We start from the raw sequence: 72089 nt of genomic DNA, 5'->3' as shown, positions 1-72089 counted from the left end.
CTACAAGTTGGTCCTTTGCTTCTTAAAATCTCTCCTTTTTATTATGACTATCATCCCATTACAAATGGCTCTTTTAAAAAGGTCAGCTGAAAGACAATTAACTTAGCTGAACTCCCAAACCACTCATGAACATTAACATTTAAACAACCTAGTTCTGTCAAAAGTCTAAGAAAACTGGTTTTAGTAACAGTCGTTTTTAGTTCTCAAATAGGAAGAGCAGCACAAGGTAACACAATAAACAATCTGTCTGAGTGGGAGGAGTAGACAAAAAAACAGAGCCCTCTCAAATTTTGCAATGATTACACTTTGTGTATCTGCCCAAGATCTTGACATCTAGATTGAACCAGCTGTGTGGGCAGCTCCTGCAGAGGGCACTGAAAGAATGGTACCTTCAGATAGTAATTCATTCCAACTTTGTACATACCTATGGTGGTCTTGAAAAGTTATATTCAAGCAAGATGCATCCTCCTCCTTGTTTTCTTCGTGTAGCTGAGAGTCAACAACATCACGTCTGATCCTGTAGAGTTATTCTTTGAAATCCAGTCTACAGTGGTAAAAGAAATTCAGGGTATATCCCAGTCCAATAACCCAGCCTTGCCTGCAAAATATGTCCTTTCTCTACAAACATGCCATAATCAGCATAATGGCTGCATGTTTTCTCCATTTCTAAGTAAATGTTTTCTTCCAGTAATGTTCAGCCCATGGAAACATAAGTGTTTCAGAATACAACTCAATGGTTTATGGACAAAAAAATCTTCCTCTGTCTTTTTTTTTGCCCACGTTCTCATCAGTGTGGTTTTGATCAGACCTAACTCACAGCACTTTTATGATTTTTCCCTGAACTGGTTTATTTCCGCTGTAATTAGGCTTTTTTTCCTCTTTGAGGTTCTAAGACTCCCAGCATTTTGATGGTCTCCATGCTTCTTGACATTGATATTGATCTCATTTATTTTCCAGATCTTTTTAGCAAATTGCTACCTATTTGAGCTACCTTTTAAATCCAACCAAATATTTTCTGTAAAGGGACCCACTTCAACAAGAAGCCTTGGCAGGTACTTCAGAATTTCTATTTTCGTTTGTAATCTGTGTTGCATTAGTCAAAAAAATTAAATAATTACTTCCTTATAGTAGCAGACTTGAGATGTATACCAGGCAAAAATATAGAAACATTTTCTTTATCATTTTCATTTCTTGTCAACCAGTGTGTTTTACACTCTGGGTCTGACTTATATAAGATTTTAAGACTCTCAGAAAGTTGCAGAAGGAGGTTATCATTGTCCAAACATGTCCAAACAACATCCTCAAGATTTGTACATAAAACACATGATAAAATATAATAATCTTGGCCCCTCCTCAAGGCCTATGCATCCACGCAGGGGCTAGAGTCATGGACAAGCACAGAGAAGGAATATTTTAGGATATGGTGATTTCCCTAAGTCTCATTCTATAAACTTGTACTGCAAAAGAATATGATAGCCTCTAAAGAGACTGATAACTTTTAAAGGATAAATGAGCTGGGCCTGTGGTATAGATGTAGTACAAAGGCAACCTCACAGAAGCAAAAGGTGTGTGTCTTTCCCTCCTGATGTGTTCTGCTATTCCCCTCACACCCCAAGAGCAATATTTACACCAAACACAGTTGTCTTCAGACAACATCGTCAATAAACAGTTTACCCTAAGTGACATGAATACATATCTTCCACCACTCTAGGTTTTTGAAAGACCTGGTACAGAACTCAATCTCAAATTCTGTGGAAGACAAACCTGGTAGACAAATAACATGTCGTACAGAATTACTATGTGATTTGCATGACTTCAGATGTCAGAGGATATTTTGTAATATGTTCAGCAGCTAAAGTTCTCAACTGGTGGCATTACAGCTAGAAAAACAATACTGCACAGAACTATCACTCCAGATAACTGATCAAAATTTCATTTGCTGCTGTACCTTTGGGTTCTGATGTTTCAAAAGTGCTGTGATCACCAGTTATCAGTTTCTGAAATCAGGCAGTAATCAGTTATCAGCAGCTCAGCATTGCTCATTCTGCACCTGTATCCCTTCCTATACATACTGAAGTAAAAGGAACTGTTTTTCAGTTTGGTCTAACTGGAAAATTTATCTAAGATTCAGACTTCAGAAAATTATGTAACACTGAACCAACATCAAATTCTCTTAACATAGGGAGCTGAAGAATAAGCAAAGACTTCAAATTCAACAAGTTCTCCTGGGTCTTATGGGCAAATGATCATCGCTGCTGACCTTAAGACCTAAGCCTACTCTACACATTAACCTTTCATCTTACTGCTCTCCATGGGACTAAAATCTACTTGTAGGCCTAATGAAGCAATTGGCCCATAAGAGTTGTTTAAACTTAGCTTTGACTACAGAAAAGCGAAGGATTACAACTCATCATCTGCAATGGAGACATTTTCCAGTGCAGCATAAAGCCCTGAGACCAAGTTCTGCTTCAGAGCCAATCTCTTCTCAAATTCCTGCCATAGCTGCCCATCCCAATCCTGAATTTTTCACTGTCTCAGAGACTACACATGACTGCTATCCTGCCAAAATCCTACTATGTTCCCATATCCCTTTGCTTTTCATGCTTACAGTCATTTTTAGTTCCTTCAACACCTTTTACCACACTGTTTTGGCCTTTAGGGAACCCTTCAGTCAGAACAGAATTTACTGGCTTTGTGACTCTTAATCAAGGAAATATTTCTCCTGGAATATTTGCACACAAAAGAACCCGTTCTATAGTATTACAGTTCTATAGTATTACAGTTCTATGGTATTACAGTTTAAGAGCTTTCTTCTGACTCCCATTAACAGTTCAAACCAAGATGCACAATCTTATTTGCTATCAAGCATCTTTCTGGAATCCAGTATCTCAACAATGAACAAACAGGGGAAAAGCCTAAACTCCAGTGTTATCCCAATTACTTGCAATTATTAATCACAGATCAGCTTTTGAGCTTCAGCCTAGCCAAGAGCTACAGACAAGCCTTCATCTGACCCTGACTGAGCAGCAGAGAGTACAGGCAGCTGGAAGGGCTGCTGCCTTGCTCATCCCTCAGCCTGAGAAAGTGGCACAGTCCTCTGATGCTTTCTGGCAAGTGTCACGCCAGACAGCCCAAAAACTCTAATTAAAATTTTAGTTGTACTTTTACTACCTTAAAACTGGCACCACCTTTTATTAACCTGGTGCTATGTTTACAAGACTGTTCTGCAGATTAGTTAACAGTGTGGAGGCATGTTACAGCGGTATTTTCCCAAGTATATCTTATTTTATAACTTAGGCTATAATTCTAGTTTTATTATTAAGTGCTATTCCCCTTCAAAATAAAAATTATCAAAATATGTATATTGATGTTTAAGCTGTTTTAACACTTAAACCACAGAGTTGAAACGAAAGACAAATGTGACAATAATAAAGCTCAGCCCTGCACACAACAAAACACAACTATGGGATAACATGAGTTAAAAGCAATTTAATGCATGGGAAGAGGAGAGGAAGTTTAAATGAAGACTGCCTATAATTTTCTGCATCTTTTAAGTAGTGTGAACAAGAAGCTGTTCCCTTATCTGAACCATCTTCAGAAACTAAACAGTCTTCTAGTCAACCAACCAAGCTCTTTCAGTGGTTACACAAAAGCAGGACTCTTTACTCAAACCAGAGCCCACAGGCTGAGGACAGGCAGAGGACTCAGACCCACCACACTCAATCCCTCAGTCTCTCAGATTATGAGAGAGTTCCCTAAATATGGACTCTATGGACTTTTACAGCAGTTTCTTCTCCAGCTGCACTTCCACTTGTACCCACCTCAGTAAACAACCAGGACGTAAATTTGCATCTTCCAAATCCTGAAACTGGATTGCACTGTCAGATTCTGAATTTGACTAGGAACTGTACCTGAAGCCAAAAAACTTTTCCAGCTGCAAATTTTGTTGAAACTGGTACACTTCCATCTAAACTTTAGGTTTTGACAAATTGGCAGGTTTTGATATTAAAGTGACTTTCTCAAAAAAATTCCCAATAAAACTAAAGCTGTAATAGCTAAGCTTTCCAAAAGATCATGAGGATTCTTCTGCTTATCAACTGTTAATTGCCACTTAAAAGGAACAATACACCTGGAATCAAGAACTTGATGAAAATATTGGACAATGTAGATGGTGCTGCGATGCCTCAAAATTATGAGATCTTGACAATGTTCTCAGCACAGGGATAAGAAAGACTACATTAAATCCCTAGAGACTACCCTGGGACAGGAAAAGATCCAAAATATAAACATTTTCAATGGCATGGACATCTGAATATTTTGTTGGTATGTTAATTCTGTGTCCACAAAAAAAAAAGTCACAAATGCATAATTATTGGTTTTAACTGTTTTCGGATTTCAAGAGGAGAGGAAATGGTAATGTAACAAAGCTGCAAAGTAAAATAAGTTTTCACAGCCTAGAGAGCCATGAAAGAAGGACATATACTAGATAATCTGGTTAACTGAATTTTGTTATCTTTTTATTTTGTTGGTCATAAATCCCTGATCTCTACTAAATTATAAAGGGTAACATATAAAATGTCTGTTCTATACCATCTATACATCTAATGGTAGATTCTTAAGGCACCCCAATGGGTAGCCCTAAGGACTAACTTTTTATGGGTACTGCACACCTTGCATAAGTTGCCCTGTGAGGTGTAGGCTCCCCATTATGGTAAACCCCTGTTCACCATTTTACCTGCTGCATTTCCCAGGATCCAAACCTCATCTTTGTAGACCTCCATAGTTCCTCCACACCATGTCATCAAGAATGTGTTGTATTTTCCTCTAAAACACCTCAGGTGCCAAACACAACCTAAATGGCAGTTTGAGGAAACTGTCTTGGAGAGGATGTTGAATGTGCACAAACATATGCTCTGTTTTTGTAAGGGCACCAACCAGGCCCCTGCTGATGCATCAAGTGCAGGAAAGTATTTGGCACCAGCCCCTAAGACCCAGAATTTATCCCCTTGTAGGTAGTGGAAAAACATTCCATTTTTAGTTATTCAGTTATATTGGGTCTGTACATAAATGAAGCTTTCTGTCTGTCTTCTTGTGCAAAGACAGTAACTCTGTCCACTTGGCTCATGCTTCTAGGAATGACAAGGCCCAGAGGACTAAACCTTTCCCAATTAAATTTTAGCCCCTATTTCCACTGAGAGGTATTTGGTGATGAGAAGGACTCAGGACAGGTGGGGGTTTCTGCATTCCAAGGGCAGGCGCTGACGGCCACTGAGCAGATCTGGGACTATGACTGGATCCAGCCACACCTAGACTCCACCAGGAGTTTAGAAAGCACAGGGGTCCTCTCAAAACCTCATGACTCAAAGGAGGAGTATATCCCTGGTCTTCCATGCGCATCATTCTAAATTAACTCCAATCCAATTTTCATCTTTATGTTTCATTTATGTAGTAAGTAATAGAGTGACCCTTACCAAACTCTGTTAACAAAGTCTTGCTTTCAAAAATTTGTATTAACACCTGGTTTTGCTAATACCTTTGACAGCGATTCTTTAAGTGGCCAAACCACTCAGTTGCAACAGGCTCCCACAATGGAAACCAAAATGAAGTGGGGGAAGGGACGGTGAATGCCTGAATTTGTCTTGATATAGAAGCAGCATAAAATCATGGGAGTTCGGAAGCACAGCAAGTTCACTAACATAAAAGACAAGTAGGAAGTAGTTTGTTCTAATTGACTGGTGGGGAGGGGCTGTCCCCCTAGAAATGTGTGAAACTGAAAGATACAGGAACTAGAAAAAAAAATAAAACCAGGAACAAAGACAGCAAAGAGCACCGTGAGGGAAGTAATGAAGACCTCAAGGCAGAAGAAGAAAGAAAAAGTACAGCCTGGATGCCTGAGCTTCCTACAAAAGAGAGAGGCAAGAGCACAGTTCACTCAAAGCTAACAGGAAAGACTAACAGTGCTGAGACAGGATTAAGAGCCAGGGAGGTTAAAGGAAGAAATGTGCTATGGCCAGACCTCCCCACTCGGTTCCAGCTTTAACACTTTCACTGGTATCTTTGGCAGCATTGTCAATTATATTTTAGTCATGCCTCGAGGCCCCAACCTTCTGTACTCATCTAATACATTTTAGAAAAATGTTTATACCTATATTTGTACTTTAAAACGAATCTAATTAGACTAAACATTAACTCATTTCCAGTAAAAAATGAAATATATGTGCATTAATATATCGGGGTTTTTCCTAAGTATTGAGAATCTTCTAGTGTTCAGACATCTCTACAATGAACTTTAATGAAACATTAAAAGGCTACTTTGTAAATGCTCAGAACAAATATAAGCAGAAGGGAGACAATTTCCTTTTTCTTTTAAACAATGCAGCAAAGTATGAGCCCTTCCAAATAATAAAAAGAATGTTTATGGCCTCCCTTCTTCTTCCCATAACAATCTCAATGTTAAGTAAGAAAAACTTTAGCTTGTCACAGGCACATTTCTCTTCAGTATCTCATGCAGAACAGCCAAAAAACTGTAGAAGTTCTGACTTGATAGGGGCCTTCTAACAGAAAGGTTGGAACAGCTGTTGTATTGGATAATACAGAGAATCAAGATTTAAGATATTTGGAAATATACTGTGATGTATCTAACAAAGTACATAAGAATTAGGAAAACAAAAATTTGACCTTGCTCAGCTCCCCCCATGTCACACTGAAGTTTTCATTTGCACAGCATGAGCTTCAGCAGAAAACTCCAAGTAGATTTCCATTGAAAACCGTGGTTTAACAGAAGACGGGAAAAAATGGAGTGTGGAAGCATCTCCCCTCTTTCCAGTCATCATCTAGATTTATAGTGCACAGAGTGGCCATCACAGGTTCTTAGCATCGGTATAGCAGAAAACTTCTGATTTAAGAGGAAAACTCTAAGAGGTACCTTTCCTTCACCTACCCACTACAGAACAAAGATGACTACGCACTCAAAGTCCAACTTTTCCCCCTCTCCACTACATAATGCAGGTCAGCTGTAGCATTCAAACTAAAACCAATTAATTATAAAAAAATAGGCAAGATGAAAAACAGGAACTACATATTTATCTCCAATCATCAATCTTAAATCTTCCTAAAACTTGAGACACATTAATGAGCAGACCATTATTTTGGCAAAATTATTCTCAATTACCATCCCATGCTTACAAAAGATAATTCTGGACACACCTGAACTAAAGATAATGATTTAAGCATTCATCTAGTGCCTTTCCCCCTTAAATTAAATTGCATCCAATGAAGTTTTAAAAAAATCAGTTGCCAAGCTACGCCTTTTCTCACTTTCATCTCTGTGTGCAAGGTCTTATATCCATGTTTAAATTGTATTATTTGGTACCAGCCTGAGGAATAAATCGTGTTAGTGTTTTCCCCTCTTTTCAGCTAGTGTAGCTACCAGCTTTATTAAGCAGTTTCTAAAGTATTTTATAGATTAAAAAAGATGAAAGATACAACTGACATCAAGGAATGAAAGTATAATTTGAATAAGGTTTGGCCTTTGATATATTTCAGATTTAAAATCACTTGCATATATCATTTCAATGTAACTAGTACTCTTGAGGTTGGAAACAAGTTTCCCCAGGAATGGCCAATGGAAGAGGGGAAAAATGAACCCTAGTCAACAAAAAAATTGGCTTTCTTAAGAACTATTAATAAGAAATGTGTAGACAAGGGCATTTGTCTGCCCAACAGGGTAAATATGAAGTATTTCCACCATTAATTTTTTTTCATATAGTAAATCACTAAAACATAGAGCAGTATCACAAAAAAATACTCTGGAACCAACAAATCTCTGGTCCAAAGTTATTTGGTAAAAATAACTTAATAATTATACCTCTTAGAAATAGGGTTATGTTCTAATTCAGAACTTTTTAGGTGCTCCAGAAAGGCAAGACGCCACACAAACATCTTGTTGCATGATGTGACAACTGAAACAAGCACACAATAATGTTGTGAAATTACATTATCTGACACATTTCAAAAGCTTATTCAGGTGCTTATTTAAGCCATAAAACCTGTAGGGAAATAAAGACAACATGACATTTCAGTCAGTTCACCATAACATTTTTCTAGTGAAATTGTGTAGCAATTTATTAATGCTGAAAAAAATGTTAGCAGAAAAAACAAATGCCAACAAGCTATACACAAATGTGGAAAAAAAAAGGCAGCTACTAATAAGATACCATCAGCACATTACAAAGGCATGACAGTCTTAAAAGCAGTTTAGAGCATCAAATATATGCAGCCAAAATACCATAAAGCCTCTCAACTGCATTCTAAAATGAGAAAACAAGGTAGTTTATACCACATGCTGTGTGAAATCTGCATCTCCAGTTGTTCTGCCAACACACACAATTTGGAGGAAACCACCGTACTTTTCATTATTCTACGAACAAGCAGACAACAAGAATCTTCATCAGTGTCAGAGCTTTTCATAGATGATATAAATACTTCTCAACACAACTTACTCATCAGTTCACACACTGCAATGAGACACACCATTCTGTCCAGCATGATTTCTGGTCTGAAAAGCAGGCCTGAAAAAGACAATCAGTTGCTAAATAAAGGTCCTGCTTGTACCTAACAAATTCTTTCAGTGACTGAAATGTGATGACAAAGTATTCCTTTCCCCATGACCCAATTCATCTGCAAGTCAATTCAGATCAAACTACACTTGGAAAGTGCTTAAGGTGAGATCAGATAGGTGATCAGAGAGAGAAGCCTGTATGAGTATATGTGAATTTAAATGAAATGAGATGTTACAGATCTTAATACCACAAGTGTAATAGAAAAGACAACACCACTCAAGATGCGTGAAGTACCAAATCATAAACTTTTAGTCATCTGTTTTCCATAGCTTAGTAACAGTCATCGTAATATTCTTTTCACTCCCAAAAATGCCACTGAAGTTGCACCAAAAGGATTTTCAGATCAAGATCTAGATGCTAAGTGATTCACATTTGGAAAAATGTAAGTAGAATAAGCACTTAACCATCTGAAATTTTATTCTTCCAAGCTCTCTCAAACATGCAACACACTTTTCCAAATCTACTTTCCAACCCATTCTTTACCCATTATACTATTTCCCAGGAGAAGCATCTGTTGCCTTGACTAAGAAAAAAAAAACAACCGCAAAGAAATCAGTGAGAGATGAAAGTTAACCGTCTTTGATAGTTACATCTCTGGACACATACAAATAGCAACATGATCTCCTTGATGCAGTTGTGCTCTCCAGGGTTTTTATAGTCACCTCAAGTTCATTTTTAGATCTCACTTGTATTGTTTTTCGCAATGTCTGCTCCTTAAACTCAACACAAATGGATTAGCACCACTTAGGGTGAACTCACAGCAGTACTGATACCTTAGGTTGCAAGCTCTCTAGATCTGAAGGAAACTCTTTGCCTGACAAACTTAGCCCATTTCTGAATATACAATCATTATGTTTTCATCTAAACCATTCCTTCAAGAGAGGTAAGTGATACAACCATGCTAGTGAAAAGTATTTTCACATATTTTAATAAACACCTATTTGTTCTTAAGAGTTGTAAATACTTTCCATTTAGAGGAAAAGAGGACTTGTTAACAACTAAGGAAACCCAGCATGAACAGAACACCATTCATCAACAAACTAAAACATCTAAGGCTTGGAGGCCCACAGGTCAGTTTGAATCCTACCTAGATATAAACCTGGCCCCATGGAAGGCAGTGGGCAACAGACTGAACTAAGACAGTCTTCAGATCAAAAGATCAGTCTGTGAGTCCTCAACCAATACCATTATCTTGTCTTGGCCATGATACAGCAGAGATTACTTGAGATAGGAATGAGAACAAAGAGGATATCTAAACTAAGAATAACAGGGGGAAAAATAACTTCCTGCTCTAGAGGATATAGAGAAGGATTTGCCTTTGAATATTAATGGTGATGATCAAACAGGTAATTGTGGTAGTTCTACTCTTAAACAAACCACAGATGCCCCATACGGATAGCAGAGCTAAGCCTCAAATATTCTGCCTATAATATTTCTAAGGACCTAAGGATCTTAATTACAGTACACCTGAAATGATATGCAATCTCTAGAGAAAAAGTCACACATCTTCATGGAAAAAAAAGTTCACTTTCTGCCAGCATTCATGACATCAATGATAAAGTGAATAAGTACCAGCCTGTGCCCCCTCTCCTTGGCTGCCATTTGTGTTCTCACACTTCCTCAGATAGAAGTGATGACATGAAGACTAAATATGAGTTATATGGCAATTCAGCAAGAATACCAGGTTCTTTTAAAAAAACATGTAATGTGGCAAGTAGATCTGGATTTTTTTCAAGCCCCTATCTCAAGCTCACTGGCTTTGGTTAATTTGGTTTAATTCCAATAAATAAAAACCCTGAAAATGGAGAAATTTAATAAAAGCTCCAAAGGATTCCCATTTAATATTCTTTTCCTAAAGCAGACATTCAACATGTCTTCAAAAGGAAAACAGAGAATTTAAATGCTATACAAAAATTATACTTTGTGAAAATACTTAATGCTCCGTAGAGATCCCTTAGTCTAGTACCTTTCAACAGATATCAATAATGAATAAATGTCATGATTTCTCATCTCAAAATATGGTCTGATTACTAATAAATCTCTAAACAGCCACGGCCATTCCCTATTCAAGGGAATTTTAGCAAACAGACTGTGAGTTCTATTAAAAATTAAATAAAATATTAATTGTAAATTTAGGAAGATCTTTAGTTAAAGAAGAACAGATGTACAGCTAAATGGAATTACAGATCTAATACTGCCAAAAATGCCTTAACTCTCACTCACTTCTCTACCCGCATGAAAACGTATCATATTTGCAGAGGCAAAACAATCACAAATATTATCAGATCTCTTTTTTTTTTTTAATTTGGAAGAAAGCATTCAAGCCTGCATCTGTACTATTGTTTAGGCTTGCAACAGTATGGTTTGCAAGTGAATCCTCTCATCATCCACGCTCGCATACATTGGTTCATTTTTTAGAGAACTTTAATGTAGATATGGCTGGACTCACCCATATCTGTGCAAAGCCATCTAGGGTATGAAGCTTCCTAACTTCTGGTGGTAGGTCCCACAAACAGCAAAAGAGTTGTCAGATCTGCTGTCAATTTATCCAGGCTTTTAATGGAGGATGAGAAGGAGCTAGCAAAGGAACAAAATGGAAAAAGCACAACCAAAAGAACATACAATCATAAAATGATTGTACCATTTGAACTGAATGCATGATTAGATATTGCAAAATAATGTTCTACCTCTATTTTGGGAAAGTGTCCAGTTAGGACACAAGAAGCATAAGAAAAAGATTTCTATAAACGTACTGTTTCACACAGCTTCTTCGGGAAATGATTTAGCATAGTTTAGAGATTGGCTAAATCCCCACCGGAGTAGTAAGGCTGTTTCAAGGTGCAAAGAACATTTCTTTCCTAGCAAAGTTAAAATAAAATATGTACATATGTATTTAACTTTCACGTACTTTGGCTGTCGTGAGGCTTCATGACAGTTGCACACCACATGAACCATATCAAGTTTTGGTCCTTTGCAGAATATCTAACACTGAAAGTGGAAACTTATTTTCTTTTCTTGCAATCATGTAGCCGACATTTGTCTTCTTACAAAAGTAAACATTTTAGTTGCTAAATGCCATTTTCAAGAGTCATTTCAGTATTTGAGAGTTCATGTGATAGCACTAATGACTTAGTTAGAAGTTCCCATGAGTGATTCAAACAAAATTTATCCTTAGGAAACAAAAATGGGGAAACAATAATTAAATGTCAAGCAACAAAAATAAATATTTGCTGAAGGGAAGGAAAAACAATTCCATGGCAACAAAATTTATTACCTCAAAAGTCAACAAAATACCCTTGCTTGAAAAAAACAATCTCCTAACATAAAGCCACCAGATTAAGGAGAATTCTCTCAAAGTAATTCATTGTTCAAACTACATTGGGATCAAAATCTAATAAAAGTAACACGGATGTTTACATTAATTCTTGGTCTCACACTGGTGACACAGAAAGCAGACAGCTACTCACATTCCTTTTCCTCAGCAAAATCCCTTTTTTTAGCTCTAGTCTTTCCCCAGAATGATCCCAATAAAATATCTGAATCAATAATCATAGAATCATGAAACAGTTTGGGTTGGAAGGGACCTTACAGATCATCCAGCTCCACCCCCCTGCCATGGGCAGAGACACCATTCACTAGATCAGGTTGCTCAGAGTCCCATCCAACCTGGCCTTGATGAGGCCAGAGATTGGGCATCCACAGCTTCTCCGGGCAACTTGCTCCAGTGCCTCGCCACCCTCATAGTCAAGTCAAGGTTACTAGATTGTAGCTACAAGCTGGAAATACAAAACTCATAAAAATAAATATCCAAGCTTTTCTAAGAACACATACCCAATATTTTAATTATAAGAAACAATAAAAGACAAAACCTGACATCTCCACTACCTTCTTAATCCCATAGATTTGTCAAAATATCCAAGGAAAACATGCCTATGTAAAGCTTTAAGCAATGGTAAAACTCTTAGTAGAATTCTCATTATTTTCTAGAGCATGTGAGTATCCCATTTATAAACTAAATTTTCTCATTTAACAAATTCATTTCCCTTCTACAGATATCTAGACTATCTAAAATGAGCTTAGTTATAAGCATTCCAGTGGCATACGTATTAAAACCTTCAAAACTTCAGCCAAAAGCCAACTGGCAGGAAAACTTTAAATGAAAACATTTACCTCACATCATAATCTGAAGCACACTCTTTGAAGTCTTATTTTTAGATCAAGTCTATGGTAAACTAGGATTTAAGGAGATTTGTTCATAGCACACTTATGTATAATGTCCTAATCTTATTTATTCCAAAACTTGGAACTTCCAGTAAAATTCCCCTTTTTCCCAGGAAAGTTTTCTTCTGAAGATTCTTGCTGCTGCATATCTGTTTGCTATTACCTTTCAGACACGAACACTTTTATCACGATTTAAGGACGATTCCCCCTCAAGCACATTTATCATGATTTAAGGGTGATTCTCCATCTTTTTTTTTCCAGCTAAAATTTCAGGTTTAAAATTTGGCTGTTTCACCCTCTTGCCACTGAGTACACATTTACTGACACCCAGATGCTTTGCAGACAACTGGATCATTTGTGCACTGGCATAAAAACTTACAAAAAGCTAGTGTTTTTAACAACAGAATTTATCACTTAAAAAAAAAAAAAAAGACACCTTAAAAAATATCACAGACTTTTAAATTCCAATGTTGCTATGTAGAGGAAATTTTCAGTGTTTTTTTTATTATATTTCCAGTTGTAGAAAACCTAAATCTTAATTCCAAGCTAAGAACCCAAAACAAACTCAGACGAGTAATAAGCCTTTTTCTCTTAGCCAACAATATCTCAACCAAACTTTCCATTTCCTTTGTTTACAAGGTGCCTTCTAACTCCCATGTTACATTCAGCACACATTCTGAGAGCACCATTCATCTAGGAAATTGCTGCTAAATGGGGTAGAAAAATGTTATCATGTGCGACAGCACTGTCACATCCTACAGGTCCCCATGCTTTCTTCTGTATTGCCTGTACACAAGTGAGAGAACTGAGTTTTGAAGATATATGGGTCTGCAAACCCACTTCATTTTGACCTTTTCTTTGTTGCATTTTTCAGCAAATACCTAAATTTTCTCTTCCTTCAGGCATGCTTAAAATAATCTTCAAAAAAAATAATGGAAAAGCACAATTGCAAAAAGTGCAAGAATGGTGAAAATGCCAAAACACAACAAGAGGTTTTCCCCCAGAGAAGGTTCTGCAGTAAAGCATCAACTGCCAATCAATCTTAGTCCTTATCTGAAGGAGCTGCCTTGGAGGCACAAGAGGATAGTTTTCTCCTTGTTTGTTCATTCCTTGTTAAAGCTGCCAATTTTGCCTTTTTATACAAAGGACCACAAATCCAGTATTTACTTTTTCTTTTTAAATTCAGCTATGCAAAGCAGCAGAAAGAGTCAATACACATTGCAGATTAAGAGCACAAAACCAAATCTGAAATCAAAACCTGTTTCTTTTTATGGAGTACAGGATATGTATGGTGTATTTTTATTTTTTCCACTCCAAACAACACACACTGCAAGGTATCTACTGCTGATCACTGCTGCTTCTGGGGAAGTTCCTGCTCTCTCCCGGTCTGCAGGACTGCAGGGAACACCATAGCCATTATTAAAGCCATCCTTATCAAATCTTAGGACAAGTGTAGAGGTAAACCATGTAGGCTGGATCTGCTAGCACAGCTTTCACACAAATGTCAAATCTGCCTATTTGTAAAGGGCATAAGACATTAAGTGAAACAAATGCCACATAATGATTTGGCTTCTTGTGCACTGCAAAAGACATGACAGATTTCAAGTACAAAACTTGCTCTTTGGAAGACTTTTTTAATTGCCAAAATGCTGCCACTTGTTTTTCTAGGTTTACTGAGAGATGTGGGAAGGGCACTGCAGCCAGTGTTTGAGAAATCAGTAGTAAACAACACGTAATGGCTTTAAACTGACAGAAGGTGGGTTTACATTAAATATTAGGAGGAAGTTCTTCACTATGAAGTGGGGAGACACTGGAACAGATTGCCCAGAGAAGCTGTGGATGCCCCATCCCTGGAAGTATTGAAGGCGAGATTACCCTGAGGAACCCGATCTAGTGAGTGGCTAGTGAGGGTGCTGGAACAAGATGATCTTTAAGGTCCCATGCAATCTGAACCATCCTATGGTTCCATGAAAATTTAAATTGTATATCTGAGACCTTTCCCACTTGCCCTGCTCTGTATTTTCAGATCGTTGGTGCCATGTCCATGGACGACATTCCATGTGAAACTTTCTCTCAAGTTTCCTCTCAGTGCAAGGAAGCACCACTTTTCACATGGTCTACAGAGCTTTTTGCAGGTTTGATACCTGCTGCAAGAAATTTTGGGTTTGTCAGAAATTATTAGAAATTGAAAGCTGGAAGAAAAAAAAATTGTCCCACATCCTTGGCCTGGTCACACAGCTAGGAGTCCCAAAAACTTTAAAGAAAATCAAGGTCATGACAGTGATCCCTTTAGGAAAGGCTAGCAGCAAATCCAGCCCAAACTTAAAACACTACAGCCAGCCCTACAAAACACAGAACCAAAGTGAATTAACTCCATGCAAAAGAGAAAAAGCCTTGGAGGGAGGCAATGCCTCTTCAAGTTCAGAAACACTTCTTTGATAAATTATGACCCGCTGTACCCTATTTTGGAGCTATGGCACAAGGTACACTCTACTCCTGAGTGGAAGAAGGATAAATGTGGTTATAAAAATCAGACAGGAAGAGACCTAAGTGAGGAGACAGCTGAATAAAACTGAATTCTTGCACTCTGAATAGTCAAGGCTAGTAGTTGTCAAAAATGAGATACCAAACTCGATGGAATTAGCCTGTCATCATGGCAGTTCTAACTTTCTTATATTTCTAAAAGGAAAGGCATGCTGTATTTCTTTCTATAACCCTAGACATGCTTCAAATATTAGACTGTAGATAAGAGAGTAAGTGTTAAAAAGTGTAGCTGTCTCTAAACAAAAAGCTAAAAATTGAAGGAAATATCTTTGCCAAAATATAATAGCAACCTCTGAACTCTTTCTTTAATTTCATATCTGGCTTCTGTTTAATCAAAGCAATCTCTTCCCCCATTAAAAGCCACTTTGGCTTAGATCTCTGGAAAACCCAAAGTGCAATGTCGGAGCTGGAGCTGTTACTTGAAAGAAGTGCCATTTCGTGAACTTAAGGGTGACACTGTCACCACAGTATGGCATTCATCATATTAAATTTCATTAATTTGTGAGGTAATAAAACTCTGCATGCTGCCTTTTCCTTGGGAATTAAGAGTCCTCATGCCAAATCATACAGCTTTTTCCATCGTTGAAATAGTAGTGACCCAGCAGCACAATTGTCTGTTTGCTACAAGCAAATATGGCTCTAACTGAATCCTATTTCCAAAGTTTTTTTACAGAGGCACAGATTACATTAGAGGTATTGGTTAGTGATGCTTTAGAGCAAGATTAACAAGTAATCCCTCAGTAATCAAAAGCAAGATGTAAAGTGTTGTTTTAATTCCTTCCACACAGGCAACACATTACAGATTTAGTTAGCACTGCTTGGTGTTCCTACAGTTTCAGGGCTTCACACCTAAACTAAAGAGGGAAACATGGAGTTTTCTAATTAGAGCCTAGAAAAAAGAAAATACATTACTATAGTATGTAATTTTCCTTCAGGGAAATGCCAGGTTTTCACACTTTTGTTTAGGTTTAGGGTGAACAAACATTTCTGACTCTGAAGATCATCCTTTTAAAGGACATCATTCAGAAGCACATCCTGGAATCTATACTGTACAAGCAAAAAACTTTGATTAAGCTTCACTAAAATTCAGACTTTTAGTGAAGCTCCCTGAAGCAACTGAAGTCTGGCCATGCTTTGTACACTGAAGGATCGATAAATTACACTTTAAAAACCTAACTTTTTATGGGTGCGCTCACTCTAGAATGTCAAAATACATCTTTTTTAAGAAATCTTCAGCACTGAGCTGAGTTACACTGTGGCTTAGGGCTACAATAATCTTTTGCCTTGATAGGATCAGTAACCAAAGCTAAGTGTTAAACACTATGCATGAAAAATAAGTGTCCATTTCAGTAGTAATTTTTACAGCCTGAGGTAATATTTCAACATATTTGTATTCTGTTCTAGAATTTCCTGTTCTGTATCAGTTTTGTTTTCTTTTGTTTCGTTCATGGAGCAAAATTCCATGTGAATGTACTCCTTTCTTGAGGGAAGGAAATATATTTTTAATTAACCTAACAAATTGGGCACATTGCTGAGGCATAAATAACCTCTGTACTAATACCAAGTTCAGTAGCCCTTTTGCAGCAGCTGTTAACACCTTTTCTCACTGCCAGAAACTTCCGGATGGTGACTTGGAACAGAATCTTTCCATTTCACAGCAAGATAAACCATTCTAATTGTTTCTCTGTTGGAGCAGGACAACAGTATTTTAGTACTTTAGTATTTGGGGGGAGGGAGAAGAAAGAAAAAAGAAAGAAAGAAAAATACACAGATCAAAATTATGAAGTGAAAAACTCTTAACTGAAAACCAATACATTCCTTTTGTAAAAACAAGGAAGAAAATTAAATTGAAAGAGAGCCCACAGAGTAAAAGGAAACAGACAAAACCATGGGAGAAAATCAGGGTGGAGAAGAAGAAAGAGTGTGAATGAGCACCAGGAGCTGAGGGAATCAATAAGAAGGTTATGATCCGGGGGGAGAGATACAAATCTACACAAATCATATGCCATAATTCAACTCTAGCTCCAGATGGGTAGGAATGAAAGACAGGAAAACATCAAAATGGAAGGAGAAGGGGGAGAGAGTGAAACAGAGAACCACAGAGATTATTTTACTTTATACATCATATGGTTTATTAGAAAAACTCAGTGATAGTCTGCAGCTAATGAATTCTCAGCTGCAAACTTCATCTGCCATAGCTCAGCTTTACCCTTTTGTATTTTAGCAATTTTAATTAAAATCTCACATATTTCTAAGTAAATTTTGCTAAAATGCTTCTGCTTCTGCTCCGATTTCAGGCAATGAAACAGAGTCTTATTCAGATCTCTCAAACAATCAGTAAGTTCCATAAAGTGTGTACTGTCAAAAGGCCAAAACCACAAAACTCATGATTCTTGTATACAATGTGAACAGAGCATTTCCCTGTAGGAAATAATCCTGTGCTGGCAATGAGATAGACAGGATGGCTTAATGGGCCTTTTCTATCAATTTCTATGATATTATCAGTGCAGTACTTGACCTTTTCTCATTAATCACGTTCACTGTCACATGGGTAGTTTAAAGAACTTGCAATATCTTTAAATATCCGAGGAGGTAAAAGCTGGATGATCATTAGACCATCTGACCATATACCTTGCTGCAAGACAAAAAGAATCTCCCTTCCATTCATTCCATGCTTATGAAACTAAAATTAAAAAGTAATTAATGGACCTTCTACATCTCCATGCTCAAGCATGACTCCCCTCTACAAAGAGCCGGAAGAAACTGGGGTAAAATCATTCCCCTATCCCAGTTCCGCACTGCTTTCTTGAGCTGAGGAGTCACAGTAAACCAAACTAGTTGTTCTCACGCAAAGGAAAACAGAACACATTGGTAGAACACGGCACAGAAAAGAGTTAGAGGATGACTCTTTTCTTCAGGCCATTTGAATTATTTCCCATCTTTACTGAAGCCAGAAGGATGCTTTCTCAGGGCTATCAGTCCTGTACACTTCTAACATCTGCAAGCAATTTCTCATGTGTAGTATTTGCTACCTATTTACTTCTCTGTGGATGTGTAACCTCTGCAGGAAGTGAAGGATGAACAGTCATACAGACACTCATGGGACAGCTCTCATCTAAAGGGCTCAAGCAGCTCCCTTGACTTCTCCCTTGCTTCTGTCACACTAATCAGCAGAAAATGTAACTGCCATTGGGCATGAGGTGCAGACCAGAAATAGCAGAGTGAACAGCTGAAGTGATTTATTCCTGATGGCATTCTCTCAGGTGGAAACATTTCGCTGTTGAGATTATGTTCACCTATCCATAGCACACAGCTGGACTAAATTCACCAGAATGAAACACATCTCTCGTCACTAGGATCATACAAATAGAGCAAAGAAGAAAATTTGTCAAATTATCGTCTTTGATAGCTCACCTAGAGCCATAACCACTCACTTCTCCATTCCAACTGGAACTGTCTCCTTTCATTAAGATAAATTTTCCCTAATAGCCTCTATCATGGAATTATTTTGCCCTCACACTCCATGATTCAACTCCTTCACATCCTGAAAGGAACACAGCTGTCTACGCCCAAACTGCTTTACTGATCCAGCAAAACTACTGTAAGCAAGTCCGAAATTCTTGTTGTTGTTTTATCTGGAGGCCTAGGGAAGATTACGGAGTAAACCATCCTCAACTTGAGCCTCCTGGGGCACAATATTGATTCCTTCTAACCACAGTGAGTTACAAAACATCTGACTCGTGCAGTTCTTGGTGGATGAGCTGCCTTGCCAAGTAAGCAAGAAGATTAAATTAAATAATAAAACTCAAAATATGAAATATCCTCCACTGTTCCAGAATGTTTTCCTCACTGGTTGCAAATGAAGGCAGAAAGATGATCCCACCACAGACTGTGCTTTGAGGGCTGGGTATGCAGCTGGCAGGTACTCAAGCCTGTATTTAAAAGCATAGTGGGGATGAGGGAGAACTGGGATGAAGGGAGGGTTGCTGAGAAGGGTGGGCTATTTTGGGCTACAAAATAACTTTGTAATCAAATCAGGGGGTTTTTCTGAAGAAATGGGAGGTTGGGGGAAGAGAGGGAGGAAGGGAAAGGTTCTACAGTTCCTTCAAAATAATTTAAAAATATAAAAAAAACCTAAATGTAAAATATGTGAAATCTAAATACAGAACTTCATTTTTGAAAAGTGTTCTTGATAGTCTCTCCCTCAGCAGTGCATGTAGAAGCTCTGACACTGCAAAGATAAACACTAGGTGTACAGAAAGAACACTAGGTGTACGGAGTAAAATGGTTTTCCCCCTTGGAAACTGTATCTGCTCAATATGCATTTTGAGCACATCTACCACAGATTTACTGAGGGTCTACACGAAGTCTGACAGGTAACTGCTTAGAACAAAAATTATTCTACATAAAAGAGCAGCCCATCAGACTTCTAAGACCTGATAAATTCCTAGCAAGTACGTTAATTAAAAAGGACCAGGCCAATCGAAAATGAGAATGGTATTTCACTTTTCAATATATTACTAGGGTAGAAATTTTTTTCTTTGTAACTAAAGTTCACTGTAGATGCCTTCTCACTTATGAGATATATTAAAAAATACACTTTATTTCCTGACTAGCAGAACATACTGCCTTTATTAAAGATTATTCCTCTGACAATACCTTTTTTTCAATTGTTTAACCTCCTTTTTGGAAATGTACTTAAAGTGTATAAAGATTACTTAAAATATGGTTCCACAGATATCACTCTTGTAACAGTTACTGTACTACTGCCCCAAGAGACAGATGAGGGGAATGTTAACATACTATATACTGTATGTCAAAATGAACAGCAAAATAATTTAAAAAGCCTTTACATTTTAAGGAAATCCTACAGTGGTCTCAAAAGGACAGAAAGAATGCCAGAAAACCTTCTAGTGAACAAGGTTGTCTTTAATAAAAGGTTGACTAAAATTTGCTAAATTAGTTATAAGCCCATCCTGCTTCTTTTAAACTGAATAAGAATCAAAAACTAGGAAAGAAATATTACATTTAGGAGCAAACAATGAGAATAGCTTTTGAACATGAGAAATACATCAGTTACCTAAGTGCCAGGCAGCAGTGCATATACCAATGGCCTCTATTCCCAACTGTACTGTCTTTCTGACCCACTTGCTTCACTTTCCTTCCTTTGATTTCTCATCCATAAATAACATCATTGAATTATTTTACCTCCTCAACAGAGTGTGCTAGAAAATACTGGACAGTATTAGAAAAATAGAAAGCATTATAGAAGCACCAGCTGACATCTGAGACCTACAGAAAAGCAAGAGACCCTTGCTGTCATCAAAGCAAGAGTCAAAACAGTAATACTGTAAAAAACAACATGTTGGAATTTCAAGGAAAAGAATGATCAAGAACAGGAGGGAGACCCTGCAAAGGATCGGTTCCTAGTACAGAGACTCCGGACATTGACTTGCGTTCTCATTAGAGCTATAAGAACCAGAAGTTCTGCCAGATACATAATGTAATATAGAAAGTATTTTAAAATAGAAGCCTTCCTTCCCACAAAATGCATTTTCCAAATTTCTTATTGTGCTCTTCTCACTTACTCATTACAGCTCTCTGTCCTGCTTGCTTATAAAAATGTATTCTTACTGGTTTTCTTTTTACCTTTCTTCTCAATCCATCCATCACAATTCATCCCTGTCTATCTCTTGTAATACTATATCCTGTATCAAGATTAAATCCAGATGAGGTTTCCTAATACGATAGAAATAAATTCCTTCATGAGTTGGATCCATCCACCCAGAGACGTAATGGGATTGAAAACAATATTCCTATAATATCATTGTTGCTTAGAAAATACACTTAGGAAGTTTTTTTCATCTTCAAACTGGAGTCCAAAGAATGGGAATTTCACACTTTGCCTTTATTCGCCAAAACCACAACCTTTGAAGTGGAGATAATCCCAAAGATAAAGACTGGGGGGCAGTTTCCTGTCCCAGTAAGTGGGAGGACTATAGCGTTAGGGTTAGGGTTAGGGTTAGTGCAGGACTATAACATCACCATAGTAGGGCTGATGCTCCGGGAGCTCTGTCTTTCAGTGATCTGATGGCAGATGTACCAGTACAATCACACAGCATTGCAAATTTTGCAAGATCATAGCCAGTCTTGCAGCTTTTGGTGTTTCCCTGAATTCTCAAAACTGCTGCTAAGTCATTGATTTTCATTTCAGACAGTGAAATTTCTCACTCATGCCAATAATGTGAATGATTTTGAAATATGGATTCCATCCAACTAAAAGGAGTAAAGAAAATAAGTTAAATGCAGTGTTTTTCATTGGTTTATAGTATACTCAGATACAGATACATATACAGACATGCACAAACTTGCACACAAACTAATCACTCAGGCAAAGGAGACTTTTTCTTTCTTTCTTTCCCCAGGTACATCAGAACGAAAAAAGAGAACAGTCAAGAATCATCATCATCTGCTTTTTCATTGCAGCCTCAGTCTAATATAATGAAACACAGAAATGTTGAATACTCTCAGATTGCACGTCCTTTTAGTAATTAGTAGGCAGAAAGATGCATTTCAAGACACTGAAGAAAAGAAGAGCTAGAAATCAATCCCATAAAAATCAGCCAGTGCATTTGGATGTTTTGTCACCTCATCAAGACGGGTTGTGGGTGTTTTCTGTAAAGAAATGAAAAAGTAGTAGGAAAATTCTGGGTAACTTGTCCTAGAAATATTCTAAACAAGCATATTGGTTTGTTTTGTCTTTTTACTAATGCCATAAGGAGAAAACAACTGGACTTCATGGCTATATACTCAGATTTCCAACAGCAAATAGGCACTGGTAAATGAAAAGCATCTTTTGCACAACTTGACTGCCTTTCAAGAGATATCCTTTGATTTTTCCCACTAGTGTGTAAGAGTATCAGCAAAAATAAAGTGAGTGCTCTTCTCTACAAATATATATATATATGATTTTTTTCTCAGGCATACTTTAAATCCACTTAAAATATACAGCATTTTTGTATACTGGTGATTATTTAACAAAATTTGGTGCATTGCTAAGTTCTAAACTTTATCAACATCTAAATATATTATAATAATAGGATACTTTTGCCAGCAAAATGTACAATCTGACCAAAAGTGGAGTTCTTTAAAAAGACTTAGTTTCCTTGAGCTCGTTGGCATCAGCATATTTCAGAACATAGCTGTTCTCATTCAGAAAAGATGAGCAATTCCAACTCCTAAGCAAACCAGTAGTGCTCACTAGGAGTCTCTTCAGCACAAGCTTTAAAGCAAATCAATATACTGATAGTACAGCACAAAACAACATACTTTGGGAAAAATGTGTGCTTGTTTTTACAGGGAGTTGTACTAAACACAACTATAGGGATGTTCTGTTGTTTTCCCACCAGTATACCTATGGTAGAAGCAAAGACCTGTGCTCTTCAAGGAGAAGGCAACAAATGTGACCAAGCGACAGCCTGCCAGCATTAGCTCCAGAGACAAAATTAACCTAGAGGAGAAAAATCTGGAATTCATAAAAGGCATTAGCTACCAAATATGTGACCACAGAAATTGCCAACACCAACTATGTGACCACAGAATCCAGGATATTTTAATCACAGCCTTTCCCAGTTTAAAGCCAGAAATATTAATGTAATATATCTAAAATAGTCCAATACATCACATGGCAAATCCCAGTAAGGAAAGGACCGCTTTACTTGCCTTCCCGCACCTGTGAGTGAGAGGTGTGGGTAAGGCACTGGCAGCCAGCATGTTCCTGAGGACTGGCAGCATGGGATGTCTCACTGAGGCTGAGCTCTGGCCAGCTGGCAGGAATCACAGCCCACTTTCTGCTTCCCTCTCTCTGTTGAGTTCCTTCAGCTTTTTAGGAAATTATTCGGCAGTTCTTCACTCTGCCCAGATTAGTCTTTGGCAGTCAGGAAAATAAATACAGCAAAAGGAATATAAAAAGACTGCTTTTATGACATGGCATTTTTAGACACTTATAGCAAGAGATTAAGAAATGTGCTTTCACAATCAATCATCAAATGTCAATATGTACTGCATCTTAGACAACAGTTGAGGTAATGGGACAAACCTATTTCCTTTTAAATTCCACAGAGCAACATATTTTGGCCACTTATTGTTCTTAAACATATATGTATTTAATAAATAGAATAGAATAAAATAAAATAGAATAAATAAAATAGAAAAGAATAACCTACATTGTGCCAACCACCTTCAAACTACTGGCAGCCACATAAGGGTCCAGAGAAGGCTGATCACCGCCTCACTTCCCACCTCACTTCCCACCTCCTCCTCTGGCTTCCTCCCTTCACACACTAAGGCCAGAGATAGAAGCACACAACATGCCCAAAATCAAGTGTCAGGGAAGCATAAAAAATTGAGGAACCTCAGAGCACTCTGGGGTGGGCTAGTCTGGGTGCAAAATTCAACTGTGTCTGGCTTTCAAAGGGCACCTGCTAGAGTTGCTGAACCCTCTTATTCATCAGGGAATAACCCAAGTCAAGGAATTGCCACCAGCCTGTCAGGGTAGTTCCAGCACCTCTCTTCTCCCAAGGCCTTCATGCTACCAATTGGGGCATAGCACTCCCAAACTTTTTCCTGATCTCCATCATTAATATGCATTGGTTCAAGAAGACAAAACACACAGTGAGTACTGTCAATATTGTCCAACTTTTATCCCAGGTTAAAATTAATTAATTCTGGTATATGAATCTTTATACTTCAGTACAGAAAAAACAGATTTCTTTTTTTTTAAGTAAAGCAAGTCTTCCTACACAGAAGCTGTTGACAAATAATTCCAGTTGAGAAAGTCCAAGAGGTGAGGCAAGCTTTATCGATCACAGTTCAATAATACCTATGAATAATGCCAGCCTTGTCTCCACCACCTTGAGGCAACTCAATTTTCCAAAAATATCTATCTGCTCATACAGTTTAACTGCACATGTAAGAATATCTGCAAAAGTAGCACTCACTGACTCCCACTGCATTTGACATTCTGCTATTTTCCAGCTATGCAGTAAATTAGTTGCTTTCACATTCCTGTCTTGGTGGCCAAAACAGATTTCTTTTTAAGATGTGTTAGTTCAATTTAGTAATATAAAATACCTGAAAAATGCCATTAGGATGCTAATGCATAAGAATGTCCCTTTACTAGCTGTCACCATTAAAATGAAGGAACAAGTAACTGGTTTTTAATGCAGTCCTGTTGAAAACTAAACAGATAGAATCAATTTTTGTGGGGTTTTTTTATATTAACTGCAGGGATGAGATGCATACTAATTCTTAAGCCCCATATCAGTAGTGAATAGTAGTTTATTCATGTAACAGACGTTATCTTTTTTTCTCTTCAACAGCCTCTTGTCAGTGGCCTTGTCTGAAAAGAGCATCACAGGAGTCTGTCAGAAGGTGCTTGACAGTAGCATATGTTGAAGCACTTGAAATTTGGGGCAGGTTTTAGTTCATTTGGGCAGAGGAAGCTGGCTATGAAATAGCAACACAGGAATCCAAAGAGAAATACATTTCACACAAAGAAAATTAAATGCAAAAAGATATACACTTTCTAGAGTCCAGTAAGAAGGCAATAACACAGAACTGTGTGCTGAGAGTGTAAGCCTGCAGAGACAAGTATGGAAAAACTGAGTCTGATGACAGACCAGGCATCACAACTGGGATCAAAACATTCCAGGAGACACTATTAAATGACCCAGAGCTAGCCCTTGACAAGGCATACGGAATTTACCATGCAAAATGAGCTGGTTTTTGAAAGAGAGATAGTCTTCTGCCATTACAGACATTATTAAAAATAAAAAATGCTTTACGGAAATCAAATGAGGTAAAAAGAGCTACAATTTTCAAAGTCAGAATTACAAACTTATACACTTTAGTCGGTATCAACAACTTTGAAAGTGCTCAGAATTTGGGGAAAAAGATGCAAGAACTATGAAGAGTTTCACTCCTTGGCTACAAGGAGTTTAGAAGGGAGTACCTCAGAGAAGAGAGTATCTCAGAGAAAGATGAATGAACCTTCAGCTGGAAAACAATACAGGCCATTTTTCCTCTTTATACTGGAAACAAGTGTAGAAGCTACCATGATAGCACCAAAAAAATGCTCTTACATCTCTAAGAATATTCACAATCAGTAAAAGATGAATGAGTAAAGACTAAGGAATTCCAGTAAGAGTATATGTATCAATCAAAAAGAAATCGAAAAGATGCAATGTGTAGCCATCTCAAATACAGAACTGCTGCACTGAAATGGGTGCTACCTCTTATCAACACAAAAAACTCAGTGGAAAAGGACAAAATAGCAATCCAGGAAAAAGCAAGCTACATTTGCAAGCACTAAGGAATCCTTAGCATTCAAAATACAAATCAGAAAATCTTCCCTCTTCACATCAGAGTAATCCCAATCTTAAGAAAAAGTTAAGTGTATTATTCTGAACATCCCATACTGAGCAGAGGTGTTAACAAAATGGCTAACATATTTGCAGGCCACTGTCACAGAAAAACAGGCATTTTGTTTCTAAAACGACACAGGAAGGAAAAACAAAAATGTACAGGGATTTATATTTTCTAATATAGAAGCACCTAATATAGAAGATAAGGCTGATGTAGAATTATTTTATAAAATTAACACATATGCATCTATTGCAGAAATCAAACTCATCCCATGTCCTTAGGAGAACCTCTTTCCCAGACTGCCACCTGAGATCTGCACAGCTTCCACATCTCTTCACCAGGAAATACAGCAGTTGCAAAGGGAAACAACTACTACACAGAACACATTTATGATTTGAGAGAAATGATGCAAGGGTACAAGTCAAAGTTGTATCAAAACTCTGAGACCCTGCTTTTTCCAGCACCACCCTCCTTTGAGCTCCCCTACTAATTCTTTACCACTGCAACACAGTGGTGAGGAACCTTTACAGTATACAAACCAGTTTGCACTGAAGTGAAAAATCCCCATCACCAGGATTACTCAAAAGTGAGTAATAAAATGAAGCAAAGGGATACAAGCTGGCAACAGCACACCTGAGGAGATGATGAGTGTACCTGCTCCCGACGGTCAAGGAAAACATACAGATGTTCCTTAAAGCATCAAACTGCATAGGGACTTCTTTTCTTTCTTAATCCAGACCCAAATCTAGCAAGAGTATGAGATTTACAGCTGGAGGAAAGGCTAGGTTCTGGTAGACTGTACCAGCACTAGTCACACAGTAAAATTTTCTCCAGTGCAAATAAGGGTATCACAGTTTGTCTTTAAATTCTGCTCTCTGTTAAGTATTGCAGCCAGAGTTGAGCCATTATAGCAGAGAAGCTGGAGGAGGTGAAAGCTTCTGTTACCTCTGAAACATAGCAGTTGTTCCAACAAAGGTTAATAAAACCAAAAGGCTTTTAAACAGAAAAGCTTTAAATTTATTGTCTCCATGCTGTGTGCCAGCTAACTTTATAATACAGTCATGTAACTATAAAATAATGATTTGCAGTTGCACCTTCTCAGATGATGAGGCAAAGGACAATGGCGAAGAACACAGGTAACTTTTGCTGAAAACAGAGACTCTATCTAATTGGAATGGAATGAGCAAAACCTTTATAATGGAGTCATCTAAACAAAAACTCTCAGCCTTTAAAACAATATGACAATGTAAGTCTTTCACAGCATTCCTACAAAATAAATAAATAAATGAATAAATAAAAAACCACTTTGGTTACTAAATAATAATTGATCCCAGGATCCCAAGCCATGAGAGCGCCAAAAATGCTTGAATTTTTCCTATCCAAAGTCATTTGCAGAATAAGCAGTGCTGAAGTCCAGTTGTCCAGGATTTTTTAATTTTTAGAACATACTGTAAGTATTGTTTAGTTCTTCCACTTTTTGAATAGCTGGCTCAGGCAATGGAAATCCCCTATCATGCTTATCTATTCCTGGATCTCTGTTATTAGTCCTTGTAAATGCAAACCAGCATTATCACATTTTAAACACCTAAGCAAACTATCTGTGTCCCAGGAAAACAATGCGTACACTACAGTCTACTGTGAAAAAAATGATCATAATAGAAAAGGCATGAGTCTCTGGGTTTTCATTATTTATTTTTCTTCAGATATTCACTTTTAACAAAGAATCCTATGGAAAAGCCATTTTTAAATACCAATTAGGAAATAAAAAAGTAACATTGCTGAGCTGACATTTGGGTTCTACGCAGCTGGAGACAAGAAAACATCCACCTGTGCACAATCAGAAAATAAGGAGCATACGTGTTTCGGTATTTTTATGTTTAGAAGGGGAGTTCAAGGAGAGGGGGTCTTAGAAAGAGTATATCTAAAGAATGAAAGCAAGGAAGAGCAGTGAGTTTGGAACAGGAAAATTTCTTTTTTCTTAGACAAAAAGAGACAACTCCACATGACTGCATATTGCACATATTCAGACTAAGTGTGCTCTGCAGGGTGTTAAGTGCTCTGGCCTGGTTCCAGTAAAGCACTTAATCACATACTTAACTACATCAACAGTCCTGTAGGACATCAATTAAGCTGATCTTAAAAAGACTACTTGAAAATATTTGAAGTCACATGCTTCTAAATTCTATTGGATTGGCATGAATCACAGCCCTGAAAGCCTCCTCTTCTCGTACAGGTAAAGGCAAAAGCTGTTACAGCTAGAGCTGAGGAAAATTTAATTTGAAAATGGTCTGCCTTCAAAACCAGGTTTAATCCAAGTTTTGTATTTCTCATTAAGATTAAAAATTCCAAAAAGTTTGTCCTCCTTGTTCTGTTAATAAGCACATGAGGAAGAAACAATAACTCCCACTCTCTCCTCCCCCTCTCCTGATTCTCCAATTCTCCATTTTCTTTTTTTTAATTCTATAATTTCGGGTTTTATTCCTCAGTTTTGAGGAATTACAAGGTAATTTTCCCAGAAGGAAAAAGAGAAAATGAGCAAGGTATTAAAATGTCTACACTTTTTATTTAAAGGCCTGAAATGCTAAAAAAGCATAGCCTGACTAAAAGAAATATTTTTGCTTTAGGTGTGAGCATGTGTAGGGCTGTAACTCTCTGATTTTTGAATTAGAAAGTTTTAAAGTCTTTGTAATCAAAGTTGGCACTAGTTTACAATAAAATAGCACTCTGAAAGACTGAAAGTCCAGAATAAACATCACTAGCGCAAGAACTGCAAATGTAAAGTCCAACAAGGGAGCCAAGTTTATCTGACTCTCAGCCCAGAGAATCCTGCTTCCTGCTAACCATCGCCCCTTTCTACTTAAACTGTGCTTTACATTTCTGCAAGGCAGCCGGCACGGAAACCAATCCCTAAAAGCCCACACGCTGACCTATCGGCTCTCGTTGCTACATCTCAATGAAGCAGGGAGGGTTTGCATAGCTACGATCCCACCTTACTATCAGTGCACACAAACCATACCAGCCAATGCTCCAAGAGTAACTGAGCTCTCAGAGTCTCCTAAATATATTTGTCATACCACAAAAAAAGTGTGCTGGGACTATGGATGAATTTTGAACTGTGGGTTATTAATAACAAAAAGACAAAGAATGAGTAGAGCTGGAGGTCAACTGGAACGCAATCATTTAAGAGCTTTACCTAGAGGAGGTAGAACAAGAGAAAAAAAAATTTCTTTTACTCCGTTCTATTTCTCAGTTTCCACTTCCAGGTATTTCTCTTCTTCATGAGTTGTGTACATGATTAACCTAGGCTAAAATAATTTGATCACAGTGCTAAATAGTGTAGCTTTCTGAACTGGGGATAGTTGAACATTTTTCACCTGGACTTGGCTTCCTGGCATATACAAACAAACATTGTGTAAACTTCCCTGAAGAAACAGAAAAACTTACAGTTGCTCCTTCCTAAGCCATTTCCCTAAGCCACCTATTTCCGGAAGAAATTCTGTGTCAGATGCAAAAGAAACAAGTTTCAGGATCCCATGTAAAGCAAAAGCATTTCACATCCATCATCAGTGTATTGCCTGCAAAAGTTCTCCAGTTGGCACATTCTACTAAGGAACATTTTGAGTAGACAGACCAAGCCGTATAATATTACAGAAAATGTTTGAGAATTTCAGATATTTATATTAATTATATTTACTTTCCATTATTTTGAAACCCATTCTTAATTAGAGCCCCACTGTTTCCTCATACAGGTACCAAGTTTCAAGATGGCAACCTCAAATTACTACAAATCTTTGCTTCATTTTTTTTCCCCCTTATCTTTTTAGTATTAATCCCTGATGTCAAATTCTCTATTTACTATTAAAAAAAGTAATTGAAAATCCAACCATCTTAATGGCAGATGAAACCTTAAAAATATAACGTGATTGACAACTAGAACTGTCAAATCATCCTAAAGAAGACAAAGGAAACAAATTTGTAAGAAAAATAAACTAATTTTAAGCCAGTCCTCTGATTCCTGGAACAACACTTTTTCTTTAATTTATTGATTAAATACTTTATAGGATTGACAACTCTGAGCTACATCAATTGAGAAATTACAAAAGGATCTGGTATAAAATTCTATCATTACATTTACTGTCTTGACAGGTCTTTTTAAATTGGTGACTAAATAAACCCATTTATATTGCTACGAGCCATCTAACTTCATGTATTTTAAGTCTATTCTGATTTCTGATGTTCAATCAGCCAGCTATGGAGTTTGTTTCCTCAAGTCCTATGCAAGTTGTTCTTTGTATTGCTTTATTTTTCTAAAATCTTCTCTGTATTAATTTCAACACTGGCATTTGATAAAAAGCAAAGTTCCAGGGGCAAGAAAAAGGAGAGTAATAACTAGCCTTGGCTATTTTCTACAACTTCATTTGTACATAAATTCCTCTATCTGCACTGTACCACCTTATCTTCTGTTTGAAACAGTTATCAAATTTTGTGAAGTTCTAAATAGCTGGATTTTATCTAACAGATGGGCACAGAGAAGCAGATGGGACAGCACATTGTATATTCAGTATTTGTCTCTATCACTTGCAGATCTACACAGTCATGATGCACATTCACGTTTTCCAACACAGAAGTACAGAAGACTTTCAGGAGTACCTTTCATCCACCCATCCATAAAGCCCCACACATTATCATCTAAAGGACAAACCTTTCTGATTCCAGTGGGTCAATAGTTGTATCTCATTTATAACTATTATAAACCTCCGTTATTCCATAGTAGACCAGTTAAATATTAGTGCAAAGGCCTAGATCATCACACTGCTTTTGATTCCACACCCATTCAGAAATGTCATCCCTTCTCTCATTGCTTGGTTGGTAAACAATGTTAAGAAATGCAAGGGCAAGACTAGAAATGAAAAGCATGGCTAGAATATCTTCTGGAGTATTGCCCTTTCTTCAAATTAGGTTACATCATTTGAAGGCTGAAAGCAAGCTCTCAGGCTACTAATATGCTACAGCCCTGCAATGCTATCTGCTCATTAGCTCACCAAAACCAAAATCCTCAACCTGGCAACATTCTGAACAACAGGCCAGGGAGGAACAAGCCCCCTCATTCCCCAACCTGGACGCTGACCACAACGCAGCACTGCACCAGGCAGTATCGCAGTCCCCGCTGCTTCTCACTGAGTTGTGGGGCAGCCAGAAAACACACATGGTCAGGGGCTGCTGGCACAGGCCTGGCTCCTCCCTCGCTGACACCTTCTCTGGCCCCCCAGCTGTCTTAAACAATTTAATAGAGGTAAACCCTGCAGAGAGAGATATTGGTGCATGCAGAGCAATACTGAACCCACACACAGATCAGCGAGTGGCTCCTCCATAACATACAGGCCGTAGTTGAAGTCATTCAAGCTGAAGTACATTTATACCAACCCACACATGACAAAAGTTTAATGGATGTGTCCAGCACCAAAACAGAAGCAATTAGTGGACTTTCTCCTATGCCTACCTATTCATCTATGTTGTAGACATGTGCTGAACTATTCACCTACTTCCTTCAAAGGCTTTATGTCTCCATAAGAAAAGCAAAGCTCATACTCTTCCACAAAACTCCTGCATTGTCTTTCTTGAATGGTTATGACAATCCTACCATTTCTATGACTTACTCCTTGTATTCACTGTCAGATGATTTTACCAGCTGACTCCTTGACTTGGTTAAGTGACCCATGCATATCTAGGATGCAAAGGCTGCTCCTTTATCACCAATTAAAACAGCTGCCAAGGTTATTTCTGATACCATCAGTTCTTCATCAAAACCTAAAAATGACCCTATTTAATTTCTTCCAGTATGACAGAATCACAGCTTTGATAATGATGTGTTGAGAAGTCAAATCCCCAGCACCTACACTTGCACAGGGAATTCAGGCACAACATTTCCAAAAAGCTTATTATCTAGGCTCAGAAGGTAAACGTCAGCTCCAAATCCCAGACAACGTGCTAATAAAACATTACCTATACTGCAGCAGTTTTCCAAGGGCTCTTACATCCACCCTCCTGCCCATAGGAGTCTGAGAATGGCTACTGCACAGGACAAATAAAAAACAGCCAGCCCTGGAATTCCTGCTCACTGCATGGCTGGCATATTTTCTGTGTTGCTTGCAAAGCAGCAGGCATCTCCCTTTGTTGCCAATGCAGATTGTTTCCAATCTCTCAGCCTTTCTTTCTCAGTCACTTGCTCCTGAAACTTAAAAGGAAAACAGTGCACACTTAATTTGAAAAATGCTTTGCAGATTCCGTAGCAGAAGGGGTTGAGTAGGTGGGGGGGGCGGGGGTAAAGAAGCTGTTTCACAGTGTTATTGAGGCCATGTGTCATAGGCTAAACAAAACCTCCAGAGAGTTCTGTCACAAATTATTTTCACTTCTTACAATTTGCACAACCAAGTGGGTGGCCATCCCTTCTCCTTGTTTTTCGACAAATGAAATGAGGAGGATTTTAATTTTTTTTGTAGTTTAGTTCATAGCAGTTCTCCCTTTATTGTTTTCAGATGGACTATGTGCAACTGAACAAGTTTCCTCATTAAACTTAAACACAAAAGCAGATGATGATTTTGCTGATGAGGCTCCTTGTACTAGTGGATAACTTGTACATATCAGGCTATATTTATCATTCATTCCACTAAGGAAAAGGTCATGCACTGTCTTACACACAGAGTGTAAGTGCAGAGCCAAAACACCAGATTTTGTCCAAGATATTCAAGGAAAAATAAACAGAATCTGAAAAACATTGACAGTAAAATAATAAGCAAGGCTCATTCCTCTTTCCTTTTCACACTCAAGCAAAGGTCAGGATTAAGATAAACATAAATAGGGGGGTTTTTCCCCCAGATTTGAAGCCTCTAAAGGACAAGGCTAGAGCTGCCTTCAGAGTCTATGCAGACAAAAGAGAAAGGTTACCCAATAAAAGTCTTAGTCTTGATGGCATATGCAGTGATGGGACTGTACTCCAAATAGGAGATTCAGGCAAAATAGCCTCAAGGAAATCTAAAAGAATTTCACATCTCCAGGCTGTCTCATCTGTTAAAATGGTTTTTTCCTTCTGCCTATTGATTATAATCTTTTTTCTTTTCTGAGCACAGAAAGGCGCAGAAGCATGTATTTAACTCAACAGTCTAGCTCTCCCTGAGAAGCAGGACTGACCCTTTATGACATTGTGATTTCATTGCTTTACTCATGCTCCATGATTTAAGCTACTCAGCATTTTTGAGTGAGGAGTGGACACCCCTTTCTCCTCATTCCAAAGCAGCTACCCTACACAGAAAAGCAGTTGTTTGGGAATAAAGCAATAAATTCATATACATTTTTAATATCTGCTATAATGAATTTCCTACAATGGAAAGTGAAAAGATAGTTCTTTCAAACTGTTCAGCACATCTATAAGATATTAAATTGGAGTTCTGGTAAAACAACCTCTTATCCTATTCCCCACTTCACTAAAAGCTAGTCAATCTGTACTCAGGGATAAGGACTGAGAATACCAGTCTTCAAAAACGGGTCAATTCATGAACCACAGTTCAGTCCCAGCATATTAGAAAGGTTTTGGATCGTAGTGTGTGGTGTTGCTCCCAGGGAGACTGCCTTCTGGAAATTTATATTCCTGTATGGCAATTGTCTTACCTCAAGAAGTGCAAAGTCTTTAGTAATTGAGCAATAAATATCTTTATATATCTCAGCTTCCCTTTTTTTATTCATAGGTGATATATATTGAAAAATATGTTACTGAATAGGTATGAACACCCATGCTACCAAACTCCTTCTCCTAAGTCTAACACACACATTATAAACAATTAAATACAATGTAGTAAAGTATTACATAGACAGTGCAGCAAAGGAAATTCATTAGGTTATATATCTCCTCTGGGGAATTTGGCTTAAAAGTAACTTGGGAAACAACAAATAGTTCGACAGGACTTTCATGAGTGGTGTGAAGGAATTTCTCATTGCCCCATTTACAGCATCTGAAGCAAGAAATAGCAGTGGGTCCTCTTTAAACACCCAATATTTTAAGCAGTATTCAATGCAGCACAGAAATTTAAACAATTTACAATGGGCAGCAATTCATCTGGTCAGTTCACACTTCAGATAGCTATCTGTAAAACCCAGACCAACACAATACTCCAAGGGGTAGTAAGATAGCCAAAAGCTTCTTAGCTAAAGAAAGTTAGGAAAGGACACTACATTCCTCAGCCTGGCTAACCTAGATAACTTTTCCCAGACATTAGCATGAAATTAGAGAGAGAGAGAGAGACTGAATTTCTTCCAGTGTACAGATATTGCCCTGGTGAAATGTGACAGATGACCTCATCATCATGGCTAGGCTTCGTGAATGAAGATTTGGGAAAGGCTCGATCCACATTTGTTACAAGCACACTGGTGGCTAATGAGGCCAATACAAGATAGACATGTCTGATTGCAAAAGGTACAGCAGAAAGACTCCTTAGGTGGTATATTCTGCAAGACACGATTCTTTCTGCATTGTCGTTTCTGCTCAAGAGTGATCCTGCGGGCGTTCTCAAAGGAGACAGCAGCATTATAGATGGTGTGTCTCCAGGCCTCCTGACTGGAGGCCAGAGTAGACCAGTTATGTTGATCAATATGGCTGAGTCTGAGATGTTGTTTCAAGGAGTCCTTGTATCCGCTCTTCAGGGCTCCTTTCTTGTGGCAGCCAGTGGCAAATTCACCATAAAGCAAGATCTTAGGGAGGCGGTGGTCCTTCATCCTTGAGACGTGCCCTGCCCAACGCAGCTGTGTTCTCAGCAACATGGCCTCAATAATTGTGACTGCTGCTTGTTCTAGAACAGATGTATTAGTCACATAATCTGACCAGTGGATGTTTAGGATTGTACGGAGGCAGCTTTGATGGAAGCGTTCTAGGAGATGCAGGTGGTGGCGGTAGATGACCCATGATTCGGATCCATATAAGAGAGTAGACAGCACTATGGCTTTGTAAACACTGATCTTGGTACTTTTCTTCAAGTGTTTATTACACCATACTCTTTTATGTAGTTTTCCAAAAGCACTCTATGCCTTTGCTAACCTGTTGTCTATCTCTCCATCAATCTTACCATCTGAGGAGATGAGGCTACCTAGGTAATTAAACTGCTGGACTGATTTGAGCTCTGATTGGCCAATGGTGATATGGGGATGAGGTGCCAGTTGATAGAGAACTTCTGTCTTCTTTAAGCTGACTTCCAGCCCAAAGAGCTCAGCAGCATCTGCAAAGCAGGATGTTAAACGCTGCAGAGCTGCTTCTGTGTGAGCAACAAGGGCGGCATCATCAGCATAAAGCAGCTCCCGGACAAGATGGTTTAAGGTCTTAGTGTGGGCCTTCAGTCGCCTTAGGTTGAATAGGCTTCCATCAGTATGATATTGAATGTAGATACCGTCCTGATCATTGAGGGCTGCCGTGGCCCTTTGGAGCATCATGCTGAAAAAGACTGTGAATAGAGTTGGTGCAAGAACGCGGCCTTGTTTCACACCATTAGTTATTAGAAAGGGCTCAGAAAGCACGTCGCCAGATCTGACTTGGCTGTGTTGGTCCTCATGAAGTGAGATGATCATTTTAAGGAACTTGGGGGGACAACCTAAACGTTCCAAAATCTTTTCTGCTCACAGTATCGAAAGCCTTGGTGAGATCAGCAAAGATTATGTAGAGACCTTTATTGTGTTCCCTACACTTCTCTTGCAGTTGTCTGAGAACAAATGCCATGTTTGTGGTACTCCTGTTGGCTCTGATACCACATTGGCTTTCAGGTAGAATTCCTTCTGCTATAGTGGGTACTAATCTGTTCAAAAGTATTCTTGCCAGGATTTTGCCAGCAATGGAGAGCAGAGTAATACCACGTTAATTTGAACAGTCTGATTTAACTCCTTTCTTCTTATACAAAGTGATGATGACTGCATCACGAAGGTCTGATGGTAGTTCGCCTAGTTCCCAACAGCGCACCACAAACTCATGAAATTTAACATGGAGTGCAAGGCCCCCATGTTTCCAGACTTCAGGTGGGTTTCCATCAACCCCAGCCACCTTACCGATTTTCATCTGCTGTATGGCCTTAAGAGTTTCACCCAAAGTGTGGGCAGTATCCAATTCGTCCTTCACTGGTTGTTGTGAGATGGACTGAGTTGCTGAGTCTTGAACTACATGACTAGTACTGAACAGAGTGTGAAATTGTTCAGAACAATGATTCAGAATGGAGGTTTTATCTGTTAAAAGTGTTTCACCATCAACGCTGAGAAGAGGGCTTTGGACCTGGTATGTAGGCCCATATGCTGTTTTCAAGGCCTCATAGAATCCTCTGTGATCACCTGTGTCTGCACATAATTGAATTTTTTCAGCCAGATCGATCCACCACTTGTTCTGGATGTCACGGAGTTTCTGTTGGAGCTTGCTGCATGCAAGACAAAAGGCTGCTTTTCTTACGTGACAAGAAGGCAGTGCAAGGTGTGCTTGATGAGCAGTTCTCTTCTTCCTCAACAATTCCTGGATCTCTTGATTGTTTTCATCAAACCAGTCCTTGTTCTTCTTGAAGGAGAACCCTAAAGATTCTTCAGAGGACTGCTCAATGCTGTTTTTTAATATGGTGCCAAAGTGTTTTAGGAGAGGAATCTGTAGAATCTATAGAATGATTTTCGATCCTAGTTTGAAGATTTGCTTGGAATCTGTCTCTCACTGTGGCTGATTGGAGATTGTTAACTTGGAGTCTCCTCCTTGGGATACTGCCCCTTTTAGGTTTGAACTTAAGATTGAAGTTGAGTTTACAGTGCACAAGCCAATGGTCTGTTTGGCATTCTGCACTGGGCATCACGCGGATATGATGGACATTGCAGACATCTCTCCATTGCACCAGGACATAATCAATGAGATGCCAATGCTTAGATCTGGGGTGCATCCAGGTTGTCTTCAGACTATTTTTCTGCTGAAAGATAGTATTAGTGATGGTGAGCTGTTGCTCCGCACAGAATTCTGGCAGAAGGCGACCACTATCATTGCAGTTTCCAACACCATGCTTGCCTAATACTCCTTTCCAGGCTTCAAAGTTCTTTCCTACTCTGGCGTTGAAATTACCAAGGATAATGATTTTATCATCTGCAGGCACCTTTTTCGGCAGGGTCAGCTTGGAGAGCTGGGGTATATATACTAAAGAGGACAACGTGTTGCTTGTTGTGGAGTGGAAGGCATAGGAAGATAATGCTGTCAGAGTGACCTGTCGGCAGATTTTCGAGTTTAGGAATAATAGAATTTTTGATCATGAAACCAACTCCTGAAAGATGCCTTTCAGTTCTGGGTTTACCTGACCACGGTGTGTAACTGACACCGTGTTCTTTGAGGTTGCCTTCCTCGTGGAGAAGGACTTCACTGAGAGCAGCAATGTCAATGTTAAAACATGATAGTTCGTGGGCCATTAGGGCAGAGCAACGCTCAGGGCATCCACTATTCGCAGAATCAAGCATAGTTCTGATGTTCCAGCATGCTAGAGTCAGTTTGGTTATACCTTTGGAGGCAGGTGCATGCCTTTGTCTCTTGATCTTTGTGTGACCGCATTAGTAGAAGATGTCCGTTGGCCTGCGGTTAACCAACCGGGTGAAGGTGGAGATGAGCTTTGTTTAGGCCACCTTTTCTAGGCCCCTCTCCGAGTGGAGTAAGCAGTGCTGTCCTTGAAAAGGCTGCTTGGTCATTCAGGCTGCTGCCCCAAGAGACTGTCATCTCCAGTCAGTCTCAAATGACCAATATCCTGAATTACCTGCATGCAGGGTTGGGTCTGTGGCTTCCAGTGCACCTTTCACCTGCCATTTCAATCCTCGCCTGTCGCTACAGAGCTTTGTGAATGTGGGTAAAGCCTTTGAGCCTGTGCGGTGGATTTTTTAGGTGAGACGCAGCATGCACAGAACTGGGCCCACCCTTTAATCCTAAGATTCATCTGCCAGGGCCAAGTGAGCTTGGACAGTGGCAGCGAGGTCCTCAGGATGTAGATTTGTTTAGAGTGACCTTCTCTTAGATGGATGGCCTTACAGGGCTAAGAGAGCTCCATCTGCCCCGGTTTGGGATTAGAGTTGTCCTTCTCCTAGGATGACTACCAGAAGGCTAACAAGCTCATCCTGCCCTTGGATGTATTGTGTCTGACCCTGTGGTTTTGACCTGTCTGGCATGGGAGACCCTGCCGAGGCATGTACCATCGCCAGCATAGCTTGCAACCGCGAAGGGGTACACAGGTTTCTTTCCACTAAAGCAGACTGGGGCAAGCCATTCACCCCCCTACTTTTCCGCCACCCATCCAAGCACAATCTCAGGGAAATACCCAGGAACATTCCTTTGTCCTGACCATCCATTCAGGATGCAGTAAATATATCCCAAACATACCGAACCTGGGCAATAGCCACAGGTGAGCCAAAACCAAACTGTTCCAGTCCCCGCACCCACCCGGGGCTCGGGTACTTCCCAAGGCCCCAGCCCAGCCGAGACCCCCCAACCCCCAGACGAACCCACTATCCACCCTAATCCACCCCACCGTGTTACCACAGATCTACCCACGCACTGCTCACCCGCGACACACCATACACTCCATACGGGACTGCCCCACATGGCCTCCCACCAGCCCGAGGGCCCCCATGGCCCACCTGACATCCCACCCCTCCCCCAAACCAGACCGCCAAACCTCTGTGTGCTCCAAGGTTCTCCCTCTTCTCTCCCACGAGGGCACAGTCCTCATCGGCGAAGCTCGACCTCTCTCCTTTCTCCCGCCAAGGGGCCACCCCGCAGATGCCCAAGGGCCACTCCGGGTGCCACATGCCCGGCTGCGGCATGCGGCGGAAGGGAGGGGAGAGAGGGGTGCAGGGACAGGTGACCTACAATATAAAAAAAGCACTTAACTGTAAAAACTAGAAAGTGAAGCTAAAAATGAGAAAAATAAAAACTGCTCTTGGATATGTAGTAAAAGATACACTGATATAATGAGTGGGAGAGAAGGAACACAAAAGCTGCACCATTAAGGTACAAAGAAATCAACATTTTTTTAAAAGAATAAAAAAAAACCATAACTAACATGAATGAGTTCAATAACACTCAGAACAATATTATTTATTAGAAAAATCATCTGCTCCAGTGCCTGAAGCAAAAGGATTGCAGCTTATTCCATCATTCCTTCAAATCCAGGGCTTAGTGAGAACTTTTCAAAAAATTTTGGCCTTGCCTTACAGTCCTTCAGCTTTACCAGGGCCAAAGCTTGCTGCCACAGTCACTACATGAATCCCTGTGGTGTTACCATCCACTCTGCATAAAAAGAGAACTTGATATGGTGAACAAAGAGTTGTGGCAGTTGTGGCCTGATGTCTGAGAAGGGTGTTCTCAACCGAGTGGCACAAACTCTGCCTTTGTTCAAAGAGAAGTTAAGAGGAAATACAGTAGAAATTAACTTTAATAATAGGGGTGACAAGAAGAAATGTTAGGCTGTGCACACAGTCAATCCAAACAACATCAGCTATAGGTGTGGTTTAAAATTCACATTTATTCTTTAATAAAGGCAATGCACTGTATTTATGACTCTCAATGAATGAATTCTGTATCCAATAGGGACACATTAGATGATTAAAAATGAGTTGGATTTTTTTCCTTCTCCTGTAGCAGTGCCAGTAGGAGAGGTAACAAAGGCAGTTCCTTAGCCTTCAGACATTGCACAGAAGTGGAATACACAGATAAGCCTTGAATTAAATAACTGCAGGAGTATGTAAGATATGAAGCCGGACTGCTTTTAATAAATCATGGAGAGGGATGAGCTCTTCTCAATAGTATTCAACTCCTCCCTCTTTCTGCTGAGATAGTCTGGACAACATGGATATCCTCCTCCTAATACAGATTCAGGACTTGAGTATAACAGCCACACCAAAAAGTCATAGTACCAACTACCCTTTCTTTTTTGCATCATACCAGCATGAATAAAAAGAAGTAAACCTTATTTCGTTTATAGGTGAAGACCCCTCTAAGTACACAGGAAGAGCTGTTGTATTTTGCAGCACTGCTCGCCATCTAGAAGTAAAGCAGAGGCTGGTGTAAGGCAACAAGCGAAACAGAGAAAATGCAGAGACAGAGAAGAAACTGAGGAATTTGAAGCCCACTTTTCAACCATTCCACACCATCATACCACTCGGTGACATTTTACAGTTTGGCAATCACATGCTGGAATGTGATTTCATTCACGAACGAAGATTTAGGAAGGCTCTATCCACATATGTTACAAGCACACTGGTGGCTTATGAGGCCAATACGAGATAGACATATCCACTGTGCAATATGTAACTGCTAGCAAAAAGCTCTTAGCCTAAATATGTTGCAACTCCAACTGAATGGCACTGTAAACCAGAAGAGCACTGTCCTTTTTGGTTTTGGCAAATTTACAGTTCTCAGACATAAGAACTTATGCAGCTCTTATTATTATTATTTTTGCTATTTTCACTACTACCCATAAATCATACTGTAGTAGCCATCCAAGAACCCAGGATCACTACCACATAATAATACAGAATATGGCTCTCAGAACGCATCAGTAAGGTACCAACAGAAAACTGAAGATGATGGTCTTCCTCACAGAAAAGGTAAAGACAAAAAAAAAAGTGTGAAAATACTTTTTTTTTAATGTCTGAAATTAAGTAAAGTCTTAAAATTAAGTAAATGTCTGAAATTAAGTTTACCTATTGCAAACTATTCGGAATGCATATACAATACAGTATACTAGAGTAAGGACTGATCTAGCTCTACTACAAGCTCCTTACCCTTATGCATCTAACTACTTTAAATGGAAAGAGAAGAAATTAAAAAGTTGTAGCGGGTTTCTGTGGCTGGGTTTTGGTAGCAGGGGGTGCTACAGGGGTGGCTTCTGTTAGAAGCTGCTAGAAGCTTCCCCTGTCTGGTAGAGTCAATGCCAGCCGGCTCCAGGACAGGCTTCCTGCTGCTGGCCAAGGACAAGCCAATGAGGAGTGATAGCAACAACTCTATGATAACATATTTAAGAACAAGAAGATTGTTACATAGGTGAAAATTCCAGCCAGGGAAGAGCGGAGTGAGAACACAGGAATAACAACGTAGACACCAAGGTCAGTGTAGAAGGAGGGGCAGGAGGTGCTCCAGGCACCAGAGCTGAGGCCCTGCAGCCCATGGTGCAGACCATGGTGGGGCAGCTGTGCCCCTGCAGCCCATGGAGGACCATCAGGGTGCTGAGATCCACTTGTAGCCCATGGAGGAGGTGATGCTGGAGCAGATGGATATCTGAAGGAGGCTGTGACTCCGTGGGAAGCCCAAGATGGAACAGGGTCCTGCCAGGGACCTGCAGCACGTGGAGAGGGAAGCCCACACTGGAGCAGGCTTTTCCCAGGTAGGACTTGTGGCCCCTGTGAGGGACCCACACTGGTACAGCTCATCCGTGAAGGACTGCACCCCATGGAGGAGTGACCCATGGGACAGCAGTTTCATGAAGAACTGCTGCCTGAGGGATGGACTTATGCCAGAGAAGTCCATCAAGGACTGTCTCCCATGGGAGGGACCCCACGGGAGTAGGGGAAGGACTCCTTTCTCTTAGCAGCAGCAGAACAACAACTGACCACAACCCCCATTCCCTGTCCCCCTGCCCCACTGGGAGGGAGGAGGGAGAACATGTAAGGAAGGAGGGGTGGGAAAAAATGTTTTTAAGATTATTTTACTTCTCACTCTTTTGTTCTGATTCTGTTAGTAATAAATTTGAGGACTATCCCCACTTTGAGTCTGTTTTGCCCATGAAGGTAATCAGCTGACCTCTCCCAACTGTTATCTCAACTCATGAATCCTTTGTTGCTTTTTTTTCTCTCCTCTGTCCAGTTGCAAGGGGGTGTGAGAAAGCAGCTTTAGTGGGTACCTGGCATCCAACCAGTGTCAACTCACTACAAAAGTAAAAATAGGAATAAAGAAATAGTAATAGAACAGAGAAAGAAAACAGAGAACGAACAACATCTGAAGAGAAAAGGCAATGACAGAGGACAAAGTGTTTTTTCCAAACTGGATATATTCTTACTGTTCCACTAATAGCCTTCTGAAACAGTCATACCACTTTTCAAACAGAAGTCTGTCCACATTATCATTCTGCTTACAAAATCCAAAATTAAAAGCTTATGTAGAATACCTCTCAGTCTTTGGCTAAGGAGACTTTGTAACAAAAAGCCAGTTGTGAAGTCCACACCGAAACTTATGAAGACAGCAAAAATGAGTTCTAAGATAAATTTGCCATTAGAAACTTACCAAGTAGTGAAAAAATGGGGGAAAAGAATGTATTTATTTGGAAAAATTAATTCAGCGTAGATCTTTATGTTACTAATATCTTAAATTAAATTCTTCTACCCTGATACAATCTCATGAGAAAATAAAAAATAAAATTAAAATCATACTGGTAAAAATAGTGTTGGATGCAATCTATTTACTCAGACATGCTACAAATGTCCATTTATTCTCTTGTTTTGTCGTTTTAGGAAGAATGGATTTATTATTCTTCCACTCAGAAGTCTATGGCATTAATCCTGTTAAGTTGAATGAGAGAAAATTCAAGCTTTCCTCAAGTTCCAACTCCATTTACTTTTCTTGTAGCATTCTGTTTCAGGGACAAGTAAAAAGAAAAGTGTCAGACATACAAGGTCCTCCATGTGTTTTTAATTTGGCACAAAAATGGTGTATTTCACCAAGAGAAAATTTCACTTCTACCTGTATGAATTTAATATTCTTTCTTCATTGCACTGAAATCAAAGTCAATGATTCCAACCACTGTTAAATGTGCTGGAATAAAGATAGAGGGACTCTTGCGGAGTGAAGTAATCACACAAAATGTTACTGATCTTCACTTCTAGAGATATAATCCCTAAAGGAATCCTAAAGCAGCCCAAATCCTGAGGTTTATTTATTTGAAGAAGAGGCTGTTCTGAATCACCTTTTAATTTGTATTAAATTGTCTCTAAGGTTTTACAGATGCTCAAAACACAGAAACTGTACAATACATGATAAATACTTGGGTTTTGTTGTAAAGAAATGCAGAAGAAAGACAACCCAGACAGTCTTCTGTCTGGGGACTTGAAGCTATAGCTACTACTCACATGCTTTAGAACCCAGATAGGAACTCCTACCTTTTTGTCTTATCAGAAGACTATTTTCCTGACTGTGAGCAAAAGGAATTAACATCAGTGGCAGAACTGGTCACAGTGAGTACACTGTAGCTTTGTCAAGGGTCACACTCAAGATCAGAGAGTGCCCATGTTACATCTACACAAACTGATGGTTTGGCAATTCTTATATATCTGAGCTACAGAAGTCTCTTCCAGATCTGGGATGATGGGATTTCATTAGTCCTGACTTCACAAGCAAGTCCACACACACACACCACCCATGCCACGGTTCTTAAACACAAGGACATGGAAGATGATAAGACCAATTTTATTGTTTTTTAAAGGAGAATTCCTTTTCTCCATTGCCTATTATCAATACAAAGGGGATTTTTAACTCCTTCAATGAGCATTCAGTATTCCATAATATTAAAAGCTTTTGGACAGACTGAACTAGATTTGAAAATGTATAGTTCTAAGAGCTTACCTCAATATATTTTGGGAAAAAAAATTAATGTTCAGTGGGGAGCATTGCTGTAGGTGAAGAAGCAATTTACAAATAGAACACTTAAAATCCAGGATAAGCGTCTACTTAGCTTCATCTATCCTTTCTGAAAATCAACAGTGATCTACACTTGGAAAAAAAATTGCACTGTTTTTAAAAAGATGTGTTTGAAAGTATCCTGCACACAGCTGTCAGTGACTGCAGGACTGATATATACAAAGTGCTCCTACATGGATCTTTTGCAGAAGGAGCACTCTGGAGAGCAGCTGGGGAAGACATATAAAGATAGTATGAAAGTATATTTCATTTACTTTATTTTTTCCAGATGACCCAGTAGCAGAACCTCAGCATGTACCAGTCTGAGAATTTTGGAATGGTTTAGACCATAACAGATCAGTGAATATCACTGACAGTAAATGTTGATGGGGTGCACTGCTTTGGTGCTATGTCTGGAAGAGGGAGGACTTCACACTGTAATAAAAGAAGAATGCGAAACTTAAATAATCAAAGGTACAGAAGAGGCTGACTTGGCTGTATGTTTCATGGCAGCCCATTTCTGAACTGTTTGAGCAGGCAGATCTAAGGCTATTTTACTGCCATTCTTCAGAGTTTATTATGCCACTCAAACAGCTGCTATCTCTTAGCACAACTCCATTAACCTTAGTTTGATGATAGTGAGTTTAACGTTATGGTTAGGTCAATGAAGGCTTGGGAGTTCCTTCTGCTTTACCATACAGTTATCTTGGTTTGTTGTTCTGTGTCTCCAAGCTTCAGTTTGCACATTTCTCAATCCTAATCTCTGTCCACCTTATCCATATGAAACCATTTACTCATGGCAGGGTCGGTAGTGTCAATCCAACCTCACGCTGTGTTACTTAACTGCACAGACATCAAGGCTGTGAAGTAATTTACCAAGTTATCCCTAATTTACACAAATAAAAGGGGAAATGGGATGGGGACAAAGAAAACAGTAAATTGAACAACTGGAAAAGTTGAATAAAAACATCAAATTAAAAAGTTGCATCACTTAGAATCAAAGTAAAACTCTTATGGACATAAACACTTCTAGGCAAATGGGAGAAACATCTACCTTTGCTATATCTAGATTAATCCCAGAATGCTTACAAATACACTGGTGAGCAGTATTACAGCAGCACAGTATCCGCTCTATTCGTGCTCCTCCTTGCAGAGAGGTCAAAATAATATCAATTTAAGAATAAACTTTTTTGTTAAAGATGTTAAAATTTCAGTTGGCAAGTTCCAAAAAAAGATGATAATAAAGTATATATGAAAATTTAGCACTGCACTTTAAATTTTGAATGCTTGAGGGAAGACATATAAAAAGATATCTAATACTTAGAGGCATTAGTATCACTCTGAGTTGCTTTAAATGAAGAACTTGGGTCCCAATTTTGCACACTAAAAATTTTGTACCTAATACTTATGTCACTGACAACAGATATAAAAGGAACTCAGAAATATTCTGGATCTAGAGCAAGGAAGATCTGGAGAAGCTCAGCATTTCCTGAGGTCAAGATCATTCATTCTCCTGGAATTGCCCTAAATGTCAATGACCAGCTAATTTATTAATAAGGATTGCCACCAAAAACCTCCCTGCACGTCAGCAGCCTATGGGTTCTGCAGAAAGAAAGACTGGAGAACCTATTCATTTCTTTCCCACCTGAGCATATTTTCCTAAAAGGATCAACAAAATGTACACATTAAACATTACTCAAAAATAAGGGTCCTTGGAGATTCCATGCACCTTACTCACACACACACAAAAATGCATTGCTTTAAACTAGAGCTATGAAAGCACAAATACTTCTTTAGCTTTGCTTCAATTTTTTTCTGGTTTTAGCCCAATCAGATCAAGAACATGGGCAAATGTGTGCTGAAGGCCCTAGCTTTACAAATTCTTTACTTGCAACTCCTCATCACCACCCTCAGCTGCACACTCTCAGTCTCCTCCCTGGGATGGGAATGGACCCACTGGGTTCCAGTGAAAACTGAGGCAGAATAGTTTAAACTGACAGGTGATAAAGCTGATAAATTAACCCATTTTACTCTGCACTGAAGCAAATGAAGAATGTTTACACATGCAATTCCAATATCTCTAGTGAGAAGATTATAAATCCCAGATAAGGGCCAATAACAAACAGCTGGATAGCATTTTAAAGATAGATTGTTCTCATTCCACACCTTTACAGTATTCACAGAAAAGTTTACGATTGATAAACTAAATCATGTTAAACTTCAATATAAGTTACCTCAGTGGGTTAGGATTTGGGATGGAGGTTTTTTCCTTACATAACCTATATTAAACATCATGGCTGAATGCAATATTCACCTTGTCTTGTGTGGAAGAAAGAGCAATAAAAAGGGGGGAGATGTTAATATTTGAACAGATTTTTCACAAGGGTAGTCTCCTGAAAGGCTTTCTCTTATGGATTTTTTTAAAGGTACTCTCTGACATCTAACAAAAATTTTGAAATCAATAAAGAGACAAGAATATTCATCCAAAACTTAATGACAAGGTACCTTCTGCAGAAAGAGAAAACTAATTCTCTACAGAGAAATTACTCACTTCAAAGGCAAAAGGTGATCCCAATTTTTCTGTGCAACTAGGGGGAAAGGGGCTTTCAGGAGTCCCCTACAGCACACCATATAAAAATAATGGTGGGAGCCACTGCCTCTAAGACATCCCAAGAGCAAATTCAATCATCTGCAAAGCACACGCTTAGATGTTCTCTGGGATTATTACTCTGACTTTGGCTGGAAGATAAAGATTCTGGAAACTGCAAACTCAAATCTATTTTTTATTAAAAGTTTTGGCAGTAGGACGGGTGCGTGCTTTGCAATAAAGTGAAGGGTGGGGGGAACAGAGTGCTGAAAAACCTCCAGTCACAGCACAGAGTTCCAGCACATCTGCCGGAGCAGCGAGCACTGCGATTTTTTGAGGGGTTTGTGGTTAACCTCATGGCACAGAATGAATTATTCCTCAATTCCATCCTTCATTAAACCACCCATTCTCTGAAATGTGTCAACGAAGCCGACACATGGCCAGCTACTAATCAGCAAGATGATGGTCCATCCCCAAGACGCTTTCTTTTTGGCCAGAATGGAACAGAGCTGTTCATCCCATATAATTTTGAGCTGTTTACATTGTGTCCTGCCTAGAGGTATGAACAACTATCATGATTTAATTTAAACAAGCTGAATATACACACATTAATATTGGAAGTCATGCAACATGCCTTGTAAGTGTGAACAGTTTTCAGACTCTCAGAACTTCAATTGCAAATATAAATCAGATACAAAGACTAAAGATATATTGTTTAAAATGTCCTCAATTTTGAAGGCTAAGGATAGCTTACAATAAAATTTGCAAAACAAAATAGCCTTAATGTACCACCTAGGCACCTCTCAAAGAAATTTCTGCCAGAAAGTTTTAGGATAGAAACAATGAGAAGGCTGAAATATTTAGATATAAAAGCTTTTATGCCTCCTGTGTGGTTCATCCTTTCTGTGAGGTTCACTCACAACATGACCAATCATTAAGTAATTGCTATTATATGACACTTTAAATGGCAGAAAAACAAAGCAAGAGAAAATAAATATAATTGAAATTTTGTTGAACTATATTTAACAAATAAAAATGCTATGTGATGTTAGGCTACCATTTAAATTACAGTTTTCCCAGATGAGCTTGCTTTTAAAGTCTGAGAGGTCTGATTTGCTGGAGCACTGTGTTATTAACTGCAACAGGTACGAAAAGGAGATGGACTCTGAACAAACAAAGGAGGTGCTATAAACCACTAAGTGCTGTGAAAAATCACACTGTAGGCAACTAACCAAACACCTTCAGTCGGACACTTTGGGCACTATCTTCACATCTCCTTTCTCCAGAAGAGATCACATCATCACATTATCTCACAGGGAGAAGAGAATAGGAATAGAAACACCATGGTAATGAGGGAGCTGGAAAACCTCTCAAGGAAACTGCTAAAACTATACTCAGAGAACTACTTGAATGGTATAATATAACTAAGGCATGTGAATTACGAGAAATAAAAATAAAGCATAAGCTTGGTTAGGAGCACATTCAGCAAGCACAGACTCTCCTAGTAGTGTATTTGGAAACTGAGTCAACACTTTAAAATCAAATCAGGCAACCCTATCACCAGTAAGCTGGCTGGAGAATCCAGGCAATTACCAGATCCAGAACTATTTTCATTACAGTTTAACAAATTTTGTGAATTCTAACACTCTTTCTCTTCTCATGCAACATAATTTTATTCTTGATTCTCAAAAAGAAGTGCTATGTTGTTGCTGATTTGAGGAAAAAAATTACTATTGTCTGAATGTGGGGGAACCTTCTCTGAGCATCACAAAAACAACAGAAAATTTGCAATGGAGAAGGAATTTTAAAAGAAAAAAGTGCAAAGATAAAATAACTATCTCTGGCAGCAGTTTTTCAATTCAACAAAGAGAGGAAGATTTTGCAAAATGCATTAAGACAGTCAATACCTTTATACAAGAGGTAGCTTCCCTCATATTGATGGCAAGGGGGACCTGAACACATTTGCAGAACTTGCAGATTTATGCTTTATACAATAAGTGGGTGAGATAAAATACAAAAGGTATAATTGTTTAAAACAAATTATGTACCTACTTCACGTTTTTTAAAAAGACCAACAGAAGTTTCAGTCATCTCAGAAGCCAACTAAGTAGTATCTGAAGTTTTGGCAAGATGTCTAAGCTTGCTGAATTTGAAGTGTAGGGAAGTGGTGGGGTTTTTAAGCAATATTCTCATTTTTTCCCTTTTTTCTTCCCTCCACCCTTAAATAAAATATCCAAAGGTTAAGAGAAAAGGCCTTCAATGTTGTATGCTAAGAATGTGTGGCACTAGAGGGAGCTACTACAAGCCGACAAAATTTAAATCTGAAATCAATTTATTACAAAAGGAAGTACCAAGTAACCTTAAGTTCCATATATGCAACATTCAGGTCATCTATGATAAGGAAGAGGGTGTTACTCCTAGAGTGCAGATTGGCCAAGCTCTCATGCAAGCATTCCTCCAGCCTCCTCCTTCATGCATTCTTCCCACATTTTTACTAACATGAGCTTAAATTACTGTAATATAACTAACGGGCTCGGTTTCCTCACTTTTTCCAGTGTTAAACCTAATGCATTATAAATGGAGTGAGAAGGTGTTTCAAAGGGACTAAACTTAACACCATTCTGAAACTTAGGCCTCTTCATCTTTTTTTTAATTTTATACAAAAAAACCTCCAAACCTAAACATACATATGTGTATATCTCTTCATACACACACACACACACACACACACACACATATATATATAGGACTGCTCACATTTAAAATCTTCTCCTGCTTGCACTATATCACCACTGCCTATTGTCATGCCCCTTGGTATCACTCCTCCTGTCAGCCAACTAATGCAATATATTTCACAGCCTCTGACAGTCCTGCATTGCCTCCCAGCTCTGTCTCAAATTCCAAGTTGCCAAAAAGAAGCTGTTTCTTCCACCAGCTTCACAGATGCTAATCCTCAGTAATCACATCTCCTCTTCACTGGCTTTACATTTGTTATACAAGTCACTGGGGTAAAGGAAAGGCTGGTCAGGAAAAAATGGGGTGGTGTTACATATAAATAAAGCAGTAATAAACTCAAGAAGTGCACCCAAATGAACCTGAACATCATTATTATTGTAACCCTGACCCTTCCTTTCCCTGCTCTTTCCTGCCCCCACACATATGCACATACGCTTTTTCTCTCATTCCTCAACTTCTGTCTAAAATAAGATCTTTTGCTCCTAAGTACTGGACCATTTCTTTTACATAATCTGTAAAATCCTCAGTGCAAGTGCCATACAAGAACAAGTCTGACAGTCACCCAGATACCTGCATAAAATTCCACCAATTCCCCGGAGGCAGGTATGCTCCTTAACTAATTCTTCCATGGACATGACCAAAAGGCTTTTGTTACCTTACATTTTGAGATAATCTTTCAAATAGAGACAGAGGTAAACAGTTTGATGAATTGTGAATAAAACTGTAATACTGGTTCTGCTCATTACATATCCACCTTATAATGTGTATAAAATACATTATAAATTAAAATTAATTATCTACAATATGTTAAAGCTGTCAGCTTTCATAAGCACTATACAGCACATGAAGCAAAACTCTTATTTGACTGCTCTAAGACATGTCAAAATCATCCACTCATTTTTAAGAAAAAAATAAAAAATATTAATAAATAAACATATTAATGTTGGCAGTTGTTTCACAAAAATAAAAAAAAGATGGTTCTTCCAATCCAACTGGCTCAAGATAGTTACAAACTCAGTGAATTAGCAAGTCCATTAAGTAAAAAAATCAAACCCAAAAGTCACACACTAAAATTTGTTTTGTATACTATGAAATACATCTTCTTATGCTCATGTTATTACTCAGAACACAATGCAGATCCATGCAGGGATGACTTTGCTAGCAACAAATATGCTACTGAACTAAAACAGACACTAAGTCATAGTCCCTCTAGAAAAAACAGACATACTTTAGCATACAGTTTTTCAGTGGGTATTATTTAGTTTGAGCAGAGCTCTGTATTGATGTACCTGGATCTGGCCCTCTGAGAACTAGTCCTGGTTTCCCTGAAACCACTGCCCTTCACCCAGTAAACTAACTTGCTGTCCTTCCATTTCCTTTAACATTAATTTTTCAGGAGTTACTTCTTTTTTTCCATAAGCTGCATCAAAAGGAAGATTTGAGCTTCGGAGTTTCTTTGGTAAAATCTTCTCAAACATTTTCAAAACTAAAATATCCTTACACATTTTGTTTTCTAACAGAACTACCTCAAAAGCTGAAGCTTTTCTGTATTAGGGTGGTATCACTGAGTTTCCTTCAGTGAGATTAAACTTACTGGGCTGAGAGGAGGAAAGAGTGCAGACACAGAACAGTGGCCACAAAAGAATGATCTGGAATTGTCATCTTTGTATTTTTGCATTGCATTCAGTAGCTGTAAGAGAGACTCCACTCAGCTAGAAACAGTGCTAAGAGGGAAAGAGAAGAATAAGTGTGAATAGGAATATATTGCATTAGACTTTCCATTGTACACAGAAATAGATGCTTTAGGCACAAACTATTACACATTTCTCTACTGTAGTGAGTTTCTTTAGGGAGATTTTACAGCCACCAAAGTCTGAAACAACAACCTACTCCTTTCTGCAGTCTCCATCACTCACATCACTGATGAGGCATCTGCCAGACTGTGATGAAGGGTGCATCCAAACTGTTTGTGTATTATTTGGCATTATTTGTTCTGTTTGTGTATTATTTGGCATTATTTGTTCTGTGTGCTAAACAGATATATCAGGGGAAAAGATTACCTGTGACAGGCTGGAACTCCCTCAGAAGCAGGAGAGCATCTTCAGAACAAAGATGCTTCCAGAGGGCAATATGAGGCAATATCCTAGAGCACACAGGTGATGACCGAGGCACTTGTGCAAAGAGCAGGGAGCAAAATCCAGGCCCAGGGAAAGAGAGAAATTCAAGCTTTCTTTCCTAATATCTTAGAGGATTAGACTGATTAGGAACTGATTAGACTTTACTATAACTCAGCTAGCCATGAAAAATTGGTGGACATAGGGCAGAGTGAAAAATCCTCCTGCAAGAATACAGTGGGCAGGGAGGATATCTGCTCTCAGCCCTTTTTATCTTTGTTTTGTCCTACCCTGTAGACCCAAAGTTTTCAGTTACTGAAGTTTGTTGTTCTAGCCATCTAGAACTAAAGGATTCGAAGTCCAGCTTGTAGGTACGTCTCTAGGAAAATGCAGAAGGTCCTTCACACACCCTTCTTCTACCTGCAGGCAACCTGCCGGAGTCAGGACAGTGCATAGATATTAAGTTCGACCCCACTAGATATTTTAAAACAAAGAGTGTTGAGCAATTGCTGCTGTCAACGAATTCAGTAACAATAAATGATCCCAAAGAGTTACCATTTTTTGGTATCTAAACTATGGTAGTTAAATCAATCCCTGGTAATGACTGACTCATATTATGACCTATAACAGACATCCAGACAAAAAATTGCATAATATTGCTTTGATGAAAAAATAAGAAATATTTTACAATACAGGGGATGGCTCTTTGTCATTTTAAAATTGAACTAGAGACTAGCCTCACCTTGAGTTCTGATTGTCAGTTACATCTTTTACCATAAGGATCCATAAACTTTTCCAAATAATTTGGCATTATTTAAAACATCTAACAGTATTTTATGAGACCTCAGAAATAGGATTGGACTAAGTTATATCTGACTAAAGCACATATTGTCCATTTCATAAGCAAAAAATATTTATCACTTACACATCCATTAAAATGTTCACAACATGTCTTTCAAGGTAATAAATAGCTTTTTTTCAGTCCTGATATGAAATGCTTATGTTTGTGGAAGGCCAAGATACACATCATGAGCAGAGCTGTGCTGCAAGAGCATAATGAGCGTTAAGTACAAATACAGGTGGCTGCAACCAATGGTCTGTACATTCATGGTCTGTAGCTCACTCATGTAGCAACATTGGACAGTACACCACAAAAGCTGGGTGGTATCAACACTGATATCATCACATCTCAACACAGAGTCAAGATATGGTTAATCTTCCGACTCAGAAGATTTCAGAGATCCAGTATCCTGGCATAGACCTTTAGAGCAGACAGAATCTGGAGAAACTCCAATCTGAGAACAGCTATTTCAGCTTCTTTCTATTTAAAGCACAGTGTGCTAAGAAGCTTTACTAAACCCTAGAAATGAATGGTAACCAAATATCCTGTATTTCCAATTACTTATATTCAGTCAGTCCAAACACACTCCACAGCCTTAAATTCCACCCAACAATGTGGTTCATCATACTTCATTCCCTGGAATACTAGCTTCAGAAGAGGAAAATTCTAGGTAAAACGGTAGAAGCCAAAGCCCTTAAAATACTAACAAAAAAGATTCGTGAAAGGAGGTTAGGGTTTATTTAATTTAATAATTTTCTCAAGTAAACACCTTCTAATCTGTCTTTAATACTTAAATCTGGCAACATATCCTTCTAACCGACGGCCTCTTCTGCAGTGTTACTGACCTCTCCTAACTACACCCTCACATTTATATACTTCTCTCAAAACTGTCAGCTCGGGAGTCCTTCAGGTTCTTAAAAGTTTGCAAAGCATTGTAACAGGTAAGAAGCTGCTACAAAATAAAACAATAAGGGTTAATAGATATATCAACAATAGGTGCTAATTTCTTCACTAAGATGTAATGATCATGAATAGGATTGTAAGAATCTTCTACAGATGTAGCTTAAGTGGATGGAGAAAAACAAAAAGTACAAGAAAACATCCAGTTCAAACAGGAGTTCCCAAACATGGTGGAGGTACCACAGATTCTGCCTAAAGTGACTTTAAAGACTTGAGTGTTTTGTATTAAAAGAAGGGAAGTAAGACAAACCAAAGCAATCTGCAGTCACTTGATAAATTACTAGCATTCTGCTACAGCAATTCTGCATTTCTATGTCCAATAAAATAACTAATCAGTCCCAGAGCACAGCTGTATCTTCAGGTAAACTGAGGATTATTATACATTCAAGTATTCCCAGCCCAGACATTCACAGCTCTTTCTCTTTACAAAACTTTCTCTTCTTACCCACTGTGACACTTTTTTGCCTTTATAGTTGTAGTAGTAGAACAATTGTCAGTGAGATTGCTGCAACTGCACCAAAGTACAAGGAAAATAAAACAATTACAAGAGTATTTTTACACTGGAGTAGTGCTTTTATCCAGCTTACAAAACAGTTCTGCAGTTTTACTTCCAGATGAGGAAACTGGGTGCTGCAAAGCAAAGGTAACATAAAAATGCACTGAGCTTGTCATTGAGTTTTATACACAAATCCACGGCCAATTGCAAAGGTCAGTGAAACAGGAACACCAACAGGCAGTTAGGAAACTACAGAATTTACCAGACAGGGTGGGGAGCAGACAGCAAGTTTGGGATTGCAGTGCCTTTCATAAGATTATTTTTCTAATGATTTTTGACAACTCCCTGTTTAGTGCTGTCAGATGTTTCAACAAGGAGCAAAGAATTAAATTTTATCCCTCCCAACATATCCATGGGTGGGCTAATTTTCAACTGATAGCAATAAATATTTCCATTGTACAGAGCCTATGTGGGTTCCTTTTCACTGCTGGAGTAGTCATTTGAAAATTAGGAAGTGGAATTGCATACTGATAGGATAAAGAGCCTTGTGGCAGTAGCAGGGAGTCAGAAGAAATTCAGAAGATGGGTGACAAAACAAAGTACTTAAATTAAGCAGTTTTTGGCTACCTTGCTCATATGTGTTTATACTACAGCTGAACTCAAGGTAGGATTCATAAAACTTCCCCTAAAACAGGCTGGGCAGGGACACACAGGCTGTCAGGCTACAATTGAGTTCAGCTGTCCTTGGAGTTTGCTACTCATCCATCTTTATTCTCACATAGTTAATATTATTCTCAAGAAATGGCAGGAACTGCCTTATAAAGTCAGTACAACAAGTCAGATGCTACATTAAGAATCTGTTTGCAGCTCCAGAATCTATTTTCACCAGATTCCAGTTTTAAAAAACTTCATTCTACTGTGAATAGGTTCCACTCCATGTTACAAGAGGCTACAAGGAAATTACACTGGCCAAGTGCTTTGTTTAGTAGAAGCCTCCCTCCTAAAAGGAGAAGCTGAAATAAACACGCAACAGCTTCTGAATGAATTGCTAGGTTACAAATGCTGCAGACTTGTCTCCTCTATAGTGCTAATTGCTCCATGTTTAGAAAAAAAAAAGCACCAAAAAAACAGCCTCCAGAAGGGCACCAAAATATGAGAAGTGCATTTCTCTCCCACACATTTGACATACTTTATCTGCAAGAAAGATAAAGAGTTAATTGCTTGTGGAAGTTACTGAAACCTACCTACATATTCAGTATCCAAAAACATGAGCAGATCTCACATCCACTTTGAGGAGAATAAACTGGAGTGAAAGGTCTTTTTGTAAAGCAAACTTGAGTTTACTTCTTGGCTGGCTTGCAATTCACCAAAGAAACACATGTAACTATTGCTATTATATGTCAGGACAATATCACTACTTCTAGCTAAAGATGACCCAAAAATTAAACTGAAACTCATACTTCCCCTAGAGATCACATCTATATTCCATCTACTCCCTGTATTTCAGCTCTGCAACAAAATATAACCAAAAATAGAAGATATCTACCAGTAACAGGGATATATTTCAATAAGGAAAAGAGATAAATACAGAAGAGTTATCCCATTGGAAACAAACTATATTTCATGTTTATATTGTATCCCTCTGTCTTTTACATGATGTCAGGACCAGTAAAACGGAGCAGATATTTATACAAGAACATCAAGTGGTACTGCCTCAGGCCAGGCTAGCTTGAATTCTTGATTTTTTCTTTTCCCCCTTGGTGTTTTAGTTTTAATATTATCTATGCACATTCTCAGGGCAGGGTTGGGGGAAAGGGAAGGATAAAAGAGAAATATTTGTCCCTTTGTCTGTGTGGAGGAGAAGATGGATTTTGTTTTTTGTTTTAATCCAACTCCTCATGCACTGTAAAGTCTTCCCTCTCTCACAAATACAGCTCCTGCTGAGCTATTAAATCAAGGTGTATCAAAGGTCACAATATATCCTTACCATAATTTCTTTCCGAATTAAGATGTTTGCTGAAGGATATCAGTAAAAGCAACAGAACAAATTACATACTAGAAACCATAAATCAGGAATTGAAGTCAAGAAGAGGAAAAAATTAATTAGTTAATTCAACTTTTTTGAATTAATTCAAATTTTATTTAATTCAAAATTAGGCAGTTCTTTTTGGCCCAAACTCAAACTGAACCTGTATCAAAACTCTTTAGAAAGAATCTATAATATCTGACAAAATATTCACCACTGTTCATAGCAATCTACTGTACTTATACTTACTTATGTTAGATGGACAAGAAAGCTCAGAGATTTAAAACAAACACTGATAATCAGAATTGACTTCATACTACAATGTATTTTTTTCCTCTTACTTGGCTATTGGGATTTCTTTCCAATGATGAGTGACGGGAACAATACTTCACATTAGTTTTCTGTGCAAGCTGAATCCTTAGCAAACATAAATGAACACTGAAAAGAATTCAAGGAAGGCCCAAGGCTGGCATAAAATCAAAATGCAATGTACCATCTCATAAATAGATTTTTATTTTCTTTACTTCTGCTACAAAAGATGAGTGAGTGTGTAGGAATTTGTTGGGCTTTTCCCATCTTTGGTTTGTATTTTGGTAGGATTTGCCTTTTCCCCCCAGACCTGTGTAACCAAAGAATGCCTTTAGTTTAGTGGATGACTGTGTTGCTTCTTTACCTCTTCCAGATTCCCCAGTTGTTTTTGTCATTTATTTTGTGGTGTGGACGTGACAGCGTTACATATTTTTCATGGAAGGTATCTGACCCAGCTCTGTAACTCTTCTCTTTCACTGAGGACCCCTTGCTGTTCTCTACATCCCTTCATCCTTTGGAAGCACAAGATAGCCAGAGCAATGTAACACTTGTAATGGTCATCATCAGCCATATAACAATCTTTGTTATGAAAAGATAGAAAAATAATACTTGGCAAGTGTCAGCATTAATTTTTATTTGTCATGATATTATCCTATAGGATAATTCATAATAGGCTATGAATATGTGCTTTGTTCAACCATTTTTGGGACAACTTTCTCAGTTGAAATTTTGCCTCACCTATAACTAATGAACAGAAGCAAGCAGGAGTTTTCCCCACTCATGTCTATTCTAAGTCATTCTCTTGGTGGATGCTTTACTTGCAGATGATCAAGACTCAACTTTTCACATAATTTTTTTGTGTATGAAAAGTCCTAGGGAAAAAGGAAAAGTTTCTCCATAATAGGTTACTAGAGGCCAGCTATGAGTTTGTATCATTTTTTCCCAATATTTCTAAAACACAGCTTAAATAATAAAGAGGCATCCTCTTGTATATTGTGATTTCTGGCACAAGCAGTAGTATTTTACCTTAATGCCCAAAAAAAGTAATTCATAGATATTAAAGCGCCAAAGAGACAATTTTGAAAAATAAAAATATTGATCTCTGTCATTCTGTCCTAATGGGGAATACCATTCTAATTCCTTGACTAGTTTCAATTCCACATCAATTACACTCCCAGTGTCAAATTATTGCACATAGAGATACAGCAACCGATTTTCAGTCAACAAAGATCCACAGCACTTCCATAGACAAAGCAATCCTTCTATTTACACTGTTTGCAGTGTTTTGCCAGAAAAGCATGCACTTGTGTGCATATATTTGTTTTATATACATAATGAAAGACAAATATGAATATTTTTAGAAGGACCACTGTAATATCATGTATGCAAGCTCCATTAAGTCTCTCCGTGCATTGTCAAAGCCACATGCTGCACACTGTTTCCATTCTCTTCCCTTCAATGCTCTTGGAATCAATTGAAGTCAAAACATCCTGGAAGAAAAGTTCAGGTTTTGCACCCCTGGTTTCAATTATTTTTAAATCTGACGCACAAACACAACTTTTAAGATATGTGAGCAGAGTGCCAAATAAGGATCTTTTGATTTTTTTGAAATACATGTGGTTGAAATCTGAGACCTGCCTTCTGCCAAGCCACAGTATTTGGAATCGAGTACTGGCACAAGAAAATAATCCATTGTTCAGAGTATAATTTTAAGAGGAACTATCCTGCAAAAAGGAAAACGTAAATTCCCATAGCTTAGCTCATGGTTATAGGACAATCCCGTAATCCTTTGTTAAACAGTTGAAAGTTGAAATATAGGTTCTAGCAATGTTTATCCAAGCTCTCAGAAGAAATCTTTTGATAGAAACTACACCAGAGACATTAAATTTTTCAACATTATAAAAAGAATCAAACCCATGAGATGGAATAGTCTGTCTTATCAATGACTTTCTAATGCTGTGCTGTATGTGCTACCATTGTCTGGTTTAATATACAGCTTCTTCCACACTTTTGACTGTCATCGTGGCTAGGCTTCGCGAATGAAGATTTGGGAAGGGCTCTACCCACATTTGCTACAGGCATGCTGGTGGCTAACGAGGCCAATACCAGACAGACATGTCTGGTTGCAAAAGGCACAGCAGAAAGACTCCTCAGGTGGTATATTCTGCAAGGTACGATTCTTTCTGCGTTGTCTTTTCTCCTCAAGGGTGATCCTGCGTGCATTCTCAGAAGCATCAGCAGTGTTATAGATGGTGTGTCTCCAGACCTCCCAGTTGGAGGCCAGAGTAGACCAGTTATGTTGATCAGCATGGCCAAGGATAAGATGTTGTTTCAGGGAGTCTTTGCATCATATCTTCGAGGCTCCTCTTTTGCGGCAGCCAGTGGCAAGTTCACCATAAAGCAAGATCTTAGGGAGGCAGTGGTCCTTCATCCTGGAGATGTGCCCTGCCCAGCACAGCTGTGCTCTCAGCAACATGGCCTCAATGCTTGCAAACTTTTGACTGTAGCAGCAAAAGTAATAACAGGCTCCTACTGAGACAAAAGTACCTTGAGGGTAATACTGTATGATTAGGTAAGGCTGAGCAACTTCACATCCCTAATTTCATATGCCAAAAGAGCACATTTGTTAGATGTATAAACACTTACTTCCAGGCACTGTGAGGAAGCCAGACCTTCAGCCACTGCCACTGCTTTCACAAAGTAAGAAAATTTAAAAGAAATAGAGTGTTCTATGTTAATGAGGGCTCAGAAATTAATTACAAGTAGCTCCTCCTAGAATCATGGATGAGCATGAGAGGCATGGACAAATAAAGTATATAGGGATAAATCTGGTATTTAGCTTTTGTGAGGGCTAAGGTTACACAGAAAGCACACAGTACTATGGGAATTCACATAGAAAATGAATGAAGTTGGAAGATTAAACTGAGAAGGCTGACCTCCTAAGTATAAAACTGAATTGATTCAAATCTCAGGCAGTGAAACTAGGGAAAAATGCAAAATAAAATAAAAAAAAAAGGAAATAAATCATCTTTCAGTTCATTAAACAGAAAAATGTACAATAGGAGATTTGCTGACAAACGGTTTCTTCTAAGAGAACTAATACAGAAAATGACAAAAAGCATGAACAGAGAATCGAGTAATATCCAGAAGTCTGGGATTTTAACAACAAATGTGCTCCTGAGCTTGATGCCAAAGTGACAGACCAAATCACAATGTTCAAATTGAGTCTAGAAAAAAAAAACTGTTAATCTTACTCTCATACTCAATTTTCAGTTTTCCTGCTCAGTCCTTTGTGAACACAAATGCCAGCTCAGTCTTTCCCCTCAGTCAGCCACCTAGGTTTCACTACAAAGTCAGAGCCTAGTTAGACCCAGATTTACCTTTGACTAGAAGCATCATTTTTAGAAATCCTTTTCATTTTATTTTTATTAGAGAAGACTATTGACATCACTGATTTTTAAGGTGCGTACACTAAGAGACCATGTCTGCTCAAACCAAAGAAATAAAGAAACTTTCAAGTTGCCTCCTGGAAGATTCTCACAGTTTGGGCACCTAGTCTAGAAACTTTAGGAAATTGGTCACTTAACAAGCCACGAGGATGTCTCACTCTGGCAGCTATTACTGACCAAGGAGACAACCTGGTGTCTTGACTCCAGGTGAAAAAAAAGCATCACATTAAGAATTACTGAGTTGCCCTGCCAAATCCGTGGTTGAGTGTTCAAAAAAAAAAAACAGACCAGAACTGCAGTTTCAGCCTTTAGATTAAGATTACCACCAAAGAAATCTCCATTTAATTGCACATCCTCTGGATGTTCTGTGGCAACAGTAAGAATCTTGTCACATTCACACTGAGCAGTGTTACCTTAGCTAAAAGAACTCCATATAACTCTCTTGTGAGTTAGAGGGGGAGATGTGAACCAAAAGGCCTTCTAAATACTAGGTGGATAAAAGTTACATCATTTCCTTGGGAAAACAAAAAAAAAAGCCTCAAACAAACAAACCAAAAAAAAAACCAGCAACAACCAGTCTTAATAAAATAAGAAGTACAAACTGCACCTTCAATATACAAAATAAAGTTTCCTTTTGTGCATCAGAAAGCAGAGTATGGTCAGAAACAATTTGCTCCAGTGAAGGGTCAATCATGGGAGACATCACACTGGAATTAGGACATACTATGCAAAGAGTCTGTGTGTCAGCCTGCATGGGCAAAGCAGTCCCTCTGCACAGAGCTCAGGCTGGTTTGTAAGACATCTGCAAGTACAGAAAAAATACTAACTCAATATCAAAGTACTTGTATACCTGAACCCTTGACTTTTCAGTCCCAGTTTGCTGTCTGCATTAAAGACCCAACTTTAACCAAGTCTGGGGGAAAGATAAAAGAGGGTTATAAGAGAAAATATATTTTGAGTTTGCCTTACAGTCAGAATGCTGGTTCACAAACACCAACATACTCCTCCCTGGCCACAGCATAGATTGATTTTACTTCTCTTCACAACATGTCTTAAGGCATTCACACAAATGGAAACTGCTCCAATGTTTACATGGTCCTCGAGAGGTTTTCCTGAGATTGCTTGTTTCAGAAATAATTGACTCTTCCTTTTTCTGCTCATCTTTTGTCTGGATTAGCACTCAGTATGCAATATGTCACGTTCACAGTGACGTAGTGTCAGATGTGCTGACATAGCATGGACAAAGCCCACCCCAGATCATCATTAGCAAAATGGAAGTGGTGGTTTTGCCCCTGTATGCTTATGTATCTCTGTTTGCACAGAAAAGAAACAGAGTTAAACTTAGGGTAATGCCTGTCATCTGGCTTAGAGTCTTTGTTATGTCAATACTCTGAAATAAGCTCAACCAAAATATTTTCTTTTGATGGAAGAGAAGCATTAAGGCATGATAGATACATTTGGAAATTATTTATCACTCGTTAAACATTCTCTAAATAGAAATTATACAAAACAGACTACATGAAAGGTCTACAAATTGACTTCCTCTGAGGTACTGAAAAATCTCATGACATTCTCGGAGCAAGCAACACTCAAGAAGCAGTCAATAAAAAGATACAAATATTATGCTGTGTTCAAACAGAATCTCCAGACATGTATTCGTTCAGATTTACCTTCATCCAGGCACTCCCCTTCACTCATTGTGCCTGCTTGGTCTTTTAACTAGGTTCTCTTTCGACATGTGGTACATGGAGCAACCAAATAAAATACATCTGGGAAAGCTAATGGGGACACTCCCACGAGCCACCAGGCAGCTGGGCCAGTAGAGCTTGTGAACTAATAGAAAGGTACCTGTGGTGGGGGGAAACAGTTATAAAATGGTAAAACCGCAGGGGGTGGTGACCCTTGAATTTTTGAGGTTTTACCCAATGAGCGCTTCTGCAAAATATAAACATATCACAAGCAGAACAGAAGAGAAGGTAGTTGTAGTAGTTGTTGAAGAAGTAGCCATGTTGTAGAGCCATGAGGAAAGAGGGCAGGAGCCCCCCTTGGGGGCTCTGCCCCCCCCCCGCCAGCCCCGGCTGGGGGCTACAGGGACTTGGAACAGTGTTAAACTGGGCCAGGTTCTGTAGCTGAGAGCTGAAGGAGTTTCTCTACTATAAGAGGCAGAAGGAGCAGCGGTAGGAGCAGCGTACGGAGGGCAGAGAGCCGAGAGATAAGAGAGAACAAGCAGCAAACAAGCATGAAACGATGCAGAGAGAGCTTCTGCAAGGAGAGAGAGAGAGAGAGCCAGCAGCAGAGAGACAGAGTTTGGGTAAGAACTGAAACCAAAGACCCCCAAACTCCTTGGAGACCCCTCCTAGAAAGGAGGATGATGAACTCTTACTTGAAAGAGTCTTAAAGTGCTACAGCACTGCAGAAAAGAGCTGAAAAGCTCCGAGAAGGAATGCGGAGGGGGTGACCTTGGCCCCCCGCTGCTTGAGACAGAGCACGGAGCTCTGCAAAGGGAGCTTGAATCCCCCGAAGACACAGACCATCACGAAGACCCCTGAGTTTCGTGATATGACCGTGGTGAGACGACCTTGTCTGGGTGAATGCAGCCCACGGAAGAGAAGACCCTCGCTTGGAGGCGAGTGGCCGAGAGGGCTTGGATACCCCCTCGTGTGTACTGGCAGAGATCCAGCTACAGCTGCTGCGTGGAAGAGAGAGACAGAGATGCCTGCTGCCTTAGAGACATTGCTGCTCTGAGAGCGGAAAGGATCTTTTCCTTCTTCCTTCCTGGACTTTTATTTGGAGGGGAGAAAGAGATTTGATCCATTGTAAATACTTTTATGTCATGGTAGAGATAGATAAGATTGTATATAATGTATTGTAGTATTTATTTGTACAGTCATTGTAATATATTATCGCTTTCCCCCATTTTGAGACTCGTGTGGTGTCTGGAAAACCCATCTCACATTGGGTTGAGATGTGGGATGGGGTTTGCACTAGGGAATTAGATTTTGGAGCTCTCAAACCATGACAGTACCAACACAAACAGCTGATGTTTCCACCTTTCTTCAAGCACAATACTAAGAAAGGGATAGTGAGCCTTCATCATCTGGAGGCCTTCAATTAAACTCTTTTAATTAGCATCCTTATTACATTTTCTTAAATGTGTAACATAGCATTTCAGGGCAGTCAATATGCAAATGGTGTGAAACAGTTAAGCAGGCATCTGATGCTGCTCACAATGAAAAGTGACCTCTTCAACAGGTGCACAGTTTCTGTACATGTGGCTTTTGTTTATTGACTCCATTTTGTTATTAGAAACATGCAGAGTTAGGTTAATTTCGGTTGTCCTCTTCAATTACACAAAATTTCAATCATACTGCAAAAGAAGCAGGTGGATCTGTGCTTAATTTGCCCACACAGAGTTCATCATCACACAACATTTCTACTGCCTGGAAGTAAATATCCCACTTCTCAATGTACTGTTAATGAAAAATATTTAAATTCTTTTTGAAATCTTAAATAAAATTTCTTTCCCATAACAGTTGAGCTCAACTGTGTAAACTCCAAGGAGATTCACAGGAAAAATCTGGAAATCTGTTTCCATTTCAGGTATCATCACAGTGGTGCTCACAAACTGGACTTCTGAAGTAAAGTTTATTATCATCAGCATGATGAAACATGAAACTCAACAAGATTCTGCCTATGAATTCTATGACCACTGGCCAAATATAGTAATATTTTGAGATCTTTAAAGTAAAAAATTGAATTCAAAAAAATTACCTGGTAAAAAACCCATCATTCAAGATATAGTAGTATGTGAGCAAAAAAAGGTATCCTTATGGTACAGTTTTCTTCACTGAAACTGCTGTACTTTTTTAGCTACAATTAAACCATCACCAACAAATTCACAGGATGTGGTGCAACCAAACTGAGACCTGACGTGCTCAATTGTTCCAGTTTGCACTGTTAATAAATGCATTTACAAAATAATGCTTTCCATTTCTCCACTGAAATGTTTTCTACATGGTGAGAATGTTCAGGTCTGACTCTGAACTCACATGCTGTAACACAAGGCAAATTTAAAAGGATTAAGGCCATTCTGTGGATTAAAAAGTCAAGGATGACCTGTCAGTTCTGCTGACAAAGGGTTTGTGGTTTCCTACAAAATACATATGCATTCCTCACTTGATAGGCAGCTAGATCCCAGTGATACATACCTCTCCCAGTACTTAATCTACTATTTTCCTTTACCAAAGGCCATCTATATTGATATAGTTTTTTTAGATTTAATCATTACTAGTAGAATCAGATCAAATATATGTCAACTCAATAAGGGCTGGCTATGTAGATGTAGCAGCATCTAGTAACACTTCATACTTCTTAGTAGCACATAGGGAATATTATCATATTATTATTAACATTATGGACTGGGAAACAGTGACATGAATCCTATGTGAAACATCTAACATCACAAAGCATGTTGACGACAAAGCTGGAAAGAGAACTTGACTCTTAAGCACTTAAGCTAGTAAATGAAGGAAATACTTTGCTAGCCTCCCACACATAAGTGGAGGTTTGCTGTTGATCTAATCAGTTATTTGGCACTGAAAATACTTGAAAATTTACGGCTACAGCCATAACTTCATTAACCAAAACATTTCACAAGTACAACAATTTCTTTATAAGGAAACCTACTCTCCCAGTAACCCAACCCATTGTCCTGACACCAGTGATGTAATTCAGGGCAGAGTCTTCGAGTAGCATCTGGTAAAAGGTGATGATTCAGTGGAATTCGGTAAAACAAGAGCTGGAAGGGCCAAATATGTGTTTGAAGGAATTCCACTGAAACTTGAAAAGGAGGGAATCCAGCACAATGATGCCAACAGATTACATCAGGGATTAATCTGGCCTGAAATCAACTTCACCTTCCCCTCTAACTCCTCCACTTAGGTCTATAAATTGGCTACAGAGCACCATTCCTCTCAAATTAGAGCAGCCTCCCTGACTTTGAGGTTTCACTCACCTCTGCTCCTGACAACTCCATGTCAATTCCCATGACTCTCTGGCTCAAGCATTGTGCTTGCTCCCCTTCCCCTTGATTCTATTTCCCCCGTCTCCTACAGCTACAATTTCATAGTCCCAGGCCAGGAGCCACCAGCACAAACCTGAAGAGATAATTGCTCTCTTGGTGCTCAGCTTTCTCTTCCCACGCACAGGCTGCACTAAGGAGCTTGGTGGTAACCCATCTCATCACCTTGGTCCTCCTCAGATAAGCCTCTGCAAGGAATTTTACAAGATTCCTCCCAGTGACCTCTGCTCAAATCTCTTCTGGACTTTACTGTAGAGAGAAATACTGAGGTTAACTGAAATTCTTTCCACTGAAACTTCTCTGCAGTTACATTTATTGAGCATTTTCACAGTCAGTCTTTGCATTTCTTAGTCAAAAAATGCTCAAAGTTTTGGGTTTCATTGTTGGGGGGAGGTTTGGGGTTGTTTTTTAGTTCCTAAGAAAGTTATGCTTATGCCACAATAATTAGGTTTCTTTGAGGTTTTGTTATGGGGGTTTTGTGTGTTTTGGTTTGGTTTGGGTGTATTTTTAAAGAAAAACAAAACTTTACTGGAATTAACAAGAAGATTCCAACCTTGTTCTAACACAAGACACTGGTTCCTTCCTCATCCCCAGCCTCCAGTCCTCCCCTACCAGCACTGGGCAGATCACTTGCTTGGAAGTCAGAAAAAAATCAAAAAATCCATAAAAACAGTGAGCTAAAGTCTTCCTAATAAAGCCTCCTGATAAAGAGTACAGAAGTCATTCAGTGAAATAGTTTAAATCTAGAGTAACTGGTACCCCATGTGCTTGACAAAGCATGAGATATGATGAGCTTCTTTTTGTTGCTGTTGCTTGTGCTTAACATCATTTTTATTTCTTCACTGCATGATCCAAAAGAGACTGAATGGATATTTGGGAGGGATAATGAGATCAAACAATCATGTTAAATTGGTATTTTGAGCTTTCTGTTCTAAAATATCCTGCACTTATGGTTTTAGAGAAAACCCTCAAAATTCCTTCTATTGAGTCTAGAGAGAGCCTGGAGCTACTAATCAAAGAATAGAGTTACCTTTCCTTTTCTCCTATGAGATTTGAAAGAATTAAGTTAAAACAATTATCAGTCTTGGTACAAAAATTGTGCCAATGAAAATTCACGGAACTTTAGTGCTGCTGTACGTAAACCAAATTTTTCCATAACCTGGACTAACTCTTTATTCAAGGTAGTCTCTTCCTGACCTGTCAGTCAACATTTTCCGATCTCATTTCCATGAAGCATAAAGGGCAATTGACAGGAAAAAACATCTCTCATTCCTGGATAGTGTTCCCTAAAACTCTTAATCCAGCAGGACATAAGGAAGTGGATCTTCTCTTGGAGACCCTGTTTCATCACGAATCCTAGTCAGTCACAGACACTCACGCATTTGAACACACATATTCCCTAGGACAAGGGGCAATTATAGCAATTTCTGGCTTAGAAAGTAAATGAAGTCTACTTTTTGGCTGCAATTTAGCAGCTGCAAACAAACCGAGAGCCAGCAACTTACAAGCAGCCTTCTGGAGACCACAGCTGGGAAATCTTGAGCTACTGGATTCTATCTAGTGCACACACCCTACAGCTGGGCTTCTATTCAGAGACCACAGTCTCACTGTGAGAGCAAGAAAGACAGCTGGATAAAAATAATACCAACATAGTGGCAAGGAAGAGAAGCTGGGCAGAAAAATACCAAGATGACTGAAGAAACTGTCATGCAAACAGTAGACAGATTTGTAAGCTCTGTGCCTTCTTTACCTCCTCTTTCCCCCTTTCTCACCCCAGTGAGCCCCCTGGAATGCCTCCAGCATCTCCCCCAGGCTCCACCTAGATGCTGAGGTAGGAGACAGCATGTACCTGGCTGCTTCCAAGATGCCTTAACAATCCAGTAAGGATTTGTATCAAGGAACCAGAAAAAGTGCGCAGAGAAAAAGATAACTACAAAGTTCCACAGTAACCTATGTGCCAGGACAAAAAGGGATTCCCAGATAGACTTTTTCACCTTGCCTAAGCACTGGTTTCTGCAACACCAGTAGGAACTTTTTGTCTTTGACCTCCATCCTTAACTTTATCAAGAGATTTAAAAATTTATCGTCAGAAAATTACTACCACAAGCAGGCACAGCATAAACACATCAACATCACTTCCTAGGAAAGATGGCTAAGCCCAAGGAAACTTCAGAGGAAGAAGGGGAAGGATAAAACCTCAGAAGAGGCAGATGTAAGACACTATCAAGAAAACCGGAAAATATTTGTCTGCAATAAGTGATCTCTCTCAAGAGGCTGACAAAGGAGGTGGCCTATCCTGTACTCTACATTGTCTTTATAAGGAAAACAAGTAATTGAAATGCTTTTCCCCAAGAAGTTCATGAACTAGCAAGCTCTGCAAGATCAATCACAAAATAAAGTATCTATTTGGAATGCCACATTTCACATAAATTTCAGGTACAAGAGGCACAAGGAGGTATCCAACCAATCAGTATTTGCTCTTTGGTAGTAGGAAAATGTGCGTGCAGAGGGACGGAGGGAGCTGTTACTGGTGTTAGTGCTGCATTACTGCTTTTCTCAAAGAGCCACTACAGAGAATAGCAGAAAAAGGCTGTTTGAGAAATAACCTCTGTGGTCAAGTGGAACTAAACTCTCTCCTGGTACAAACTAGGAAACTTCCAGTGAATGAAGCTGCTGGGTTTTATGCTGGCAGGAACATGTACCAGCTGAACTGGCAGAAGCTGAAGTAGCCCATCAGAGTATACAGCAGAAAGGATACTGCAGCAAAGTAAAATAATTTCCTGTAAAAATATATTAAAAGAAAATTCAGTTTTACACTGGGCTTATGCATGTTTGATATCAAAAAACTGGCCAAAACTTGCAAGTTTGGCATTAAAAATACAAAACTTTCCCTTCAGTATTTTACTACTGCCAGACACATCAAATTATGCTCACTCAGTATCCTGCACTGAAAAGATGAGATCCACCGGTGTTTATTGTCATAGCACTACTACCACTTAGCAGGAGGGTCAGAAAGCCTTTTTGCAGTAGAGTGCTGTGCTGGTGACTTGGTCAAATTGCAAATTTTCTCAGAAAAATTGCAAATTTAGGTGTTATCAGTACAAACTTGCTAACACAGATCAAAGCATTTGCTGTATGAAGCAGTTAAGTAGGGACAGACATCACACCTATACCATGTTCTTAACTGTTGATTTTATTCCTGTGAAAACACGATTCCTAAAATTGTAGAAAACACTAACAAACACAGAACTCTTAGGACACAAGTCAAAAGCATTTGTTGATGTTATACAACAACTTCCATTCCTTTCCTGTCTGTAACTGAGGCCCAAGCTGGCTATCTAGAGCCAAGAAAATAGACATCTGTGAAATGGATTCAAGATCTTGGCTTCTTGGGTTAGAAACACCACCACTGATGCTGCAGGTACCACTGGTATCAGCAGGAGTGACTCCTTCAGCACTGTTGCTCTTGCAGAGTTCTTACAAGAGCATTACTAGTGTTCAAAAAAACTAGTGGTTTGTCATTCCTCCAAATTGCCTTATTCATTCCTAATTATTTTAAAGTACTTTGCACTTTCTTTAACATGACATCTTCTGAATTAAGAACATTTCAAAACAGATGCTTGAGTTAAAAACATCTGATATTAAAAACATCTGATATTAAAAACATAGATTTTTTTTTCCTTCAGCACTAGACTGCTCTCTTATGGGAAGAAAATTTATATGTATCATCTGGTTGCAGAATGTTGCTTCAGGGCTGGAGCACTGGAAGCATTTAACAATAATTTTTGGTCTCTGTACTAGGAAACCTCAAGAGAATTCCAGGACTTCAGAACTTGCTGGATGTCAGCAAAAGTTATCAGAAATATGTAAGACACAGAAGTCTGTTTTTAAAAATATGCAAGGTATTTGCTTTAATGAAAGCATTTTTATAAAAATCTGTTCTGTAATGCATATTGGTTATTCTGAACTGCCCATATATGCTGCTGCTTTTAGGACTGACCCTCAGTGGACCTTTTTTTTATTGCCTTACAGTATCACAAATTGCCTTTTCAGTATTAAATGCAAAATTGCTTTCCCTCTGTAACAAATTTCAATTGTTGGCAGTTACATTATTTAGTTTCTTCACAGAATAAACAAAGCAGTTGTGACTTGTGTTTGTAAATAGTTGCACATGTATTTTTAGAGGTCAGAAGAAAGCTCAGAATCATATCCCTCACATTTCATAAGCAATGTAAGCAACAAAATTAATTCTGGTAATTAGCTATTAAATGTATTTGCATGCTTGAAGAATGGGGAGAGGGAAAAAAGAGATTTCTACACTCCAGAAAATGTAACATAACTAGAAATGTCTAGATTATTAGGGAACTAATGGAAGTACCAATAGAAACATTCACAGGCCCCATATGCTAAACTTTAAAATCCAATGTCAAAAGGTCAATAATTCATATCTTTTTTTTCCAGTATTATTGCCTTTAACTTAAAACACATTTTCTCAACTGATTGGAAGTAGGGCCAGAGTCCATTCCTATGAGCTGATTGCTACAAATACAGTTTGGAACTCATGCAGAGCACCTAGGTCTGCTGTTTGCAAAATGTGTCAGATCACTCCATAAAAAGAAACAGACTGAAGAGTTCTGGTAACTGCCTGACACATTAATTTATAAGATTTATGACTTTTATATAAAGGTAGGATTAGCACAATGTATAAAAACTCCAACTGCTGACAGAACTTTTACAAAAGAAAAAAACCTCAAACTAATGTTTTCAATAAATTGGAAAAAAACCCTGTAACATTTCCCCTACGCTACAGTGGGGTTTTTTCCCCCCTCAAAATGCTCCATATCATTCATCACAGCACCTTTACAAGCAAAGGTTGCTCTCCAGTCTGTTACATACCTTCACTCTCCTGGGGAGAACTATTCCAGCAGTAGGACTTGTAACTAATGTGGTGCGAGTTCAAATGAGAAACTGAAAATCATCTTCTGAGTTCCCAGCCTTCTGTTTACTTGCTTGTCCTTAGTTAGTCCCCACTTCTCAACTGTTTGCACCAAGTACAAAATATTTTTAAAGAAAAGATTGGTAAGAATTCAACCAGGTCTTGTGAAAGGTGTCCCTGCCCATGGCAGGGAGTGGGAACTTGACGATCTTTAAGGTCCTTTCTAACCCAATCCATTCTGTGATTCTATGAATATATACTGATTTGGTCTGATATATATGAACACATTACAGATTTAAGTATAAGTAATCACAAATTCCAAATATAGTTTGTCCCTTTCTTCTACTTGCTACTTGTCCCATTGTTTCAAGTGGAAAGAACTAGGTTCACATTCTCAGACGCAGAGCAAGCAAAGCCTCAAGGCTTGAGTCACATGCCTTAAGACAAGAACAAAGTTGCAAGCTTGAGTGAATGCAGATTTCATAATTCTACATTTCCCATTAATAAAAGATCTCCCAAAGCTTGTACCTTCACTCCCACACAAACACTAACAGAAATCCACAGCAACTTCTGGTGACCCTCCACAGGTCATTCAAAATTCCCATGATGAAATTTATGTTATAAAAGAATAAAATAAATAATATTTAATAACATATATAAATAACATTGGGCAAAGTGTGAGTGTGAAACAGACCTTCATTAGAATGGTCATGTTTTCATATTTATTTTCCACAAAGAATGAGACATATTACCTTGTTGCACTTTTAAATTCACTAAAATTTAATTACATATAGCTTTGACTATCAAATTGCATATGTAATTGCAATGACACTGCTCCATTTTGCAGTGCAGATGATCCATCAAGAAATAAAAACAGTCCTGTGACTGCAGTGAACAAAGAACCATTTTCTAATGCTCCGGACCGCTGTAGCTCAAATAGGTGCTACAACACTTTCAATCTTCACATAGAAAAATCACTGATGTTTTAAGCACTTTCTCAAATCTTCTCTGATCAGTTAGCTGATATGATGGTGAACAGAGTAGTGGACCTTAAGAGTCTATCAATGCCATGGCATGTAAAATGTATGCAAAAATTCTCTTACTGTAGAAGAGTCCATATACACAACTGAGAAATTGCTTGCTGAAGGAATTTCACAGATGAATTCAAAACATGAAGGTATGAGAGAAACTTTGGCTTTTGTACAAAAGCCACAAAATACAGTGAAATTAGCTGAGTGGTTATTACAAATTATCTCTGTTCTACTTCAGACAGCATAGCCAGCACATTGAACTATGTTAGGAAGAAAACAGATGGCCACAATGCCCTGAAAAGCTCAACTTCCTCATGAACACCTTCCGCAATAGTTCAAATTTTGAATGCCATTTCAAGGTTGCTCCTTACAGACTAGAACTGAAATCAATGAAATCATCAGCACTTGAATTATTGTGGCCTATTCTGAGTAAGCACAGTCTCTTTGCCAACAGCTCAGATGAAGAACAGCTCATAGCAGGTCACAGATGTGGCCTCTCACCACTCTGACCAAATTTCCAAGTTAATTCGCTCTATTCCCAACTGTTTTCCAGATACTTTAAAGCATATATGGCTTGTATACTCATGTATGAAAATAAGTCAAGGATTTTGGACAACAGCACTGTCTTTAAGAATAGACAGCTGCCTATGGCTCCAGACTGTTCAGAAAGCCAAACTCTCTTCTACAACAGTTCATCAAAGTTAGTTGGGATCCAAGACTGACAGAATATTTGCCTTCACTAAGGAACCCCACTGGCTACCCACTGCAAGGGCAGCAAGCAGGATCACAAATAAAACTACTTTCAAGCTTTGACTATCACAGTTCTCTCTATAAGTGTCTAGGAAGCAGCCTTAGAAGAACAAGGACCTCCAGTCATTACAATCTCAGAAGTTCCATATCTCAAAAATTTTATACTACAATTGTCTTTTTTCCCCCCACTAAAAGAAAACACTGCCAGGAGAACTCTCATTTATGACTTACGGCGTGGCCTTTTTAAGTGAAAGAACTCAGAAGGGATTGCCACACAGAAATTAGTGTTAGTGAATAATAGACTAGTGAATAAAAAGGTTTTGACAAATTTTTAGATACTATAATATCAGAGTCCATCACCTCTGTCCAAAAACAGAACAACTGTCATGCATGAATAAATTTCTCTGTGAAATAGCCAATATAGTGCTGAAAGCAGATGGCATTACATCCTCAGTGAGAAATCTTTACTACCTCACTTAGAAGCAGCATTCTCCACTTCATGAGATTACAGGTCACCCATTTCATTCTAAATGTACTCCGCTACACTAAAAGCTCATTACTGCAAACTCAGGAAAAGAAACAAAATTTTACAGACTATGTCTGGACGTTCTGATTGAAAACGTCATGTAGCATGACAAAGAGGCCAAGGGAAGGGACAGGGAGAATTCCCTCCTCTTGGCATTATTATTCCTACAGCAAAAATAAAACAGGGAGATAGGGTTTGGGTTTTTTTAATTTACAGCAAATTAAAACATGTATTGAACAGCAATGATATTGAAAGCTATGTACACTAATGAAAGCAGATGAAACACAAAAAAATTTCATCTGCCATCCAGACAGACGAGATGAGAAAGATCCCTACATTTATTAATCTATGTTCTAAGGTAATGATGTTCATAAACTGTGCAAATGTTAGAATACTTGAGAACAAGACACATTTGAAAAAATCTGGCTGAGCAAAGTATCTGAGGCACTTGTAGAATGTGAAAAAGGCCTTTTTTTTTAATTAAGAAATTTTACAGGAAATTAAATAAAAATGTGTTTTTCTCAGTAACTGGAAGTGGACAGTATAAAAAAGGAAAGCAGAATCTGTAATTCAACACTAATATATGTCTGCTGTCCTTATGTCCTACTGGGTCATAAAACTAAGAGCTGTTCTGCTTTCAAAATGTGCTAACTAGTAATCCATAAAACTATAATATCTAGATGAAAAACAAACATAAAACCTCAGTGCCACTCATACCAGCCACTCACTCTATTTTGAG

This window comes from Chiroxiphia lanceolata, chromosome 4 (assembly GCF_009829145.1).
Source record: "Chiroxiphia lanceolata isolate bChiLan1 chromosome 4, bChiLan1.pri, whole genome shotgun sequence".
NCBI classification, from domain to species: Eukaryota; Metazoa; Chordata; class Aves; order Passeriformes; family Pipridae; genus Chiroxiphia; species Chiroxiphia lanceolata.
This window is presented reverse-complemented; position numbering follows the sequence as displayed.